Source organism: Ailuropoda melanoleuca, chromosome 4 (genome assembly GCF_002007445.2).
Source record: "Ailuropoda melanoleuca isolate Jingjing chromosome 4, ASM200744v2, whole genome shotgun sequence".
In the NCBI taxonomy this organism is placed as follows: Eukaryota; Metazoa; Chordata; class Mammalia; order Carnivora; family Ursidae; genus Ailuropoda; species Ailuropoda melanoleuca.
This window is the reverse complement of record NC_048221.1, coordinates 90,480,433-90,552,521: the sequence shown is the minus strand read 5'-3', so window position 1 is coordinate 90,552,521 and position 72,089 is coordinate 90,480,433. Positions and strand designations below refer to the sequence as shown.

General features: G+C 36.5%; 1 long non-coding RNA gene across 1 annotated transcript; it reads left to right on the top strand.

The window, feature by feature from the left end:
• The first annotated feature begins 22,521 nt into the window (after window positions 1-22,521).
• Window positions 22,522-51,686, top strand: LOC117801792. Its single transcript, XR_004624502.1, has 3 exons — window positions 22,522-22,655; window positions 24,196-24,364; window positions 51,608-51,686. It is a non-coding gene; the product is annotated as an uncharacterized LOC117801792 (long non-coding RNA).
• Window positions 51,687-72,089: the final 20,403 nt, after the last annotated feature.

Below are 72,089 nucleotides of genomic sequence, written 5' to 3'. Positions count from 1 at the left end.
GAAGAAATAGAAAATCAAAATAGACCAATGAATAAAGAAATTGAATTAGTAATTAATAATCCACAGGGGCACCTGGGTGACTCCATCCATTAAGCATCCCACTCTTGATTTTGGCTCAAGTCATGATCTCTGGGTAGTGAGATTGAGCCTTGCCTTGGGCTCTGGGCTCAGCGGGGAGTCTGTCTCTCTCCCTCCCTCTCTTCCCCTAACCTCACTCATGCTCTCTCTAAAAAAAAAAACAAATCTTCGAAAAAAAAAATCCACCAAGAAAAGCCCAGGTTCAAATATCTTCACTATTCTGCAAATGTTTAGGTAAGAAATAGGGGCACCTGGGTGGCTCAGCGGGTTAAGCATCTAACTCTTGATTTCGGCTCAGGTCATGCATGATCTAAGGGTTGTGAGATCGAGCCCTACGTTGGATTCTGAGCTCCGCAGAATGTCTGCTTGAGATTCTCTCCTCTCCCTCTGCCCCCCTCCCCGCTCTTTGCATGCTCATGCTTGATCTCTCACTCTCTCTCTAAAATTAACAAATCTTTAAGTGAGAAAAAAATACCAACCCTTCTCAAATTCTGTCAGAAAATAGAGGAAAAAGGGATACTTCCCAATGCTATGAGGCTAGTATTATCCTTATATTAAAGCCACTTAAAGGTACCTTTAATTTAATCTCAAGAAGAGAAAACAACATATTAGTATTTCTTTGACTATAGATGCAAAAACCTCAAAAAATTAGCAAATAAAATCTAGTAACATAAAAAAGACACACAATGGCCAAGTGGGATTTATCACAGAAATGGAAGACTGTTTTAACATCTGAAAACAAATCAATGTAATATGTCATATTAATAAAAGCAGATAAAACCACATGATTATCTCAAGAAACACAGAAAAAACATTTGAAAAAAATCTAGCAATCATGAATGATAAAAACCTTCAACAAATTGGGAATAGTAGGGAACTTTTTCAATGTGATAAAAAGCATCTGCAAAAATCTATAGCTAACATTATACTTAACTGTGAAAGATTTAGTGCTTTGTCCCTAAGATCAGGAATAAGGCAAAGATATTCATTTTCACCTGTGGTATTCAACATTGTACCAGAGACTCTAGCCAGTATAATAAGAAAAAACAAAGAAATTAAAAGCATATGGATTAAAAAAGAAGTAAACTGCCTTTTTTAAGACAACATGATCCTGAATGTAGAAACTCCCAATGAATATAAAAAACATACTGAAACTAATAAATGAGTTCAAGGTTGCAAAATACAAGAAAAGCATGCAAAAATAAATTATTTTTCTATAGTATAGTAATGATCAATTGGAAAATGAAGTTTTATTCCTAATAGCATCAAAAAGAATAAAATATTGACAATAAAGACAATAAACATGACCAAAGTAGTACAGTCTTGTTCACAGAAAACTATGAAACACTGCTGAAAGGAATTAAGGGTAAGGGGTGCCTGGCTGGTTCAGTTGGTAGAGCGTGCAACTCTTGATTGCAGGGTTGTGAGTTAAAAGCCCTGTGTTATATGTAAAGCTCACTTAAAAAAAATTAAGNAGCGTGCAACTCTTGATTGCAGGGTTGTGAGTTAAAAGCCCTGTGTTATATGTAAAGCTCACTTAAAAAAAAATTAAGATTGAAATAAATGGAGAGACATTTTATGTTCTAGACTGAAAGACTCAATATTGTTAAAATGGCAATTCTTTATAGATTTAATATAATCTCTATCAAAATGCCAGGAGACTTTTTTNTTCCTCTCCCACTCCCCCTGCTTGTGTTCCCTCTCTCGCTGGCTGTCTCTATCTCTGTCGAATAAATAAATAAAATCTTTAAAAAAAAAATTAAGATTGAAATAAATGGAGAGACATTTTATGTTCTAGACTGAAAGACTCAATATTGTTAAAATGGCAATTCTTTATAGATTTAATATAATCTCTATCAAAATGCCAGGAGACTTTTTTTGGTAGAAATTGACAAGCTACTCTTATAATTATATGGAAACACAAAGAACCTGGACTAGCCAATGAAACTTTGAAAAAGAACAAATTTGGAGGAAGTGGAATTCCCAATTATAAAATGTCCTATAGATCTGTAGTAATCAAGACAGTGGAGTATTTGAGTAAGTATAAACATGTGGATCAATGAATTTACTACCTGTCCTTTTACAAAAAATTCTTGCAACTGTCTGATAGACCTGCTGAAGAACTTGTATCTAGAATATATAAGGCATTTTTACAGCTCATTGATAAGGAGAAAAACAATCCACTTAAAAAGAAGAGAAGGAATTCAGGTAGCATTTAGATGCAAAGATTAGCCCCTGGATGACAGCACCAAACAGTGATTACAACCAAAAGGAACTGAGTTTGGCCAATAGCCTGAATGGGCTTGAAAGAGGATTCTTTTCCAGAGCATCCAGTAAAGAACATATCCTGCTGATATTGAATTTCAGTCCTGTGAGACCTTAAGAGGAAGACCCAGCTGAGCCCAACTGGGCTTCTCACCTACAAAAACAGATAATAAATGCATATTATTTTAAGCAGCCATATTTGTGGCAATTAGATGTAGCAGCAATAAAAATCTAATGCAGAGGACAACAGAGGTACATAGACATTTCATCAAAAAAGATTACAGGCTAATAAACCCATGAAAAGATGCTCAAAATAATTAGTCATCAGGGAAATGCAAATTAAAATGAGATACTGCTGTATACCTACTGAAATGGCTTTAAAGAAAAGACTGACAATTTCAAGTGTAAGTGTTGATATGGAGTAATGGGAGCTCTCAGACATTGTTTGTGCGAATGTAAAATGAGACAGCTACTTTGGAAAACAGCAGTTTCTTAAAAAGTTAAAAGTACACTTCCTATACATTTCAGCAATCTTATGCCTAGGTATTTATCAAAGGGAAATGAAAATATAAGTCTACACAAAGACTTGCATATGTATGTTCACAGCAGCATTATTTATAGTAGAAACAAAAAAAGTGGAAACAACCCAAATATCATCAAGTGATGAGTAGATTAACAGAGTATTCTATATCCATAAAATAGAATACTATTGATCGATAAAAAGAACAAACTACAAATACATGCTACAACATAACGAATCTCAAAAGTATTATGCTAAGTCAAAAGAAGCCAGGCAGAAAGCATTACATATTGCATGATTCCATTTAAATGAAGTTTCCAGAAAAGGCAAATTTGCAGAGACAGAAAACATGAGTGGTTGCCCTGGGCTGGGAGCAGAAGCAGGCGCTGACTGCAAACAGACGCAAGAGTTTTTGGGGTGATGGAAATGTTCCAAAGTGGTAGTTGCACAACTCTGTAACTTTACTAAAATTCATGGCATTGTACGTTGAATTGTAATGGTGGGTGTGTAAAATTTAAATTTAAAATTTATGGTATGTAAATTGTACCTCAGTTTTTAAAAATGGTAATAATTAACTTTGGCAAAAATGTAAGAAGAGAAATGTAATCATAGTACAGTGCTCTGCTGTGAGTAATATTTACATAGACATAACTGGATATTGATTTAATCTACAAAAATGAATACAGCTACATTGTAATCACAGAGCAGGGAAAGCAGAGGGTAAGGGAGTATAAGAGAGTAAAATATTCAACTACCATAACAGGAAGTAAGTAGATTATGTACAAAATTTATGTGTCTAAACATACCAAAATACGCATATTATTTAAACATACGAAGCTAGGCAACTGCCAACAAAAACAGCTAAACGGTCAGGTGATTGTCTCTGAAATCATCAAGAAAGGAGTAGGGAAAAGTGGGTAAAGGAACTGATCATTTTTTATTATAAGCCTTTCCGTTCAATTTTCTTTGTTTTTTATTAAAGATTTTATTTATTCATTTGAGAGAGAGAGAGAAAGACAGAGAGAGCACAAGCAGGGGGAGAGGCAGAGGGAGAGGGAGAAGCAGACTCCGCGACATGACATGAGCCCAAGGCAGATGCTTAACCATCTGAGCCACCCAGGCGCCCTGACAATTTTTAATAACATGTACATTTACTTATTAAATGAAAATCACAAAGAATTTAAATCAAATGCCATGCTCCCTTGTTTTTTTCTCTTCTATTTTCTATTTTTCATTTTCTCTCTTCTCTCTAAGAAATTTCCTAATTTTTCCTATATATTTTTTTCTAATAAGTCTATTGAGTTTTTTAAAAATATGCTCTCATATTTAAAATTTCATGATCTTTTTTGTTCTTTGAATCTTCTTCTTTATAGTGTTTCATTAACAACTGCTCTTCTCTATGATTATTGAGTTTCTCTCAAGCTTTCTTTACCCTGCTGAATTTTTGCTTCCTCCAAGTGTTGTCTTTTTTTTTTTTCCTGTTTGCTTGATCTCAGTTATTCCTATTATAAAGTCTCCTTGGCTGTCTGGGAATCTTGGTAGCCCACTTATGTCTAAGAGTGTCAGACAAAGCTGAATTGCCAGAGAACGAACTGCTGGTCTTCCGTCTGGTGATTTGGGAGAATTTGCTCAGCTTCACAGAGTAGAAGAGGGGCTGTAGTCTCTAGCTGCTTCTTAAACTGCTCTTCACCAACTTTCTTTATGTTAACAACCCCTTTCTGAAAGTACTTAGTACTTCCAATACCTGAGCCTTTGGAGGATTCTATGCATATATTTAGGCTTTCCTCATTTGCCAGATTAGGATTCATCTTTTTCCAGTCCTCTAAGTTACTTGTTGTTCTGCCTGCTTTCCCTTTTCCAAAACGTTGAGGTTGTATCCTCCACTTGGGGATCTATGTCTATAAAAGCAAAAATCCCTCTATTGCCCGATTAATGGAAAGAAGCAAAATGAGAGAAATGTACTGGATCTGCCTCTACATGAGATACATAGACATTTTGAGTGCAGGGTCATTTTTAATGTTGTGTAAACAAAGAAACCACTATATTTTCAGTTTTTAGGAAAAATTTCTAAGGATGTTTGGAATGGATATGCCTATGCTAGACCAGAGTTTCCCAACTCCAGGGAAGTCATGAGGTAGAGAGAGGTTAAGTCGGAGGGTGAGGGAGATTTGGAATGGGGTGGAGTTAGTGCAGATGGTGAAGATGAGATGGGTATTAGGTAACATCCGGAAGAAAGCTGCATAGAACCTAGAATTAGGTGTCTTCTCTACCACAGGCTTTTTTCAGAACCATTCTGAGTAAAATGTGTGCTCATTCTCTGAGAACTCACTTGTATCCTATATGGTATGCATATCAAATCCTCTCATTTCTCTCTTAAAATAACATAGTTGCACTCATTTAATTTTAGATAATACATGCATTTGTCAACTTAATGATGATACATATTTTACCATTGAAAAATGTAAACAAACCCTCTGCTTTTGATAGAATTCTTGATTATGATTCCCAACTCAGAGTTTGAGCAATTCAGGAATGCATTTTTTTTAATGTTTTTTTATTATATTATGTTAGTCACCATACAGTACATCCCTGGTTTCTGATGTAAAGTTCAATGATTCATTAGTTGTATATAACACCCAGTGCACCTTGCAATATNCCATACAGTACATCCCTGGTTTCTGATGTAAAGTTCAATGATTCATTAGTTGTATATAACACCCAGTGCACCTTGCAATATGTGCCCTCCTTACTACCCAACACCAGCCTATCCCATTCCCCCATCCCCCTCCCCTCTGAAGCCCTCAGTTTGTTAATTTATCCCTATTGATGATATAAATAAGGAAATGTCCCCCAAATGGAAGGTATCTTCTTTTTGCCTTCAGTCAGGAGTGTTATCAATTTGTTACATATAGTTTTAATTTTGGTTTGGTATTTATTATAAAATGGATATAAGAAAAGGGATATTTATGTTATATCAGGTGGTCTTATCCTCAGCTCCAGATTACATGGGATACTCTCAATATTTCTTTCCATCAGTTCTTTTAGTATTCAATATTATACATACATTTAATTGGATACTTTAGGCTATTGCATAACAGTGATTTAGGGGCTGTTGACATACCCTCAGAGGCTAACTCAGTTATAACACTTAAAAATTATTATTATTAGTTCTAAAATGAATATGTCCTTGGAAGAAATTCATGTCATATCAAAAATGAAAAAGTAGAAGGTGAAAGTCTCCCTTGATTGGAATGGCTGAGTTATGTCTACTAAGCATCTTACTTGCTAAAGTAATAATATGCTAGTTACAAAGCAATGATTTTACATTCTGGCAGACTAATTTAGATATTAAAACAACCAGGACAACAGTCACATTGGCCATTATAATGTGAACAACAAGTCTGCCTCAAATTACCCTGTCCTATTGATTCCTGTACTGTTGCATCTTGAGAGGAATGGTATCTGAATGCAAATGGAAAAAGAGAAGCTTTGGACATGGTGAAGGAGGAGAGAGATGCTGCTGGATTAGAAGATAATTCCTTTGGGGATGAGAGGTGGGTTTCTGGTAAATGCAACCAGGCATCTTTGAGTTGGGTGTGGTTAGTGAGGTGAGTCAACGCCTTTTCTACCTTCCAGGTACCCCTCCTTAATGTTCTGAACCACGATTAGAGTTTCAGCAATTCAGGAATGCATTCCTTAATATATCTTTATTGTTTATGGAGATAGTGGAAATTTCTCTGAACTCTAAGATTTGTTTTTGGCTTCAGTCTGCGTAGTTGCCAGTTTAGTCTTTCTATGGATTTTCATAAGTATCATAATTGGAAATCTGAAGAAGGTGAATTAGGTACTTTACTCTGGTTGCTATGATAACAAAGAAGGCCTTAAATATTTTATAAATCTTTGTCATGGAGACTAAGACCAGAATTTAAATGGAAACTTGTAGGATAGGTATACAGACAGGAGGTTGAAACACACCACGCTTGTTTTATTTCTACTCTCATTTATAGTCTACAGCTTCCATGTGCTAATTCATTATGACATAGAAAACATGGGGCTACAGTTTTCAAAGCAAGATTTTATGGGACTGTGCTCTGTTTCTATTTGGGAGGATGAGGTGGTTCAAAAAAAAAGCACTGTACTTGAATATAAAAGATATGAATTTGAGTCTTAGTCTCAGTTAGTCTTAGTTACTAGTTGTGTGCAACAAAGACAAATTAGTTAAATTCAGAGCTTCAGTTTCCTTACCTGCAAAATGAGATAAGTAGTATCTACATCCTGGGGTTGTTGTGAGACTTAAAGAGACACTATTTAGGATATTACAATATCAACTGATAATGGCAAACAAAGACAATGTGTTCCTTGCCCTGGTAGAACTGGCTGTCAAGAAGCACAGTCAGTAATCAGATAGTCAATATCACTAATGAATGTAAAATTGCACCTGGGACAGGTGCTATGAAGAAGAAACTCTTTTTCTGATACCCTGTATCCAATCTTCCAAAAAAATCTGTTGTCTCTGCCTTCAAAATGCGGGCCATCCCCACTCTGTGGTTCTGAAGGCATGAATTTCCATTCTGAAGATTTAGTTTAATACCAGTTCTCCAATAGCATGGTTCAAATTTCAGTTACTGCAGTATCAGAACTATGAGTAATTACATAAAGTACAAACTTTACTACTAGGTTTTCAGTCCACAAATCCCCACATAAATAACAGATGCACATCATAATCTATGACCAATCACGTTACCTCATTGAATGCCTGTGGACAATTGGTCACTGCATATCTGTTATTCAGTTCATGCACAGACAGCAAAGTGTGTAATTATGACACCTCTTTGTCTCTTAGTGATAAACCCATTTGACATTTTGCAAAAGTGGATAATTAAAAGAAAGAATTGAGCCACAAAGATGAACATGCTGTAAAGAAATGAGAAATGATAATGCTGGAAAATGAAATTCAAATCCAATATAAATGGAGTTACAGAAGAAATACCTGCCTGGGGGAACACTGGCATAGCCATATTTCAAGCGACTCTAGATTTTTAGACAGCAGGACTTAAGTTACACTTATCAACATAACTGTAGAAGTGGTTGTGACAATGGAGATGTTCCAGAGGACATGATGCTGACAAATAAGTGCTCATTAAAGGCACTCTCAGGAGTATTTTAAGACATTGAAAGTGCGAAGAATAAACCATTAGAAGTTGATCCAGACTTAGAAAGTAGTAGTTCAGCAAGGTGTAGAGAGATGTTTCCTCATTATTGTAAGTAAGACAAGAGGAAAAAGGCAAATTTTGTTCAAATTTCACTTGATAAATTTTTTATGAAGGAGAAAAACATGAAATCTCAATGTTTCTAATGTTTTAAATTACAGTGTTCTAAATGAATAATAGTTGTGCTATTTTTTCATTTACCGATATGTTTATAACTGACAGTAGAGAGTTTTTAAAGCTTTGGAAAATTTTTTAAAGGTTGGGGAACAAATGTAATTTTTCCCACTGATTACTAAGATTGATTATTAAGATGAATGCTTTCAGTTGGCATGGACATATATACAGTTCTGCAGTCCATTCAAAGCAAGGACTACCTGGATATAAAGAAATTCACCTACCACAACTGCTGCCACTTTGATCTGAACCACCACGGTCTTTTGCCTGGATTATTGCTATAATCCCTTACCTGTTCTTTTATTTTTGTTTTCTCTTCTCCTGGCCTTGGTCTTCTGCAACTTATTCTCAGTACAAAACCAGAGAGATCCTGAACAGCATATGACATATCATTTTATGCTTCTGCTAATGGCTTCCCGTATTATTCAGAGTGGAACCCACAGTCCTTACTTTTACAATGCCTCTTGTGATTTAAGTTCTTGGTACTTTTCTGGCCTCACTTTTTGTTTTCGTCTTAGTTTCTCACTGCTCTAGCCAAAGAGGGCTACTGCTGTTTCTCAACTCATCAGGCATGCTTCTGCCTCAGGTTCTTTGCACTCTCTGTTCCCTCTCTGGAATGCTCGTGTTCTGATAGGCTTTATTCAGAGGATCTTCTCTCCATGATTACTTCCCTGGGAACGTTCTCTAAAATTCAGCCCCTCACTGAACATTTCTCATCTCATCTTTCCTTCTTCATTATTTATTTATTTATTTATTTTTTAACCTTAGCAAGCATCAGTAACACTATATATTTTACTTTTTCATCTCATTTATTTTTTGTTATACTCACTACAGTGTAAGCACAGAGAAGACAGAAGTTTTATTCTCCACCTTATATCGCCAGTGCCCACAGTAGTGCCTGACATGTGGTGGGTGGCCTCAAAATATCTGGTAAATTAATACTGAGTACATGATTGAGAGCCTACAGTTTTTAACATTTTACAGAAATAAAATTATTTCTGGATCATAAAGGAATTACTTTATGTGATTTGACAAGTCTTTTTTCTGCCTCAATATTAAATTCTACCAGAAGATCAAAACAACTAAATATAGCTTTGCCTTCAATGATAGATATATTATCATTTAGTTTACTATTAATCTTCTGTTTGTGTATGTTGATGACAGTTCTACCTGAGTCCATTTACAAATCTGGCACCGTAATTTTAATTAATTCTATTATTCCTTTGCTGCCTTCAATGCCTCAGTTCACCAGATGCTGTAGGCTCTAGATCACAGCGTGTCATATTATGTACTGAGCGTGTCCTTAACAATATAAAATGGTGATTGGATTTCAGTGGACTGAAAAAATGGCTATATTTTGGTAGGGTGCAAAATATTCCATAACCACTTGGTGATAAACAAATAAATCTCCGTTATCTACTCTTGCCCCAACACTGCAATCTTCAATAATTACTTCTGTAGCTCTCATTTGCTTTTTGACTAAGAAGAGGTATTCAAACTCTAATCATTTATTCCTTGAGATTTCATACATTATACATTAAAGTTTTACTTTGAAATAATTTCAGATTACAGAAAAGTAAAAATACTAAAAAGAATTCTTATATATCTACCACCCATGTTTTCTAAATGTTAACATATTACCATGTCTGCCTTTTGTTCTTCCTATCTATATATGTATATATACATCAAGTATTGTTATTATTCCTAAACAATTTGAAAGGAAGTTGCAGACATATGCCCCCTTAGCCCTAAATATTTCAGTGCGTATTGCTAAAAACAAGGACATATTCTTAGATAATCTCAGTAAAATGATCAAAAACAGGGAATTCGTACAATTACTTTTAGACACAGCATTTCTAAAACTGTATGTATTGGTAACTGATACCATCCTGATTATTATTATGTCTATAATTTAATCTGCTTTCAAAGGAAGCACTATGTCACTGTTGCCTTTTGTTCTTATTTTATAAATTTTGCTTCAAATGATGTCAAAATGAAGCTTATTGCATCCTGACAATTGTTATATCACTCTGTTTCTTCCTTGTGAATTTAAAGCAGCAGATCAAAAGTTATTCTGAGAACTCCCAGAAATAACACATCTGTCTCAGTTTTTAGAGTTACTATTTTTGGTCTGGTAAAATTAGAGGAGACCCTTGGGATTCAAAGGTTTGCAATGAGTGATTTTGAATGTTCACAGAGCCGTTTCTCCCCACAAATTTTGATGCGCATTTTTTACTGTGAGGTCACAGTACTGCCCCTCCCTTCCTCCAAGCACTGTAACACATCAACTTTTGTAGTGTAATGAACACGTGATGGTTTCTTTTCCTCTTCTGTTCTTTTGGTTTGTTCTTCCCATCCCAATGGCTGCTGAAAAATTTCCTACGAGTTCTTTTTTTTTTTTAATGTTTTTCTATTATATTATGTTAGTCGCCATACAGTACATCCCTGGTTTTTTATGTAAAGTTCAATGATTCATTAGTTGCATATAACACCCAGTGCACCATGCAATATGTGCCCTCCTCAATACCCATCACCAGCCTATCCTATTCCCCCACCCCCCTCCCCTCTGAAGCCCTCAGTTTATTTCCCAGAGTCCATAGTCTCTCATGGTTCATTCCCTCTTCTCTTTACCCCCCCCTTTCTTCTTCCCTTTCTTCTCCTACTGATCTTCCTACTTCTTATGTTCCATAAATGAGTGAAACCATATNATGATAATTGTCTTTCTCTGCTTGACTTATTTCGCTTAGCATTATCTCCTCCAGTCCCATCCATGTTGCAGCAAATGTTGAGAAATCGTTCTTTTAGATAGCTGAGTAATATTCCGTTGTATATATGGACCACAGCTTCTTAATCCAGTTATCTGTTGAAGGGCATCTCGGCTCCTTCCACGATTTAGCTATTGTGGACAATGCAGCTATGAACATTGGGGTGCATATGGCCCTTCTCTTTACTACGTCTGTATCTTTGGGGTAAACACCCAGTAGTGCAATGGCTGGGTCATAGGGTAGTTCAATTTTTAACTTTTTAAGGGACCTCCACACTGTTTTCCAGAGTGGCTGTACCAACTTGCATTCCCACCAACAATGTAGGAGGGAACCCCTTTCTTCACATCCTCTCCAGCAATTGTTGTTTCTCGCCTTGTCAATTTTTGCCATTCTAACTGCCATAAGGTGGTATCTCAGTGTGGTTTTGATTTGAATTTCCCTGATGGCTAATGATTTTGAACATTTTTTCATGTGTCTGTTAGCCATTTGTATGTCTTCATTGGAAAAGTGTCTGTTCATATCTTCTGCCCATTTTATGATTTGTTTATTTGTTTCTCGTGTATTGAGTTTGAGAAGTTCTTTGTAGATCTTGGATACCAGTCCTTTATCTGTGGTGTCCTTTGCAAATATATTCTCCCATTCCGTGGGCTGTCTCTTAGTTTTTTTGACTGTTTCCTTGGCTGTGCAGAAGCTCTTTATCCTGATAAAGTCCCATAAGTTCATTTTATCTTTTATTTCTCTTGCCTTTGGAGATGTGTCGTGAAAAAGGTTGCTCTGGCCGATGTCATAGAAGTTGTTGCCTATGTTCTCCTCTAGAATTTTGATGGATTCCTGTCTCACATTGAGGTCTTTCATCCATTTGGAGTTTATTTTTGTGTATGGTGTGAGAGAGTGGTCAAGTTTCATTCTTTTGCATGTAGCTGTCCAATTTTCCCAGCACCATTTATTGAAGAGACTGTCTTTTTTCCACCGGATGTTTTTTCCTGCTTTATCAAAGATTAGTTGCCCAAAGAGCCGAGGGTCCATTTCTGGGTTCTCTATTCTGTTCCATTGGTCGATGTGTCTGTTTTTGTGCCAGTACCATGCTGTCTTTGTGATCACAGCTTTGTAGTACAGCTCGAAATCCGGCATTGTGATGCCCCCAGCTTTGTTTTTCCTTTTCAACAGTTCCTTGGAGATTCGGGGCCTTTTCTGGTTCCATACAAATTTAAGGACTATTTGTTCCAGTTCTTTGAAAAATGTCCTCGGTATTTTGATCGGGATAGCATTGAAAGTGTAGATTGCTCTGGGTAGTATGGACATTTTAACTATGTTAATTCTTCCAATCCATGAGCATGGAATATTTTTCCATCTTTTTATGTCTTCCTCAATATCTTTCAAAAGTGATCTATAGTTTCTAGGATATAGGTCCTTTACGTCTCTGGTTAAGTTAATTCCAAGGTAACGTATGGTTTTTGGTGTTATTGTAAATGGGATGGATTCCCTAATTTCTCTTTCTTCAGTCTCGTTATTCGTGTATAGAAATGCAACTGATTTCTGGGCATTGATTTTGTATCCTGCCACCTTACTGAATTGTTCTATAACTTCTAATAGTTTGGGAGTGGATTCCTTTGGGTTTTCCATATAGAGTATCATGTCATCTGCAAAGAGAGACAGTTTGACTTCTTCTTTGCCGATTTGGATACCTTTGATCCCTTTTTGTCTTCTGATTGCTGTTGCAAGGACTTCTAGTACTATGTTGAATAATAGTGGCGAGAGTGGGCATCCTTGTCGTGTTCCTGATCTTAAGGGAAAGGCTTCCAGCTTTTCCCCATTGAGAATAATGCTTGCAGTAGGCTTTTCATAGATGGCTTTTATGAGATTGAGAAATGTACCCTCTATTCCTACACTCTGAAGGGTTTTAATCAGGAAAGGATGCTGTATTTTGTCAAATGCTTTTTCTGCATCAATTGAGAGGATCATATGGTTCTTGAGTCTTTTCTTGTTGATATGATGTATCACATTGATTGATTTGCGAGTGTTGAACCATGCTTGCATCCCAGGTATGAATCCCACTTGGTCATGATGGATAATCCTTTTAATGTACTGTTGGATTCTATTAGCAAGGATCTTGTTGAGGATTTTGGCATCCATATTCATTAGAGAAATCGGTCTGTAATTCTCCTTTTTGAGGGGGTCTTTGCCTGGTTTGGGGATCAAGGTAATATTAGCCTCATAGAATGAGTTTGGTAGCTTTCCTTCTGTTTCTATTTTTTGAAATAGCTTTAGGAGAATAGGTATTATTTCTTCTTTGAATGTTTGGTAGAATTCCCCAGGAAAACCGTCTGGGCCTGGAGTTTTATTATTTGGAAGGTTGTTTATCACTGACTCAATTTCTTCATAGTTAATTGGCCTATTTAAGAAATCTATTTCTTCCTGTTTCAGTCTTGGTAGTTTATAGGTTTCCAGGAAGGCCTCCATCTCTTCCAGATTGTTTAGTTTTTTGGCATATAGCTGTTGATAAAAGTTTCTAATAATCCTTGCAATTTCAATGGTGCTGGTCGTGACCTCTCCCTTTTCAGTCATAATTTTAATAATCTCAGTCCTTTCTCTTTGTTTTTGGACAAGTTTTGCCAGTGGTCTATCAATTTTATGGATTCTCTCAAAGAACCAGCTTCTAGTCCTGTTGATCTGCTCTACTGTGGTTCTGGTCTCTAATTCATTGATTTCTGCTCTAATCTTGGTCAACTCCTTCCTTGTCAGTGGGTTAGGCCTGTCCCTCTGTTGCTGTTCCAGTTTCTTGAGGTGAGAATATAGAAACTGCATTTTAGATTTTTCTATTCTTTTGAGTGAGGCTTGGATGGCTATGTATTTCCCCCTTAGGACTGCCTTTGCAGTATCCCATAGGTTTTGGACCGTTGTGTATTCATTCTCGTTGGTCTCCATAAATTGTTTAATTTGTTTTTTGATTTCCTGGTTTATCGAGTCATTCTTGAGCAGGATGGTTCTTAGCCTCCAAGTGTTTGAGTTTCTTCCAGGTTTTTCCTTGTGGTTGAGTTCCAATTTCAGAGCGTTGTGGTCTGAGAATATGCAGGGGATAATTTCAATCTTTTGGTATTGGCTGAGACCTGTTTTGTGTCCCAGAGCATGATCTATTCTTGAGAATGTTCCATGGGCATTTGAATAGAATGAGTATTCTTTGGTTCTGGGGTGTAGTGTTCTATATATATCTATGAGGTCCAACTCGTCGAGTATGGCATTCAAAGCCTTTGATTCTTTGCTTAGTTTTTGCCAGGGTGTTCTGTCTATTTCTGATAGTGGGGTGTTGAGGTCCCCTACTATTACTGTGTTCTTATCTATATGTCTCTTTATTTTGGTTAAGAGTTGGCTTGTGTATCTTGCTGCTCCCCTGTTGGGGGCATATATATTAATAATTGTCATATCCACTTGTTGAATACTTCCTTTAAGAATAATATAGTGCCCTTCTGTATCTCTCTCTATGGCCTCTAGTTTAAAATCCAGTCTATCTGATATGAGAATTGCTACTCCAGCTTTCTTTTGAGGTCCATTTGCGTGGAAGATGGTACTCCATCCCCTTACTCTAAGTCTGAATGCATCTTTGGGTTCAAAATGAGTCTCTTGTAGACAGCAAATGGATGGGTCATGTCTTTTTATCCAATCTGCAACCCTGTGGCGTTTTATGGGAGAGTTTAAGCCATTTAGATTGATAGAGATTATTGACAGATATGATTTTAATGATGCCATTTCTCTTTAAAGTCTTTGTATCGGTTGTGACTTGCTGCTCTGTATCACTCTTGGGGCCTTTTTACCTTTATAGAGCCCCCCTTAATATCTCCTGTAGGGCTGGTTTCGTGGTTACGAAATTGGTTAATGATTGGCGATTTTGGAACGTCTTTATTTCTCCATCAATTCTGAATGACAGCTTTGCTGGATAAAGGATCCTTGGCTGCATGTTTTTCTCTGAAAGAGCTTTAAAAATGCCCCCCCAAGCCTTTCTCTCATTCCAGGTCTCTGTAGACAGGTCTGACGTAATCCTGATACCTTTGCCTTGGTACGTGAGAAATTTCTTTGACCTGGCCACTTTCAATACTGTATCCTTGGATCTAATATTTGCGAAATGCACTATAACGTGACGTGGTGTAGGTTTGTCGTGGTTGAGCTTGGGAGGGGTCCTCTCTGTCTCTTGGACACGAATGCTTGTTTCCCTTGCTAGATTAGGGAAGTTTTCAGCTACAATTTGTTCAAATATCTCTTCTAGACCTCTGTTTTTCTCCACCCCTTCAGGGATGCCGATGATTCTGACATTGGATCGTTTCATAGAGTCAGTAATCTCCCGTAATCTACATTCGTGGGCGTGGATTTTTTTAAGACCAGCTTCTATTTTCGTTTTTTCTTCTACTAACCCATCCTCCAATTCGCTAACGCGTTCCTCTGCCTCGGTGACCCTGGCCGTCAGAGCCTCTAGTTTTGACTGTATTTGGCNTCTAGTTTTGACTGCATTTGGCTCATAGAATTTTTAATTTCTGCCAGATTCGCTCTCATTTCTGCCCTTAGAGATTCTATATTCTCATTAACATTTTCGTTAATACTTTTTTCAAGTCTACACATCATCTTGACCATTGTTACTCTGAATTCCATTTCTGATAATTGGGATACATCCATATGTATTAATTCTGTGGCAGAGGCCACAGACTCATTGTCTTTTCTTTGCTGGGGGGGATTTCTCCTTTTGTCATTCTGATGAGGAGAGGATGCGGGGTTGTCCAGAGCCCAAATGATTGACTGGGACCCAGGCCGTGCACCCTTGTTTTATAGTGTTCTTAGGGATGTGGGCTTCTTGATTTTTCAGCCTGTCTTTTGGGGAGGGGCCTGGAGAGACAGTCAGCAAGAAAGGGAACCCAAGCAGAGGAGTGGGAGAGGAAGAAGCAGGCTCCCGGTGGAGAAGCCCGATGAGGGACTCCTTNNNNGGGACCCAGGCCGTGCACCCTTGTTTTATAGTGTTCTTAGGGATGTGGGCTTCTTGATTTTTCAGCCTGTCTTTTGGGGAGGGGCCTGCCACGCCAATACTCAGGCAACCCCGTTTGGGTAGAGTCTCCGTGTCCCCTGCGAGGGGGGATAGGGATGGGCACCCTGCAAGCCGGTATTTCCAGGCTTTTGTTCTCTGGCGGCTTTCCCTGGTGGTTTGCTGTGCCTCTTCTGAGAGTCAAAGCAGAAGTATCCAAATCTCAGCCTCTGTCTCAGAACAGAGGGATCACGGACCTTTCTCCACTGATGTTCTGGCCACTTTAACTCTGTTTCTGTTGGTGCTGCTCAACCCTGCAGCATCCCGGGCTGTGCGCCCCACACCCGGCGTCCCAGCCCTCACTTCCAGGGCCGGCACGTCTCTGNTCTCACTTCCAGGGCCGGCGCATCTCTGTCCTTTGTGTTTCTAACACCGCCAGAGCCAGCTGCCCCCGTGTGCTCCCGGAGCTCCCAGTCTCAGTCTGGTTCCAGTGAGCACACCAGAGCTCCGTTATAGTCTGGTCGCACGCGTTCTCCAGCTCACGGTCTCAGTCTGCTCTCTCGCGGGTGCCGGTCCGTGAGTCCGCCTGCTCCCCCGTGCAGGTGGCTATCGCTTCCTGGGGCTCAAATGCGGCGGCTCCATCCCCCTTCCGTTTATCTTCCGATATCTGTGCGTGGTTTCATGGCTCCCCACTTCGCACCTCAATACTCAGCACTGGAGATGTTCATTTGTAGAGATCCAGATGTGTCTTCCTGCATCTCATGCTGATTCCATGGATGTTCAGGATGGTCTGGTACCTATCCAACTCTACTCAGGGGACCGGCTGAAAAAGGGGTCCCCTACTCCTCCACCATCTTAACTCCTCCTCCCCTCCTACGAGTTCTTTATGGGCAGGCCTCAGTTGGTGCATTTGCTTACCAGAGCCCCCCAAATCACCTTTGCTGGGTAGTCATCTATTGTTTTTTCTTTCTCCTCCTTTCCTTCTTCTGTTAGGACCTATGGGTGGTAACAAATTTCTTGCCTCTAGTCCCATATTCCTTCATTATCCCCTGTGGTTCCTTCGTATCCCAATCATACCTATGTAATTAATCCCTTTCTAAATAATTGCTTATCAAATTAAAATTATTTCTATTTAAGTGTGCCATTTATTTCTTGATAGGATCTTGGTTTGCCCAATGCACTAACTCTTTAAAAGCAAGTTTTCATTGGGATTTCTAATCCTTTCAGCCAAAGTGATCCTAAGGGTATGGGGTGAGTGTGCGTGTATGTGTGTGTGTGTGTGTATGTATGTGTGCATAATCCACTTAGCCACAAACCAAATTTGTATTTATTCTGTATATTCAATTTTCATAACATTTTATGCATCACATAACCCTTTTATATATTAGTCTTTGGAGCTCTCCTTTTTAATAATTGCAATCTTTTGCATGGTGGTTGATTATAACGTAATTAAGTTACACATTTTCCTCTTTGGAAACATTTAAGTCTTCTTAAACCTTCAAATTTCCACTATTATAAATAACGTTTGTAAAATTATCTTATGTATAAGGCTTTGGTGATAAATTCCCTAAAGTATAATTATTGAGTTAAAGTATATATTTACATTTATCAATATTTATTTTTATTTTATAGCTTATACATATGTCATATTTATATTTGCTATGTTACAAAATTTCTTTCTAAAAGAATTAGAATAATCTAGCCATGTGTGAAAAATACCCATTTTGTTGCCTCTTAGCAAGCATTGTCTGTTTTTGTTTTTTTACTTTTTGCTACTTCATCAGAAGAAAAATATCTAAATTATTATGAATGGATTTTAATTTATTTTCACACAAACATTTTCATCTCTTCTCCATCAATTTTCTTCCTTGTATAGTTCAGGAATTCCTTTAATTCTTGATTTCATGCAATTAAGGAAAATTAAACCAGAGCTTTTAAAAACTCTAGATTTTGATTTTAATTTAGTTGAGATTTAATCAACTAGGAAGACATTGTTGACCCACAGATACTATTTATAAAGTATTATTATTATTTGGGAGGTACTTAATTTTGTACTACTATAATCAAATGTTAGAATTTCTATCAACTAATTTAGCAGTTAGACATCAAGCACCAGTACAGTTTCCTATAATACAAAAAGTTCCCTTCTTCTGGGAAGTGTGAGTGATTCTGGTGAGGAGTGGTATGACGGGGTATCTGTTTGAGTTGTTGGTTTATGGCGTTGAGAGTCATGAAGTTATTCAAGGGGTGTCATTCATCAAAGTGCTGAATGAAGTGTCTAGTTGTGTTTCACCAGCCAATGCAATTGGGAGGGAGATGATTATTTAAAAGAAATCATAGTTAAAAACTAGTTCTTAGGGGTGCCTGAATGGCTCAGTTGGTTGAGCCTTTGGGTCTTGGTTTTGGTTCCAGTTGTGATCTCAGTGTCATGGGATGGAGCCCTGTGTGGGGTTCTGTGCTGGGCACAGAGTCTGCTTGAGATTCTCTCCCTTTCCTTCTGCCCCTTCCCCCAATTTGTGTGCACTTTAACTCTCTCTAAAAAACAAAAACAAAAACTAGTTCCTAAAGAAAAAGAAGGAACAATCCACAGAACAATGTCCTTAATTCTCCATAGATTTTTATTTTTTTATTTTAATTTTTTAAAAAGATTTTATTTATTTATGACAGAGAGAGAGACAGCCAGCGAGAGAGGGAACACAGGCAGGGGGAGTGGGAGAGGAAGAAGCAGGTTCCCAGCGGAGAAGCCTGATGTGGGGCTCGATCCCAGGACTCTGGGATCACACCCTGAGCCGAAGGCAGACGCTTAACAACTGAGCCACCCAGACGCCCCTCTCCACAGATTTTTAAAATGGAGAAATAAAGTAGTTTTTGATATCAATTTTCAGTTTTATCTTCAATAGGAATCACAGTATTCCTTTTCTTTAAGTTCCTGCAACTGTTTTTAGTATATCACAATTTAAAGTTTCCACCTCTCTTATTTAATGCTTTGACCAAATTTATGAATCCATCATTTTTTATATTTTTGTTTCTCACTTTTATTCCTATCCTTTCTTCCACCTTGTTCCCTAAACCTGATATTCCTTTGGTTTTTTAAAGATTTTTCTTTTTTGTGCAATTCTCTCCTTACATTCTCTTTTTCTATGAAGCTTTTTGAAGCTTGTAGAAAACTCTTTTGCAGACATGAACTCTGTACACTCTTGAATTATAATGAAAGGGCAAAGAAAACTGAAGTACTGTGGGACAGTTTTCCTAGCTGAGGGGTTTTCTTTGCTCTGCCTGATTGTTTGAGCGAGTGCCAGGCTGAAACCTGCATAGAAGAATATCATGTGACCTATGCCAGTTTTCGAATCTAGGCCTGTGTTGGGGTTAGCAGCTTCTCATTCCCCGAGGCTTATGAGACCACCTGCAACCTCAGCCTGTGCAGGACTAGGAACCACTTTGTCCTGGGTTCACTTGGACCCTTCGGACCAGCTAATTGCCCCAAATCTCTCTTTTCAATTGATCTTAGCTGTGTTCTAAATGCCAGCTTCTCTGGTCATCTATTCTTTCCGGTCCTCTCTCCCTATGCTCTGCATTTTTTGCTGCCTGTCCTGTTACTGCCCTTCTTCCCTACACTGTGCTTTCTGCCTAGGGAAGCCCCGGCTGTGTAGTGAATAAGCTCTCCCCTTAGTCTGTACCTTTCCATGGATCTTGCCTATCTCCATGACTAAAGTAAAAGCAGGTCTCCCCCAAGTGTGCTGCTCCTTTCACGAGCACTCCTCACATGATCGGAGGAAAAATAGGGAGGAAAGTAGAAATAATCTCTAATTTCTTAGGCCTACTCACTTACACTTAATTGTAAAAAAAAGCGCTATACTTTGAGGCTTAGTCTCTTCAGATGCTAACCATCCGCCTTACCAGTCACTGTCATTAACTGGTCCATATATCCACCTTCATCAACAACATTGGCCCCTGGCTCAGTCATTTCCTTCCCCCTAAATCTCACGTCCACTCTTAGTCTTTCATATCTACTTTGGAGGCCCTTCCAACCATGAGGAGATATACTGATGTGAGGCTGAAATTCATCGACTGTTTTTTTTTTTAAAGCAGTGAGACAAAAATTTTGAAATACTAAAAATGGTAGTCTGTATAATTGTTTAGAAATATGCAGGCCTTGTTAGAGAATAAAACCCCCCACTTCTTTGAATAGAGGAGTAGCCAAGTAACTTTCTCTGGACAGTGAAACACAAATGGACCAATTGTGTTAATTTCATTCAAAAGCTTTAAGGGCCAATGAATGGCTCATTACATTTTTCCTGCCTCTGAGATTGCTGAGATACAGTGTAAATGTGCAATAGACTTGTTTTAAACTGCTGATATTTTCAACACAATTTAGCATGTACTGATGGGTATATTGCGAGACAGAGATTATCCTCTCCCCAACCAAAAAACATATTTCATCTATAAGGTCCTTTCTTTTCTATCCAAGATAATCTATGCTGGTGACTGTGTGTGTATATGTATGTCGTGTGTGTGTGTGTGTGTGTGTTTCCTAGTTTTCGAATATCAAAACACATTGAATTTCTCCAAGATAAAGGAACATATAAACAGAGAGTTTTCCTTTCGTGGGTAAGTTTTTTTATTACCTGCTTCAAATGGGAAACTTACTGGCATAGAGATAATTGATGATTGTGTTACCCAATTATATCTTTCTTTTGTTATTTCAGGGACTGAGAAGGAAGTTTCCTCTAAAAAAATATAAAAGACATTTCTTCTTTTTTCTTCCCTTGTTCCAACATGTGTATATCCCTTCTTGGGATGGAATGGTCAGAGCCATAGTAGAATACTTGATGTGGTAATTAAAGCACCAGCTCCAAGGTTCAGAAACAATCCTGATAATACTGATCAATTCCATCCTAAGAAAATGAAGAACGTTTGTGTGTCCAGTATCCAAAAAAAAGCTCCCTAGCTTATAAAGAAGATCATTTAAAGTCTTTCTGAATAAAGGCTAATATTTGGAATAACATTAATTCTGACCTTTTCTTTAGTCTCCATTTCTTGTTTTCCTCATTCCAGAACTAGAATGATATTCTTATCCTTTTTTCCCCCTCTTTGGTTGAAGCTCTTAAACATAATGTCCTCTTTTTTCTTGAGATATCATTCATTGTCTGCCTTGGTGGTGTGCTGGAGCCGGCTCCCACAGCCTCCAAGGAATAGATGGGGTATTTCTTCCCAACTTCAGGTTTGGTGGCTTCACACTGAGTGCCGTGACTTCAGCCATGGTGGTTGATTTAAATAAAACACACTGATTGGCTGTATTTAAAATTTTGTCCCCATACATATAACCATATGGATAATTTTCATCCAGGACTTGCACGTAAACCTCCTTCCCCTCTTCAGCTCCAGCCATCTCCCTGCATTCCATTTCCACTGCTCATTTCCAAGGCCATATCCTCCTTGACGTAATTTAGAACTGATTCATCCCTGAAATATTAGACCAAATACCCTACCCTGAGCTCATACTCCAAGATTCTCAGCTCATTGCTCTTTTACTCTCATTGCACCAATTTTTCAGAGCTCCAACACATTTATTCTTCCTCTTCCACAAATGTATCAGCCCTTGTCTCTCAATGCTTCTTTTTCTGACCAGCCTAGTCCCCACAATCCAACACATCAATTATTATTTTTTCTCCTTTAATCCCTTTAGTTCCCATGTGGATCAATCAATCCTTGTAACCTGTGCACTGCAGGCTGTTGAACATAGACGTTCACGTTCAAGAAGCCACGGAGAAGCAGCTCTGCATATTTGTGCTTTGTGACCCAGGGGTTGGCAAATGTTTTCTGTAAAGGGATATGTATGAAATATTTTAGGCCTTGTGGGCTGCATACCATCCCCTTTTATGTTGTTTTCCTTTTTGTGTGACACTTTACAAGTGTAAAACTCTTAGCTAGGGAATTTATAAAAACAGGCCAATGCCTGGAATTAAGAGCCAACGCCTGCTCTTACCTCAGACTGACCCACAGCAATGTGTGACAATTCTTGTTGAAAGCCTCCATCTGCTCTCATTCTCCACAGCAGCATCTCTTCATTTTGACCATCAGAAGGTTCCTACGCAACCCTCCCTCTGCTTCAACTTCATAGCAGACCATACCTCACTATTCATAAGTAGTCCTCTGCCTAGCTGTTTTTCTTATCACCTCACATACTTCTGTGTCTACTGCCGTTTCAAATGAGTTGAGGCCTCTTCATTTTGAAAGACCACCATGGACCCCAAAGTCTCAAGATACCACTATAGCACATAATGTTTCCCCATAAAAAGGGTGAAATATACCCAAAAATATAAATAGCTCAGCAAATCCCTAATGAGGAATACTACACGATAGACAATCATTGGCATTCTCACTGGCCAAAGAGATGTTCTCAAGTCCCCCAGGCATTCAGATATGGTCATACCTCAGCAACATGACAGACTATTACATGTCACCTTCGTGGTTGCTTGAAAGAGCCAAAATTGTGAAGACTAAACTCCTGAGTGCCAGAGAGTTTCTGTATTAACAATTCTGGAAAAGATCTTTAGATTTTCTGTCACTTCATACTTTTTCACACGAGATTCCGCCTGCCTAGAAGACTCTTCAACCACCCTCACCACCTCTTTATCTGGGTAAGCCCTACTGCTGGGATAACTGGATCAAAGTATAGAAACATTAAGACATCAAGTTGCATATCTTTGAATTATTTGTCAGAATTTTGTATCAATTTAAACTCCCACTCACAGTGTGTGAAAGTGTCCTTTACACCAAATTGGGGACATATTTTTAATATTTTGCTTCAAAATGTGTTAATTGAGTTGTTTCAGAAGAATGTTTAAACTATATAACTGCATACATGTCCGACCCCAATGCTTTATTCTGTGAATGTTTGGTATGCTATAATTATAGTACTGACAGCTCCCATAATTCTTTACCTTGGTTTATTCTATGGAATTATTTCAGCACTTGGGGAAAAGTCATTCTGGGCTTGTTGTAAAATTTACTTTGCTAGCCACGCATGGCACCTGAAACTGTAGGTATTTAAGTGATTATTTCTTGGGATGTGCTCATCCGAGTGCAAATGAGTTTGGCTCTGAACACATTTTAGCAGGCGTTTGACAGCTTGGATGACTGGCACATTGTCATCTTCATAACACACCTAAAATGTAGAGTGCCAAAAATCACAAACAGGTTGGGTGTAGTTAAAGATCTGAGACCTTGTCTGACTTAGTTAATCTTTTAAATCATAGCAGCAGAAATATGCCAACTGTAATTAAAATTGCAGGCTGTGATGTAAAATATTATTATCTTACCTGCAGATATATATTTTTATTTTAATATTCCATATTCATGTTAAAATGTGTCTTCATAAAACTGGTTTGTGGTATTGGATTGATGGTTGGTGGGACTGGAAACCTCTTCGGGCAAGAAGGGTAATTTTGGTATACTGATCAGCACTTTCTTACTCTGACCATTTGAGTTTTTGTTGTTGTTGTTCTAGGGCTATAAAACTTGGGGAATTTTTATTGATGAGGAACAAAATCCATTTTTATTATATCATATGTAGATAATAGACATTAGTAAAACACAGCAAAGGGACCCTGACAGAGTCAGTGATTCATAACACATCAGACACTCTTTTCTGGAGGTGTTAGGGTTTAATAAAGAGGACTTTGAATCATTGTGTGTGTGTGTGTGTGTGCGCGCGCGCACGTGTATGTGTTAGTTAATATCCACAAGTTGTTGAAATACAAAAAGAGAACAGGGGCTTAAAAAGGTATAAGGCTCAATCCTTTTTTTTTTTAAATTTAGTTTTCAGAAATTTCTATCATGTACAAAATATTCACTAGATGTTTTCATTCCGAGCACTGTAAGTCATCAATGTATATCAAGTACCTATTTTAAATTTCTTAATTTTTGTTTCCCCCAGGGAGGTAATGTAGGAATTCTGATCAGTTGAAAACTGATACCACGGATATGACATACACAAAGTAAAAAGAGAAATCAGTGGGGAAAGGAGAATCAGAAGAATCTGCTATCCTGAGAATCAAGGCTGGAAGTGTTAGCATGAGGGAAGAAGGGAGGCAGTTTAGAGGAATGGAGTGAAGAGGGCGCTAGATTTTGTTATAAGCAAACAGTAGTTCCCCTTTATCTGTGGTTTTGCTTTCACAGTTTCAGTTACTCCAGTAACTGAAGGGATGCAGTCGTGAGGCAAATGATCCTCCTTCTGACAAATCATCAGAACGCCAATAGTAGACTAACGCTACACTAGGCTACGTCACAATGCCTACGTCATTCACGTCCGCCCGGCGTTTGATCATTTTGCATCGTCATAAGAAGGGTGAGTACAGTATGATAAGATATTTTGAGAGAGAGAGACCACATTCACATAACTTTTATAACAGTATGTTGTTATAATTATGCTATTATTAGTTACTGTTGTTGATCTGTTACCCTGCCTAATTTATAAATTAAACTTTATTAGGTAAGTATGTAGAGTGGGTCTGTACCGTCTCTGGCTTCAGTCCCCTGCGGGACTTGGAATGCATTCCCTGGGAATAAGGGGGTACTGCTATAGTGATAGTTCTGGCATTAATACCTCCTTATCTTGTACCTACATTATCTTAAAGCCATGACTATAAGAGCTGGGGAGCACAGTGAGTTTTTAATTCCCTCATTTCCTTTTTTTAGACAAGGAAATTGAGACGCAGAGACTTGTCCATGATCTCACAATGAAATGGAGTTAAAGCAGATACCAGAAGGCAGATTAAAAAAAATCCAGTCTAATTGTTATATTAGTTTCAGCTGTATAATATAGTGATTCAGGAATACTATACATTACTCAGTGCTCATCACGATAAATATACTCTTAATCTGCTTCACCTGTTTCACCCATCCTCCCACCCACCTGCTCTCTGGTATCAGTGTGTTCGCTATAGTTAAGAGTCTGTTTTTTGGTTTGTCTTTTTTTTTCTTTGTTCGTTTGTTTCTTAAATTCCACATATGGAAATATGTTTTTCTATGGCTTTGTTTTTTTTTTTATCTGACTTACTTCACTTAGCATTAAACTCTCTAGATCCATCCATATTGTTGCAGACACCAAGATCTCATTATTTTTCATGGCTGAGTAATATTTCAGAAGGCAGATTTTCTTTGTCTTTTTCTTTTCTACTTCTTTCTTTCTTTCTTTCTTTCTTTCTTTCTTTCTTTCTTTCTTTCTTTTTCTTTCTTTCTTTCTTTCTTTCTTTCTTTCTTTCTTTCTTTCTTTCTTTCTTTCTTTCTTTCTTTCTTGTGTTTTCACTTCTGTGATCTCTCTTTGATGATATAGAAAACATGTCCATCTGGTAGTTTGAATTATTTGAAATCTGGAATGCCTGTGACTGATGTTTCTTAAACATGCTATAATTTATACATCCAATGAGTTTTATTCTTTCCTAGTATCATGTTAAGCAATTACACATTAATTCCAAAACTGATTTATGATCTGGGTAGCCTTGGGCCACTTTCTTAATTTTTCTAAACTTTCATTTTCTCATGTGTAAGAGGAAGATACTATCAACCTTGCATGTTTGCTTAAAGGTTTAGAGAGGATGCATATAACCACTATAGGTACTCAAGAAATAGTGGCTAGTGATCAAAACAAACAGAACACGGCTTATATTCATTGATATACATTACTGTTTAGTGCTTTACATGAAACATCTCTTTTGATCACTTAGACTATTTTTATGAAGACTGCCATTTAAAAATATATATTAGTATTGATCAAAAAATGTTCTAATTCATCTTCTGGAATGTTTGCATTTGAGTAATCAGAAGAGCCAGTTTTCTGAACATGAAGCTTCTGCTTGCCTGCTATATAGAGCCTTCCTTGTGTATGACCATTTTGTAGGCATCTCTGAACCACCATAGACCCTGCCCCTGATCATGACTCTGTATTGTTTTATGTGGAGGTGATTAGATTCCTATTAGTCTGGTAACAAATTACAAACTTAGAGGTTTAAATAACACAAATTTATTATCTTTCAGTTCTGCACGTTAGAAGGCCTATACATGTCTCACTGGGCTGGAATCAAAGGGTTGGCTGGGCTATATTCCCTCTGAAAGTCCTAGGGGAGAATATATTTCTGTGTCTTTTTCAGCTTCCAGAGGTTGCCCTGGCTTGTTGGCTTATGGCTCCATTCTTCTATCTTGAAAGCCTATAACATTAGGCCATACTTGCCTCATGCTGTTATTTTTCTGGTTCTCACTCTTCCATTTGTAAAGGACTCTGAGATTATATCAGTCCCATTTAGATAATATGAGAAAATCTCCTTGTTTTAAGAACAGCTGATTACTGACTTTCATTAGATGTGCAACCTTAATTTCCCCTTGCCATGCAACATAATGTAGTAACGGGTTCTGGGGATTAAGATGCAGACATCTTTGGGGGAGCATTATTCTGCTTACCACAGGAGAATGCATAAGAGGCAGTAGAAGCTGCTAGTTAGGAGCTTAATAATCTTACTTTATGTTCTCCATGAAAGAATCTGATAGCATTGACATAGCCTTCACCAGCCTTGTTTGTCATCAGTGCTGCTTTGCAAATGGGAGATTTCCTTTTGCTAGCAAAATTGTTTTATGTAGCATTTGTGTGCAGCAACATATTTAAGGTATGTTAGTATTATAATCCCTAGTATATCTCAACAGTTTACCCCCGAAGAGACAGTGTGGTGGGCAAAGGGCACTCTTGGGGAGAAATATGGGTACTGAATATCGACCATTTCTTTGCTATATGCATCCTGATCCCCACTGCTGTGGCTAGGAGAACAGGGTACAAGGCAGATGAATCTAGGTCTGAGTCTCAATGTCAGCTATGTGACCTTGAGCAAGTATTTAAATCTTGTAAACTGTAGTTTGCTTATATACAAAATAAAAATATTAGTGCTTATTTATATGGTTATTATTATGAAATGAAATAATGCATGCAAAGTAACATAGTATCTGACTCAGAGGACCCCATTAATGAGGGTGACTTGTTATTTTCATCTTTGTGAGGTTTAGTTCCCTTACCTGCAAGAAAGGGTTGGCCCAGATTCACCTAGTTCTAATAGTCCATAGTTCTAGATATGATTCTCTCTTTACAAAGGATTAAACAAGTTAACTTTGTTTTATTTTTGGAGAATGAGGTATGTAGATTTTAATTAGGTATTAAATGTCTCTTCTGTAAAGGTTATACAGCCATTTAGGTTTTTATTTTTATCTTTGTTTGAGAAGGATCAGACAAGGTATATGTTTTTAAGATATTATCCTTTTTGTTTTAGGTTGCATACTTAATGGCATATTTGGCTATGGTATTCTTTTTGATTAAAAAACATCTCTACTGGGGTGCCTGGGTGGCTCAGTCGATTAAATATCCAACTCTTGATCTCAGCTCAGGTCTTGATCTCAGGGTCATGAGTTCAAGCCCCACATTGGGCTCCATGCTGGGCATGGTGCCTACTTAAAAAACAAAAACAAAACCCAAATGAAAACAAAAACAAGAAAAACAATTCCATTTTTTCTGTAGCTATGTCCCTTTTCTTCACATTAAATATTATTTATTTGCCTTCCCTCTTTGTTTCCTTTATCATTTTGTCTAGTGGTTTGTCTAGTCAGCCTTTTTGTTTTTAACCAGCTTTTACTTTTATTGACTCTCTGTTTTTGTTGTTTTTGAACATATCACTGAATTCTGCTTTTATTTTTATTATTTTATTTCTTATACTTTGTACATTTTCTTATGGTTCTTCTAATCTTTCTTTCTTTCTTTCTTCTTTCTTTCTTTCTTTCTTTCTTTCTTTCTTTCTTTCTTTCATTATGTTCAATTAGCCAACATGTAGTACATCATTAATTTTTGATGTAGTGTTCTTCTAATTTCTTGAGATGGGGAGCTAGTTATTAATTTTCACTCTTTTTCTAAAAAATATGCAGTAAAGAATGTACATTTTCTTCTGACTATTGCTTTAGCTGCATCCCACAAGTTTTGATATGTAGAATTTTTATTATTGTTTAATTATAAATATTTTGAAACTACCATTGTAAGAATTACAATCCATGTATCATTTAGATGTGTTTTTAAACATTTCTAAGTATGTGGGGATATCTTTTCATCTTTGACTACTAATACTGTATTTGCTCAATGATTGTGATCTGAATGACAGATATTCCTTGATATTTGTTGAAATTTGTCTTATTTTCTAGCAGAGGGTCAAATTTTGTAAATCTTCCAAAGGGGCATGAGAAAAATGTGCATTCTTAATTGGTGTGTATGCAAAATTTGGTACACCGCATACTGATATTTTGTCCTGATTTATTAATCAGTAGGAAAAGTTTATTAAAATCTCTCTCTATGGTTATGACATTATCAATTTATTTTTGAATCTGAATTGCATTTTGCTTACTATATCTTGAAGCTATTTTGTTAGGTATATACAAATTAGTAAATTTTTTTGTCTTCTTGTAAAATTGTTAAATTATTAATGCTTTCAATATATAATGACCTTCTGTATTTCAAAATAACTTTTGGCCCTAAATTGCATTTTTGTCTCCTAGTAATACAGTGACTAAAGTTTTTGTTTATTTGTTTGTTTTGGGGCCAGGTATCTTGTTTCTCCCTTTAGTTTCAACCTTACTGTGTCTTAGTATTTTAGGTGCTCCTCTTTTAAATATGTGTAAGAGAATTTCTTTGTTTATTCAACCTTTGAATTTGTAACCAATCTGTTTTTATCTTCATTGAAAATCTTGTTTTGAAATTGAGATATAATTGACATATAACATTATATTAATTTCAGGTGTACAAGGTGATTTGATGTTCATATATATTGTAAATTTATCATCACGATAAGTCTGGTCAACATCCATCATCATACATAGTTATACATTTTTTTTCATATAATGAGAACTTTTAAGATCTGTTCTCTTAGTAACTTTCAAATATACAATACAGATTGTTAATATAGTCACCATGCTGTATATTACATCCCTAGGACTTATTTATTTGGTAATTGGAAGTTTATACCTTTGACCACCCTCACCCATTTTGCCCATCCACCCATCCCCACCTCTGGCAATCAGCAATCAGTTCTCTGATTCTGTGAGCTTTGTTTTATTTTGTTTTAGATTCCAGATATAAGTGAGATCACATTGTATCTGTCTTTCTCTGGCTGACTTATTTCACTTAGCATAATGCCCTCACAGTCCATCCATGTCATCACAAATGGGAAGATTTCTTTCTTTTTTATGGCTGAATAATATACCGAGCATATGAAAATCCTTAACTGGAGAATTTCGGTTTTTTATATGCTTTTATTAATGGTGTTTGGGGATTTATTTCTTCCTTATTTTTTTATACTTCTGCTTTCCTCTTTAACAGTTAGATAAGTCCTTAAATGTAGAAATTATGTACATAGAAAGGACTGTAGAAGCCAGTGGAGTGGATTGACAAGAATGAGGGTACAAGAGTTGAGAAGCAAGGGCAGAGCTTAGAGGAAGGCTGAATAAGCCAGAGAAAGAGATCCAGAAAGAGATTAAATTCTGACCAGAAAGACAGGAAGAGGATTGGGAAAGGCAGTGTCCAGTACCTGAAAAAGTCCAGGTGGGAGTGCATTGTCAGTGATACCAGATGGTACAGATTCTATGCAAGGTGATTAAATTTGGTGGTTAGAAGATTGTTGAATTGTTTCCATGGAGTAGTAGAAACAAAAGTTTTGTGAGCTCAGAAAAGGCCTGATATAGAACAAAATCTCAGAGTGGAAGATTTATAAGGATAGGGACAACTTCAAGATTGGAGAAGATACCTATCAAGATGTGCGAGCATTGATGCAACAGAATAGAGGTCACTGATGAATCAAAGTCTTCAAGATAATATAAGTCTCTGCACTTTCTTCTGATGCAGATTTCTTTTCAAGAGTCCACATAGAGACTGCACAGATTACATGCCTAATTATGAGTTGGAAGAAATGCAATATAAATGACGAGGGTGTCTCAATAGGCAGTGCTGATGAATCCATTAATTTGGGTATCATTGATCATGCACTGTGAAGTTAATCCTGCGATGTGGGTTAGATCAGAGCATACATTAATAAACGCACTTGCGCTTGACCTATAAAATGAATTATCAACATGTCCCATAGGGCCGTGAAACCGGTGAGCTCTCTGAAGAATCATCACTATCACTAAGCCATTTTAAAGGCCTGGGTTTAGATTTTCATTAGGAGAAATATCTCTGAATGTCTTTCCTAATGAAAACCAAGTGCCTAATTTTTGCTAAAACAGACTTAGGGCAATTATTAAAGTTTTTGCTCTTAGAGTGAAAATAAAGTAATTTTATGTTACCGGTACCTTTTGTCACCTTTCCTTTGGGAAGTGACTGCAATTATCAATTTATTTAGCAAATATTTATTGAACAGTGCTAACAGCGTGACACTCATCCTACATGACACTAGCTTATCACACAGATTAGGAGGAGCTATTTACATTTTATTAGGAAAAGAATACTTAACTAAGATTACTTTTATCTAGGCATCTTAAATAAAGCACTGTTTCAGGATAAAGGGTAGTTATCCATATTGCTGAGAGTTTTGACTGCTTAGGAAAAGCTCTGTTCATTTCCTCCTAGAACTCTGACAATAGGATTGAAAAAAACTATGTTAAAAGGTGGCTGGATGCCTTTTGAGATGGCTACCTTCAAAAATGAGGATTTTGCTTTCTGTAAGGAAAGTCCTTTTCTAGGATCTTTGCTTATAAAAAGTGAATGAGTCCCCCTAATCCACCTAGATATTGGGGAAAGTGCCTTATTAACTTAACATATTAAAATAACAAGAATTTGACAATTGACTCCTGGCAACTCAAGAAGGAGCTGTATTAGAGCTTGAGCGCTATACAGAGAAGAGGAAAAAATAGCATTAAAGAGTCTTATAGAAAGAGAACATGGCTGAGGGTCAGGGCTGAAGGGAGAAAGAGAGCTGGTAAGAGGTTACCTATGGCAGAATGGTTGAATGTATATATGATATAAAGCATTCTACTTGAAGTTGATTTTTGATCTGTAGTGTAATCTAATTTTTTCCCATTATCCTTAATAAAAGTCAGGGTTACACAGCAGCCCTTACTTAATGGTGTTTTTGGTAATGAAGGACTAGGAGCTCTCCCATGCTTGTGACAAAGTGGGAATGAAGAAGATTTCACCTGGAGGTCAGAGGGCAAGAAGGGCAATTTCAATTTCAGGAGGAATAGGAATTGCATAGAGGAAGCCCTTTGGGAACACATGGAAGTATTGTGGAGGGGCTAGTCTCACAGAAAATGGAATTGTAGCAGAGTGATCTTATTTACAAAAACATGATTCCTGGTTCCTGAATGCCAGAGAACTTGGGGAAAGCTGGCTTACTATAGAAACACTGATAGCAGTGTCAGCTGGTCATGAGAGTTTATTCACTCCAAGCAGCCCAGGAAAAAAAACAGACCTTGAAACTTCTAGGATTTGAACTGGAAATAACAGGATTTTTTCAAAAAGGTAAATGAATGCATTATATTTCAATATAAATGCCATTCTAATAATAACATTTTCCTGTCTAGTTAGCACTTCTTTTTCAAGCCAAAATCAGTTGTAGGAAAACTTAATAGGCCAAATGATGTTCTATACAGTAAGAATGGTTTCATTCTTTTGAGAACCTTAGTGTCTTGTGGTCCAAATGAGGTCATACTATATCTTAGCACTGCTTTGCATTCATAATAGCTTTTAGCAAAATATCTCATGCAGAATGTACACTCAGTTATTGGGGTTAACATTTGCTGAACATATTAATAATGCCTTCCAATGCGAATTATTATCATTTTGGTACTTTTCTTGGGCTAATGTTTCTCATGATATAATAAGCCATGCAATCATTTAAGAGAAAGTTAGGAAATCATGATGTGTCAGATAAAACTTGGGAGGAGAATAGCAGAATAGTGAAGAGGGAACAGGCTTAGAAGTCAAACTGGGTGGGTTGAAATACTGGCTCTATCTCTCACCTGCTGTGACTCTGGATAACTTGCTCATTCTCCTTGCTCCTGAGTTTTGTTTTGCTTTGTTTTATCTATAGAGAGGATTAAATATATTAACTGGCACATGGTAAGTGCTTAAATAAATGCTAGCTTCCATGGAAGGTAATTCTTGACTGTATCCAAACAAGTCATCCATCCATTTGACACCTATTATATACTTAGCATGTGCCAGGATCTCTTAGACTATGAAGATATGTAGAGAAAACACTAACCCCATTCTTTTTAAGGCTTCATAGGCTTTAGATTTTTGGGAGAGCCTAAAGCTAAGACTTATTCTCTCTTCTGTGGCTTTATAACCAATAAGAAATAGGAAAGAATGAATTGGGATTCAAACTTTATCCTTGGAAGCTCAACATTTCCATAACATGGGGCCCCTGGTAGAGAGAAATGGGAAAATGGGGCATCCCAAATACACTTATCTTTCTTTTGTAGACTGAGAAGCAGAGGGAACCCTTCCTTCCCTGCTGGGAGGAAAACCCTGCCATGATGGGCTAGCTTCATGCAGGCAGGCAGTAGGTGAGGAAAACATCTGTCCTGGTGAACAAGCAAGACTGAGACAGCATAAAAGGGGCAGATTCAAAAGAATCTCACCCAAATGTGGGTGGGTCTTGGCCTAATCCCACCATTATAATAAATTTCTTTTGTAGCCTCATAAATGTACGTACATATGCAGTTTTAAATTTGAGAGAATGGGTTTTGTATTAAAGGAATCTCCATTCATGTTTATGAATGGAGAGGTTGTAGGGCAGGACTGGTGTTTGTTTCGTTTATTTAGCACTTGTGACAAGATGACTCTGGGCCTGGCTGGTGCAAGGGCATTGCTTTATTGATTAAATAATGTGATGAAAGGGAATGGTGCTTATGTGTTGAGAGATTATTGCCAGAGACACTCGGGCAACAAAGTGCTGAAAGGAGAGCAGTGTGACACTTTCACTGTAAGTAATTAGCAGCCAGTTGGAACAGGAACACAGTATCTTGGGGAAAGTTCCAGTTAATGTTGCAGGTTTGCATTTTTGAAGGCATGCAGAATCATACATTTTCTTTCCCAATTGAGCTCTTTTTTTGACTCTCAATAATAAAAAATAAACATCTGAAACTACAGTGATATAAAACAATATATTTGAAATTGCACAAAAGAAAACAGTCCACTTTTATAGAGAAGGGACACAGTTCTGTTCTCAGGAATCATATATAAAACAGTAAAAAATTTCAAACAATACATTTATTACATTATTGTAGTTCTAAAAAAAGTCTACAGTTCTCAGAAATGTTATAGGGTCTATGTGAAGTGGGTGTATTTGTTTATGCATGTGTGGGAGAAAACAGGACTGGACTATTGAAGAGTATAATCTGACATTTGTCCATTGGCCTATGGAATGATTTAAAGGATAGATATTTTGCCAAGAAAGATGGTGATCTCTGAGAACCCAAGGCATTAATGGATTTGCTTCAAGTGATGGCATTGGGATTTACTCTCTGCCATATGTACATAGTCTAGCCCTACTGGAAAGGAATGCATGGAGCATTTGTGGCTCCTTTTGAAAAATTGACCTCTATCTCACCATTTCTATCCCACCAGCACTTCAGAGTATTGCTTCTAACTTTCTGTTCTTCATCCTTTATCTTTTTTTTTTAACTTCTCTGCTTGAATTCTTTATTTCCCTTCTCTCTCCCTCTATCTCTTCCTTAGTAAACAGTTAAAACAAGGACTCTGGAGGCTGTCTTCCTGGTTGCAAATCCTGGTCCTTTGACATATTAGCTATGTGACCCTGGGAAAACCACTTGATCTTTCTGTGTCTCAGTTTCCTCAGTTGCAAAATGGTGATAGTAATAGTATCCTGCACATAGGATTATTTTAAGGATAAATGTTTAAAATGTTTAAAGTGCTTAAGTCATTCTTGACACATAATAGTGCTGTTATACTTTATATGTTCTTATACACTGATAAATACACTGGTTTGATTTCCACTGACTCAAAAAAATATGTACTGGCTCCCTGAGACCTGCAAAATGATACAAGGGGTTCAAGGGGTTCTATTATTTGTCTCCAAACTGGAGACATATGTGCCATATAATCCATATTCTGGTCATTTACCACAGCCTGAATTTGCTGTATATTTTCCTACTTCTCCAAACTACTCACACAGCCACAAATGGCTCCATTTCTTCTTGTTTTCTGCCACTCAGAAGCTGAATGCCTATGTTTTTATTACTTATCTAATGAGATTGAATGCTACAAGTACATTAAAATTTTCCCGTGTTTATTGTTCTCATTTAATATGATTGTGGGAAGCCAAATAATAGTTCCCCTCTCCCAAATATCCACATCCTAATCCCTGGAGCTAGTGAATGTTACCTTACATTGCAAAGACTTTGCAGATGAGATTAGGGTCTTCAGATGGGAAGATTATTTGGGTTATTCACATGGCCCCGAGTATAGTCACAAGTGTCATTATAAAGCGAGAGAAAGGGAGATTTCACACAGAAGAGGAGAAGGCACTGTGACTATGGAGGCAGAGATCGGAATGATGTAGTCACAGATCAAGGACCACCAGCATCCACCAGAAATTGGAACAGACAAGGCACAGATTCTTCCTTAGAGTCTTCAAAGGGAACATGGCCCTGTCTATACCTTGATTTTAGCTCCTTAAGACTTATTTTGGATTCTGGCCTCCAGAAGTATAAAAGCATGAATTTATATTGTTATTAGCCACTAATTTGTGGTAATTTGTTACAGCAGCTGTAGGAAACTAAGGCAGTGGTATTGTGGTCTACTATTTTATTTCCAACATTTTTCTTCATTTATTTTTAAAGTCATATAGATTAAAAGTCACTGTTTTTGGTGTACTGGTCTTTGAGTTTTGACAAATTAATAGATTAATGTAATCACTACCACAATCAATATATATAATAGTTGAGGAAGAAAAACAAAGCTGGAGGTATCATACTTTCGGATTTCAAAGTATATTGCAAAGCTATAGTATGATGCTATCATGAACACAGACATGTAGAATAGAGAGCCCAGAAAGAGACCCATGCATCTATGGTCAATTAATTTATGCTAAGGAAGCCAAGAATATATAATAGAATGTAAAATAATGAAACTAGAGCCTTATCTTACACCATATAGAAAAATTAACTCAGATGGATTAAGGATTTGAATGTAAAACCTGATATAAAACTCCTAGAAGAAAATGTAGGTAGTAGGCTTTTTGACATCAGTCTTGGCCATGATTTTTTTTTTTTGATCTGACACCAAAAACAAAGGCAACAAAAGCAAAAATAAACAAGTTGGGACTACATCAAACTAAAAAGTTTGTGCACAACAAAGGAAAGCATCAACAAAATGAAAAGGCAACCTACAGCATGGGAGAAAATATTTGCAAATCATATATCTGATAAGGGGTTCATATAAAAATACATAAAGAGGGGTGCCTGGGTGCCTCAGTCGTTAAGTGTCTGTCTTCGGCTCAGGTCATGATCCCAGGGTCCTGGGATCGAGCCCCATGTCGGGCTCCCTGCTCTGTGGGAAGCCTGCTTCTCCCTCTTCCACTCCCCTTGCTTATGTTCCCTCTCTCGCTGTGTCTCTCTCTGTCAAATAAATAAAGTCTTTAAAAAAATTATATATATTAATATAATATATATAAAGAACTCACACAACTTCAAAAAAACAAATAAACAAAAAGCCCCCAAACAAAATCTGATTAAATAATGTGCAGGGGAACTGAATAGACATTTTTTCAAAGGAGACACAAATGGCCAAGAGGTCCATGAAAAGATGCTCAACATGACTAATCACCAGGGAAATGAACATCAAAACCACCATAAGATATTACCTTGCATCTGTTAGAATGGCAATCATCAAAAACACAAGAGGTAGGTGTTGCTGAGGATGTGGAGAAGAGGGAAACCTTGCGTATTTTGGTGGGAATAGAAATTGGTGCAGCTGTTACAGAAAATAGTATGGCAGTTCCTCAAAAAATTAAAAATAGAGCTATCATATGATCTGTAATCCCTCTTCCAAGTATATATTCAAAGGAAATGAAAACAGGATCTCAAAGAGAAATCTGCACTCCTGTATTCATTGCAACATTATTCAGAATTACCAAAATCTGGAAACAACGTAAGTATCAGTGGATGAATGGATAAAGAAGATGTGCTTCATATATACAATGGAATATTATTCAGCCATGAGAAAGAAGGAAATCCTGTCATTTGCAATAACGTGGATGGAGCTTGAGGTTATTATGCTAAGTGAAATAAGGCAGATAGAGAAAGGTAAATACTACATGGCATCACTTATATGTGAAATCTAAATAAAAAGCAAATTCATAGAAACAGAGTAGAAAGTGGTTGCCAGGAGCTGGGAGATTGGGAAAACAGGGTATAGTTACTAAAAGAGTATAAACTTTCATCTATAAGATGAATAAGTTCTGAAGATCTAATGTAAAACATGGTGGGGGAAATTTTTTCGCAAAATATATGTGCATGAAAAGACTATGATGTAGACTTGAATTATCTAATAATCTTTTTGTCAATTATGTCTCAATAAAGCAGAAATTTAAAAAAAAAGTAGAGAACAGTTCTATCACCCACTGCCACGTGCCACCAATTATCCTTGAATGATGTAGACTTGAATTATCTAATAATCTTTTTGTCAATTATGTCTCAATAAAGCAGAAATTAAAAAAAAAGTAGAGAACAATTCTATCACCCACTGCCACGTGCCACCAATTATCCTTGTGCTACTCCTATGTAGTCAAAGTCTCCCCACAAACTTAAACCCTGGCAACCATGGAACAGTTTATAATTTTGCATTTTCCAGAATGTCATATAAATGGAGTCATTCAATATGTAGTTTTTTGAGTCTAATTCTTTCACTTCATATAAGCATTTGAAATATATCTCATGTTGTTACATGTACCAATAGTTCATTCCTTTTTATCACTGAATAGTATTCTATTTTATGGATATATCACAGTTTATCCATTCCTTGATTGAGGAACATTTGAGTTGTTTCCAGTTGTTAGTAATTATGGGCAAAGTTGCTAGAAAGATTCATAAACAGGTTTTTGTCAGAACACAGTCTTTTTTTTTTTTACTTGGGTAAATATCTATGAGTGGAATCAATGGGTGGTATGGTAAACATATGTTTAACTTTTATAAGAAACTGCCAAACTGATTTCCAAGTGGCTGTACTATTTTGTATTCACACCAGCAATGTGTTAGAGTTCTCCTTGCTTTACGTCCTTTCTAGTACTTGGCATTGTCATTTAAAAATCTTTTTAGGGGCACCTGGGTCGCTCATTCGGTTAAGCATCTAACTCTCGATTTCAGTTGAGGTCATGATCTCATGGTTGTGAGATCGAGCCCTGCATCAGGCTCAGCACTAGGTGTGGGGCCTGCTTCTGATTCTCTCTCTCCCTCTTCCCCTCCTCCCTGCTCATGTGTTTTCATTCTCTTTCTCTCTCAAAAAATAAATAAAATAAAAATAAAAATCTTTTAATATTTTATTTTAGCCATTCTAATACTTCTATAGTGGTATCTCATTGTGGTTTGTGTTTGCATTTCCCTAATGATTACGTATGCTAAGCATATTTTTCATGTGCTTGTTTTCCATCCATATGTTTTATTTCATGAGGTGTCTTATTTTATACAGTTTTAATTGGGTTATTTTGTAATTTTGAGTTTTGAAAGTCCTTTATATATTCTTACACAAGACCTTTGTCAAATATGTGATTTGTAAATATTTTCTCCTAGTTGGTTGTTTTCCCATTCACCTAATGGTGGCTTTTGTAAGAATAAGTTGTAATTTGGATGAAGTCCAATTTATAATTTCTTTTTCTTTTCGGATTATGGTTTTGGTGTCAAGAATTCATTGCCTCATTCAAAGTCACAAAGATTTTTTTCTCACATTATTCTTCTAAAATTTTTGTAGTTAATATTTCACATTTAAATTTATTATCCATTTGAGTTGTTTTTTGTATGAAGTGTGAGGTACATAATGAGGCTCTTTTTTTCATGTTGACATCCATTCATTCTAATTGTTGAAAAGATTATCTTTTCTCCATTGAATAGTCTTTATCAAAACTAATTTGTGTGTGTCTATACCTGGATTCTCTGTTCCGTTCTGTGAATCCATGTGTCTGTCCTTTTGCCAGTAGTATGCTGTCTTGATTTCTGTAGGTTTATCCATTAGTAAGTAATAGTAAGTAATGAAATCAATTTTTATTTGATTATTCTTCCACCTTTGTTCTTCTTTTTCCAAAGCATTTTGATATCCTAGCTCCTGTGCCTTTCCATATTTTAGTATTAGATTGTTGTACAAAAAAGCCTGGTAGTTTTGACTGGATTTCATTGAATGTATAGGTCAATTTGGGAAGAGTTGACATTTTAACAGTATTGTCTTCCCCAACTTGTTTTTTTAACCTCCACAGATAAGTCAGCATATAAACTGATTTTTGTAGTCATTGGTTATTTAGATATTTCCCTGTTTTTCTAATTTCTTTGTTTGTCATTCCCTCCTACAAACTGTGCTGTGCTTCTCCATTCAGTTTCCTTGTGACTGTTTGCAGGTAAAATGGGTAATTCTGGGAGTGGCAAATTCTTTTAGTATTTGTGTGAGATATCTTTATTCTCATTCTTACATAATAAATTAGCTAGGTATAGAATTGTAGACTAATTTTTTCCCCCTATGCATTGAAATATCACTTCAAAGTCATCCATTCTTTAATACTATTTGTAAAAAATGTTATTAGTCTGACAGTTTTTTCTTTATTTTTTCCCTTTATTTTGATGTTCTGCATTGTCATCATGATGTGTTTAAGCCTAATTAAAAAATTTTTTTCCTGCTTAAGATTCATGATTCAGGAATTTGCAGATTCATGTCTTTAATCAGTTCTGGGAAACTTCTGGTCATTATCTCTTCAGGAATGCCTCATTTTCTTTCTCCAAATTACTCAAGAAGAGCATGTGTGTGTGTATATACACACATGCACTTGTAGTCTTCTCATATTTTCCATCTCTATACAGGATTTTCTGGGCAATTTCTTTAGACCTGATCTTCAGTTTACTAATTCTTTTGTTATTTTGTCAGTTTTTATCATATCTATTGCTTTTAATTTTATTATAGGTTTTATTTCTAGAAGTGTTATTTGGTTATTTAAAAAAATCTGAGTTGTTCATTTTTCTTAGTGTTTTGTTCTGATGGATTTTTGTTCCTTCATTTTGTCTTTATCGTTTTGCATTAATTTTTAGAGATATTTTTAGGTAGCCGTATTGTATATATTTTCTCTAGGTTCTTTTCCATTTGCATATTCTGTCTGCCCTCAGACATGTGGCTTTTTTGCAGGTGAATTCTGCAATTGTTCTTTCAGAGGTAATAACTGGGAGAGCTTTACAGTTGTTGGGGTATCATCTCCATGGGATCAATTTTTGTATAATTTTCTGGTCTTTGGACACAAAATCTGTACAATGTAAAGGCCTGTGGTTTTGGTTTCTCAAGGGAGTTCCCCCGTCTTCCCTGTATATATCCTATGATAGAGGATATATTTTCCTTTTTTTCTTTTCCATTATCTCTTACCTCCTTCCACCTATCATTCCTCCATGTAGCCCCACAAGCCCTGAGTCAGCTCCCCATGGTGAATGCCCTTTGTTTATGGAACTAGGTATTTTCCTTTATTTTCTTATAAGCTCAAGTATTTATTTCAAACATTCTGTTGTTGTTAAATGCTTATATCTTGTTAATTCTTGAGCAAGGTAATCAGCACTGTTAGCCACCTTGCTGTAAGGAATCCTGTAGATTACCCATTACTTGTCTACCCTACTCCACCACTTCTTCAACCTAAGTACCATTTCTTATGGATTTTCTTTCTTCCATAATACCTAGTATAGTATTTATGTGTAGTAGATGCCAAAAATTGCTTGTGGAAGGAATATATAAAAGTGAAGTGTGTATTTCAGGTTTCTCTAGTAGAATGGAGAGTGAGTCATTTCTAGAAATGTGGTAAAAATAGAAGAATAATTATATCACTTTGGCCAGATCAAATTCTGTTGGTCTCCCCAGATTCATTCTCTCTGTACTTTTCTGCCCTATTCTGTGTCCTAGGGAGACTAACTACTATGAATGAATCGTTTAAGCTCCCTGGTTCTCTGACTTCCAATGGCGTTGGGTTAATGAGAAACACCAGTAGGACAAGGAAAAACAAGAAAAGAATAGGTTAAAGTAGGGCTTCTCAAACTTTAATATGCCTACAAGTTACTTGGGAATCTTTCTGAAATGAAAATTCTGAATCACTGGGTCTGAGGTGTAGTCCATGGTTCTGCATTTCTGCCAAACTCCTGGGTGATTGCTGTTGATGTTCTGAGGACCACTCTGTAAGTGTCAGGGGTTAGAGTATTTTTCCCTTCTTTGGGTGTCTGCATTCCAACACTGGCTGTGTCCATCCCTCTTTGACAATGTTTCTCTACTTTAGCTATATACTTTAGAATTATCTATGAGGTTTTTATATATATATATATATATATATATATATATATATATATATATATTTTTAAGATTTTGTTTATTTGACAGAGAGAGAGAATGAGCAGGGGGAGCAGTGGAGGGAGAGGGAGAAGCAGGCTCCCTGCTGAGCAGAGAGTCTGATGCAGGGCTCAATCCAAGGACCCTGAGATCATGACTGGAGCTTAAGGCAGACGCTTAACTGACTGAGCCACCCAAGTGCCCCTCAATGAGGTTTTTGAAAACCTGATGCCCTGGCTACATCCCAGTTATATTACCTCAGAATCTTTGGGGGTGGGACTGAGGTGTCAATAATTCTTAAAGCTCCAATATACAGCCAAGGTTGAGAACAATGGATAGATCTTTGACTATAGTTCTGTTGGTTGGCCCCCTTTCCATGGCTACAACTCTTCAAAGGCAGTGATAACCCTGTTTTCCCCACTCCTTGCCCCTTCAGATCTATGAGTAGTTGTGATTTCTGGTTATTGCTAGTTACAGAGTTTCTCAACCTCCTCTTTAGGTTCCCTTAACCCTGCCCACATCTCTTTAAATAATCTCTTTAATGAATTACAGTAGTCACCCTTTATCTGTGGTTTTGCTTTCTGCAGTTCAGTTACCCATGGTAAACCACAGAAACAAATGATGATCCTTCTGACATGTTGTCAGAAGGTCAGTAATAGCCTAATACTAATACTAATACTAATACTAGGTCATATTGCCTATGTGATTCACCTCACTTCATCCCATCAGGTAGGCATTTTATTGTCTCATATCATCACAAGAAGGAAAAGGGCAAATATAGTAAAGTAAGATTTTGAGAGAGAAAGACAATATTCACATACTTTTATTATAGTATATTGTTTTAAATTGTTCTTTTTTTAACTGGTTATTGTTATTAAACTTTTTTTTTAAGATTTTACTTATATTTTATATTTGTCAGAGAGAGAGAGAAGACAGAGAGAGCACAAGTAGGGATAGTAGCAGGCAGAGGGAGAAGCAGGCTTCTGGCTGAACAAGGAGCCCAATGCAGGACTCAATCCCAGCACCCTGGGATCATAACCTGAGCCGAAGGCAGACAACCAACTGAGCCACTCAGGCATCCCTGTTGTTAAACTCTTATTGTACCTAATATATAAATTAAATTTTATCGTAGGTATGTATAGGGGAAAACATAGTATATAATAGGTTTGGTACTACCCTTGGTTTCAGGCATCCACTGGAGGTCTTGGAATATATCCCTTAAGCATAAGGGGGCAGAGGACTATTCTATTATTAAACTCCCAGCTCTTTCCTGCCAAGACTCTTATTGACATTGTAAGATAAGAAATTTGATTTTTATTTTGTAGGTAATTGGGAAACCAATGTAGTCTTAGGAATAGTGTCATGTTCAGAATTGTGCATTAGTTATTGTTTTCAAATGAAACTTTTCATTTCACATACTTTAAATTTAGGAATATTGAATTTTACTGTAAGGTGCCAAGCTCAAAAATTTTTTTATATGTAACAGTTCTGCTAAACGTATGATTTAGCCAACACTGACTTTTTGAAATTAGAGAAAAGGAGTAATATAACATTAATTCAGTTTCCTTTTTAAAAAAGATTTTATTTATTTGAGAGAAAGAGAGAGAGAGTGGGGGGCAGAGGGAGAGAGAGAGAGAGAAGCAAACTCCCCATTGAGCATGGAGCCCTGACATGGGACTCAGTCTCACAACTCTGAGATCATGACCCGAGCTGAAATTAAGAATTGTATGCATAACTGACTGAGCCACCCAGATGCCCTACAATAATTCAGTTTCTAATTATTATTGTTCTTTAGCTGTGATGTAGCCATAACTTAATCTGTAGGTCAGATTGATTGATTTCTTCCTCATTAGGATTTTCTCGAACTTGCACCCTTACTGAAAAGCTGAGTCAAGTCACAATGCTATTGGTCTCTTGGTTTTCCTCGGAAGGTACTGGCAATTCCATTGCTTTGTGACTCATGAAGTCATCACTTGAAATAGTGAGTTTGAATTTGCTTTTTTTCTTCTTGAGTACTACCCATTTCCTTAGAGTTCACACTTCAAGAACTCCCTGGATATTCTAAGTTACCACTTTAAGAGGCTCTCCATTTCAGTTTCTCAATTCCCTACAAATAATCCTGCCTTTAATCCTAGCAAAGGACTTTCCCTACAAAGACCCCTAAGCCATCACCATTCCCCAGGAGAAATTTATTCTCTAATCTTCCATTCAGTTTCATCTTGTAAACATTGAGCCTCTGGCACTCTACCCAGAGCGTTGTTAGCCTTTTGTCTGTTCTTCCATATAAATAGGGTTTTGCAATCAGACTTGAGTATAATCTTGAACTGAACTCAAGTGAACAAATGATTTCCTCCCTGATTTTGTATTACAACTCTGTAGTGGGGGAAAAAAAGGTTTATAATTTGTTTTCACTACTGAGAACAGGGTAAGGGTTTACTGCTACTAATCCTACTTCAGGGCCATGGCCCTATTTTTAAGATAGGTGTAAAAAAAACATCAACTTGAGAAAGTGGTTTTTGAATGAAGCAGTGTTTCATAGCTCTAGCTACAGATTTAGATGCTCTAGCTCAGCCCATCTGGGGATATTCTCTTCCTCACTGCAATTTCTTTCTTCTCTTTCTTAAGACTGGAGAGAAGAGGGAGGGTCAGAAGTTTGGCTAAAACATGATAATAAATAATCATGTCGCCAGGTGACTTCTCTTTCATGTGATAAAATATATTGGTTTGAAAAAAATTTAGGAAATGTTTGATTGGGGCCTTCAGAAAGAGAGTTGTGTGTAAGGCACACTTGCCAAGGCCTTTTGGAACCATTTATTCCTAAAGGATCTGCTTGCTGCTATGTAGATACAGTCTGAAAGATTGAAAAATTAAAACCATCAGTGTGCACTGTGAAAGAAAATGAGCTTCTTAGGCTTTAGTGGACCTTTAAATATGTGAATTTTTTTGTAAGCTAATTCAAATGTTAATAAAAAAGATAAGAGAATTGATCTGAATGTCTTTATTCTTATACTCATAAACCAAATTCTGTACATTAGTTCGGAAATATTGAACCTTTAACCAATTATAAACACCTCTATTCTAATTATTTAGATTGAAGTACTTCTAAGGATTGCATCTAGGCATGTAGTTACTGCAATGAATGTTTTCGTAAGGTTTTTTTTTTTCTATAATGTCTTCATTTTTTTTCTTTTATAAAATTTAGAAATGTTTCAGGTGTTTTGGGATGTTCTTGTAGCTATTTATGGGCAATAGATGAATTGATTAGTAATAAGCTAATGGATCACCTAGTTCCCTAGTATGTCCTTCATATTCTATGGTTCAGGTACAGATTTCTAAGAGAACAGTGGACATATACTTCTATGAACCATCTTTGCTAAAGGAAAGCCTCAAATGCACCACAAATCCCAAACAACCATTCATACAAATCCGCTGGTTTTGGAATGATGTTTGCTTTCTTAATTACTTTTTCTATTTTTTTTAATTACTTTTTCTAAAGACCAGTATTAAAAGCAGTTTGCCAAGAGAAAGACTAAGGAACTATTTTAGAATAAAAGAGACTAAGAGAATTGACAATTGAATGCAATTCATGATGCATGATATTTTGGGCCATGAAAACATTGTTGTGGTAATAAACTCTGAATGAAATCTGTAAATTAGATAATAATATTGTATTCATGTTAATTTTCTGATTCTGATAATTATATATATTTTATAAGAGGATGTCCTTCTTTATTAGGAATACATATAGTATTTAGGCTAAAGGAGGATCACATCTCTAACTTATTCTCAAATTGATTGAGAAAACATGTTTGTATGCATACACACATCAGATACATGTATATGTAAGGTATACACATATGAGTGTACGCCTGCACTTTTGTTTACGTGCACACAAAAAAGAGTTAGATAAAGCACATGTGGTAAAATACTAACATTTGGGGAATGTGGATGAAGTCTATATAGGAATTATTTTTTAAATTAATTAATTTTTTATACAGGAATTATTTGAGCTGTTCTTGCAACTCTTTTCTGTCAGTCTGAAATTATGTCAAAATTAAAAATTAAAAGAAAAGACTAAAAACCACTTTGCATGTTTTTGACAAGGGAACAGGTTGCTGCTCAGGAGCAATAAGATAGGAAAACCCAATCATTTATAGGAGATTGTAGGTCCTATTAAAACTTAGTCAACACTATTAGTCCATGTGTTTTCATATGGATGTTCTTTAAAACCACAACTAAATCTTCATTAAGGAAATTATGTTCAATGAATTAGAACAAATTCAACCAGAGAGTAGGAAGTAGTCATTTTGTAACATTTCACCTTGTAGTTGTTGTCAAATGCCAAAATGCCTTCCGTGTATTAAATATGATGGTATATGCTTATTTTCATGAGCACCGATACTTTTCAGATGTTTGTTTTATTAGCCTACCTACCTTTCTTCTTTCTGGTAATGAAAACACTGAGTCTTGTTAATTTCAGGGTAAACAGGAAATGCGTAGTGGATTCTTTATAGATACATGTCCTTGTTGTTAGATTTGCAAATTCTTATGAAACGTTAAATGTATTAAATGATGGGGAATAGTTTACTTTCTGTTCTATTTCACCAAATCTTTTCTTCAGAACATTTTTCCCCTTTGCCTCAGACACTTTTTTTTTTTTTTAAAGATTTTATTCATTTATTCGACAGAGATAGAGACAACCAGCGAGAGAGCGAACACAAGCAGGGGGAGTGGGAGAGGAAGAAGCAGGCTCATAGCGGAAGAGCCTGACGTGGGGCTCGATCCCATAACGCCGGGATCACGCCCTGAGCCGAAGGCAGACGCTTAACCACTGTGCCACCCAGGCACCCCAGCCTCAGACACTTCTTACTCAGTATATATATTCTCACAAGACTCCACCTTCCTTATCCACAGACCCATGTGCTCCAGGGCAGGCAACCTCATCCCTATTTATAGGGGAGTAGCTTTCCTAATCCAATCACGGTGATCCCATTTCCCTTGCCAGTGACTGGGTTTAGGAATCAACATCCAGCTCATTTTTAGCCAAAGAAAAATGCTGATTAGGATTTAAGGAGCATTTAATTTACCCCTGAGAAAGAGACGTTTTGCTTCCTTACTTTGGAGTCTAGGTATGAAACCTCTAAGTGTGCAGCTATCTGAGGGCAAAGCTGGTGAAGGATAGGACTGTGGAAAGACTGAAAGACTCTAGGTACTTGATGACACCTATGAGCTGCTGAATTAGTTAGCCCTGGAATTAAAATTGCCTGATGACTGTGAATCTGTGTTACTTGAAGGCAAGTGTGTGCTAACCTATTATTATATATCCTGGAAGTTTTTTAATAATTTTTTTTAATTCCATGATTTATTATTAAAAAGCCAGTTCATTCATCAAACCAACCAGATGATATATAGGCTTTTGTTATTTCACTTAAACAATCCATAGAAATGCAGTTTCCTTGATTCATAGTCACCATCTCATTCACCTTCTGAGATATATAATAACATTTTAGAAAGGGAGATTTGTGATAAAGAAGATGAAGGAATTCTGGCTCAAAGTGGTGGTAATGATGTTTGCCTTCTTCATAAATGATAGTGAGAATTAAATGTGTTACCATATTTAAAGCTCATAGAATAGTGGCTGGCAGGTAGTGAGTTCACAGTGATTGCTAACAATAGCAATGATAATAATAATTATCCTTTTTTATGGCTTTTATTGCTAATAAACTTACCATCTCAATTTTAAATAGTTTTTATTCTAAGTAACAGATTCTTTGAGAAGCAAATGAACACTACCAATGAATTCAATTTCATAAGATTTTTAGGGAGTAAGTAACTCTCAGTTCTTAGATGAAAAACTTGAAAACTTGAATCCTATATACAGAACTTTCCACCTACAAGTACACTTTTGGTCACTGTACTGATACCAAGTCCAACATAATAAAATTTAAAATTTTGAACGGCAGCATGATGCAGTGTGGCATTTATCAAATTCTGTTTAGGCTACAATACAAGGTTGTGAGATAGATTTAGTAGAATCGCAACCAGAATTTTAAAGAATTGAACTATAATCAAATAGGATGACTAAAATCAGAATAAACTGCATGTATAAAGGTAAGTATTATTTCATGAAACTTTCAATAGCATATGCGTGAATTGGGTTATATTATAGACTGTATTTCTCACTGTGAGTTTTGGTCATTGGTATGGCAGAAAAACATGGGCTCTGTAGCAAGACAGACTTGGCTTCAAGTGTCTAACTTACTGGCCTCTTATATGGAAAAAAAGCACGGAACTGTGCCTACAACATAATAGGCACTCAAAGCAACGTCCCTTCTTTCTTGCCTCTGTCCACAGCCTTCCTCCTCCTCTTCCCCAGGTGGACTTGAGCTTATGAAAGCATAGAGTGAAGCGGCACTGACATTAGCAAAGTGTCTTCAAACAACAGATATCACTGTTTTACGTATTATATATTCATCCAAGCTCGAAACCCCAGGAGCACATTGAGTGATGTGAGTCCTGAAGCAGGGAAGATCAATTATATTTAAACTACAACAAATAGTTTCTCATGTGTTCCTCACAGCTAAGAAATCGCTCTGGTCTATTCTTAAAATATCAGTATTGAACAAAACAAGGAACTGATTCTCCTCTTGCCCTTCCTCCCCGCTTCCTTCCTTCCTTTTCCTCTTCTTCCTCCTCCCTTTCCTCTTTCCTTTTCTTCTTCTTTAGTAAAACATCTGTCTTGGGGCCTGAACTTAGTGAAACTGCTGAGTTAGTCAAGGCAGTAAATCGAACGGGTCCCTTTTACCTCTAGAAAATAGGAAAGCATCCTTCTGCCATTGAGCTGGCACCCTTGGCGGGATCAAGTGCTACTGTTAACAGGAAGGCAGGAAAGTACATTATCACTTCAGGGCTGTCATTACCAGAGGGTTTCACTATGAACTATAGCATTCAGAGAAAGCAGGCAGGAGGGAAAAGGGGAGGCCCAAAGAGCAGAAAGGGAAGGAAATAAAAAGCAAGATTTTGTCTATTTGTTTATGAGGCTGACTGGAATGGTGATGATACTGATAGTAGAAGAATTCAACTCGAATGCAAAACAACATACTACTTTCATTTAAAAGGTGATTAAGACAGCCACCTTCTTCTTTTATCCCGTAGATACATGTATGGAAAAATGCAGGCTCAGCCACACCCATGGCTTCATCTGATCAATTCATGTGCATCTTAAGCCTGTTAAGACAAGAACTTCTATTTAGTTATAAACCTCAAAATGTATATTTTAGTACCAGAGAAATCCCAAAGAGATCAGTTCATTTTATTTTTTCTTGCTACTTGTAGAAAAAAACACAGTTTAAGATATTTTTTCTCTTTGGTATAAATTTTAAAATTTATTTAAATAAATCATTTATGTAAGATCTCAAATTATAGCAATAAAATGGCTAAAGATATGAGAGTGCTTTAGATTTTTTAACTTAGTTCATAATAACAGTTGCTAAGTGCTATATCTAAGTAATGTTATCACCATCTTATAACAGGGAATTTTGCTGAAGGCAAGGGAGAAAAGTTCAGCATCTTTGGTTTTGCTTTCTTCATTCCTTTATACCCAGATTGCTTAGCACAGACACTGAGCTCTTACCCGAGAGCAATTATAATCATTTTTGTCTGTTTCTTCGAAGTCTGTTTTCTGTCTGGATTCTGTTGTGCAGCATATCGGATAAGCAGATCCCTAATGAGTTCAAAGTCAGCTAGTTAGTTCCTGGATGTGTAGCAGGCCCTGTTAATCCAGTTATGTGCAGCAGGTTACTCATTTTTCCTGTATCTACCCTCCACCCTGCCTGCACTAAGGTTTCTAATTTTGTTGCAGAACAATTCACCTTTAGCAACAGAGAATTATCTTTTTTTTTTTTTAAAGCAACAGTGGTAAGCAAGGTGTTGTAGAAAAAGCAAACAGTATGGAGTAGCTATTATTATATAGAAGAGCTACTATTCCCTACAGGACCATCTGTTTTTCCCAACAAAAAAATACAGTACTTCCCTGAGTTATTTTTTAAAGGGCTTAAGCAGTCATTCAGATAATCAGACTTCATTGCTGTGAAATTTCATCAAAGTGTACTCAATCCTTGAACTCATATCTGGGTCCATTTTGCCAATCAGATAAAACTTCCTAGGCTTTTTCCTAGAGGCATGAGGGTTAACTTGATCTTATTGCATTGTAAAAGATTTTGTGCTACAAACCATTTTTCATAAAAGCTATTTGTTGTGTTAGGAGAACTCCAGACAGGCCCCTTGTTAGAATAGATTGGGGGGGGCAGATGGCTTGCCCTGCTTTGTCACTTAGGGTGAAATGAAAATTCTTAGAAATTCTTACAAGTTACCAGCAGAAGAAATGAAGAGACAAAAGTGATATGGAGGAAATTAGCATCTTATTAAGTAAAAATGTTATTTCTCTTGAACACACCAACAATTATCTAAAAAAAAAAAAAAAAAAAAAAAAAAAAAAAAAAANAAGTAAACAGCCCTAAGGAAATCCCTGATTTGGAAGCACTGAATTCACTTGTCTTAAGATTGTCACTTTTTTCCTTTCTTTTTTCTTTTCTGTTCTTTTGTTTTCTTTCCTTTCCTTTCCTGGACGTAGATGTTGAAGCCACCTGACTCCTTTCTTTTTTCCTTTGAAAGGTCAGCCACCCAAAGACAGCCCACTCACATCCACTCCAGCACAAACAGCCTTTGCATCAAAAAAGCACTAGGTGGTGCCCATTTTCTTTGCCGGTGAAAGAGCTGGATTTCCCCAAGGGAGTCGCTCCTGGGAAGTTGATCAGCCCCCAGCCCCACACAGTGCCCTCCCCTCCTCTGACAGATGACCAGGAGCATGGTGTCACGTTCAGTCATTTCCCTAAGTATCCTGGGGCTTGCTAGCTTTAGGACAGAGTTTTGGTTTTGGAAGTCAGTGGTTTTAAATGTGAAGTTAAGAGTGGAGGGTTGGTAGTGGCAAAAAGCTTTGAATATTCCCTTTGAAAAGAAAAGATAAGAGGAATAAAGGCTGTAACCCTGCCATCTGCGTCTCTAAAAAGTCATGGTTTACTATCTTTGCCAAGGCTTTCCTGCTGCCGTATCATCCAGACAATGCAGTTCACGTTCTAGTTTAATTTTTCCCACTTTTACCCATAATCAAGCTATAAAAATAATAAAAGAAAATAAAGGTTAATCTTAAATTTCAATTTGCCATCTCATGAAAATAATTCTTTGTCAAATGAAGTATGGTGAAACTGACGATTTTGCATGCCTATGTTCACCCTCATATTTACTCTTTGAAGAGGGGGCTTTATACCACTGGGTTTATTCCTTAAAAAAAAGAAAAATCTTATTAGGCACGCTTAACAGATTGTTGCTTTGTGAGCAAGGAGAGCAAATAACTGGCTAAGACGATGTTTTCTTCAGGATAATTTTATCCAGGCGATATGCCCATCAGATTTGTTTCAGAATTTAGGAGCATTTAGAAAGTTTTTGTTCTTGTAAAGATCTGGTATCAGCAGTTGGGTATGATCATACTGTTGCCACAAAATGAAAAGAGGAAAGGAATATATGGACTTTTTTTTCTTTTAGTTGAAATAGGCAAAATGATTGTCAATCTATTCTCTTGAAATTTGGCTGAAAAGGGTTAATTTGTTCGAATGTACTTATTGTGCTCTAAAGAGGGCAAGAAAATAGTTTTTTGAATGTTTTTTAGTAGACTCTTGGAGTAAAACCTGAACCCTGTTTCCTAGTTGGTGAACCATATCCCAAAATAAAGGGAAGATAAAGATTATCAGTAGTTTTAAAAAGTCGAACTAAGAAAAAAGCCTTATTATGAAACTATAAGAATTATTTCTGTGCTCTAGCTGCCCTGTCATATGTCATGACATGTGGCAGGTTGACTGCTCATTAATTCTATTTATATCAGTATGATAATCCACCCCACTGAGTACACATGTGTTAAAATATTCATAAATTATGTTTATTGTGAACAAATATACATTAAATGCCAAAAGAAGACCATTATTTAAAGACAAAACTAGTCAACAATCAAATAAGCATAGCCTTTTTACTGTCAGTCCACTACATTATGTTTTATCAAATTCACATTAATTGCCTCTCCTTCCAGTGCCTCATAGGGAATGTTTATCTTTTGTTTTTAAACTGTACAAAAGAAATAGATTTCATTGAAAGGAATAAACTTGGAAAACAAAAAATGTTATATTATCTGACCAACAATAATATCAACTGCAACAAACCATCTAAAGAGAAATTCACTTCTGGCCTCCAAATTAAAAAAATATGTCATTTGAACCATAATACAGACTTGAATTGAATTTGAGGGTGTTTCATGAAATCGTAGACCAAATTAAATAAATTGGATAACTTTTTGATAAAAGGCTGTAAATAAAAATTTGGGGTTTATATGTATTTTGGAAACAAACACATAAAGCCGTCGATGGTTAAGAAAATCTAGAGCATTGGGAATTGAAACCAATAATTAAAATAAACTGCAGCACACTGTGTTTTGAAACTTATTACTTCCAAATGAAACAATCTTGAACTACTCTATTTTGAGTGATTTCAGGAAGTTGAAAAAGTTGAGGTGATTATTCTTTTACAAGCTGCCTGTGCAGTTACAGACCACAGTTGAAAAGTTTGAATTCCTTGTCAAAATCCAAAGTGGTTTTGGTTAAAATATATTGCCTAACTTACCCAATTCATCATATTCTGAGTTAATGCCATGAAAACATCTAGGATTATTAATTATTAGGACCACACTTCAGGTATAACTAAAATAACGGTCATTTGAAAAAATGAACTGTGTCCTGGTCTAATAGTCTATTTGCAATACTCCCTAGGAAACTTATAAATTTTCAAAAGTTTAATTATACTTAAAGGGACACTTTTATTTCTAGAGACACATGACAAATGATGAGTAAATAGGAAATCCTGATTTTGTTTCATTGTTATTGTACCCTTCTTTTACAGAGCAGGGAAGGACAAAACATGGATATGAAATACGTTTTGGATGTTGCCAATACTTTGCTACAGGAGCGAAGCCATCACCCTCGGATTGCCGCTAACTTTGGGTAAGATTTTCATGTTTTTGTCATCGTCGTCGTCTTCTTCTTTTAAATTTTAGCTTTATTGAAGTATAATTGACAAATACAATTGTAAGATACTTCAAGTGTATATCATGAGGGTTTTATATACATATGTGTTGTAAAGGACTTTCCTCATCTACTTAATTAATACATCCATCCCTTCATTTATTCCTTCCTTCATTTGTTTGTTCATTTATTTAGTTTGTGAGAACATTTAAGTTCTACTTTCTTTGCAAATTTTAATTATACAATACAGTGTCAACAACTATAGTCCTGTTGTTTTATATTAGATTGTCAGACCTTATTCATCTTGTAGCTGAAAGTTTGTACCTTTTTACTGACATCTCCCTATTCTCCCCTTCCCGCAGCCTGTGGCAAACACTTTTCATTCTCCGTTTCTGTGAGTTTGAATTTATTTTTTTGTAGATTCCACATAGAGGGAAGATATTCTAAATAGGGATACTTCACAGAATGTTTTACTTTCCACTTTCTCTTGGAAGAAAGATTTCTTATGCATTGTTTAAAGAAGTGTATAGGTAGGGAATCTACCTATAGATAGATAGGGGAACTATCCAAAGGAAATAATTCAAAAAATGTAAAAAAAGAGCCGTATGTATAAAATTGTCTTTCTAATGTTATTTATAAAAACAAACATCAGAAGATGCTTTAACATCTAACAATAGAAGCATGCTTAGAAAAACAATAACATTAATTTTGTAAAATATTATGCGGCCAATAAAAATTATGGGTGCATAGCAGTAGGGGAAATGTATAGTAAAATATTAAGTGAAAAACATGTGGTATATAAGATTAAGGTATAAAATGATTAAAGTAATTTTAAGACGTGCAAATGATGAAACACTAAAAAAGGATGGACAAAAATGTGAATCATCATGTTAAGGAGTAAAACTGATTTTTGGCCTCTTTTCAAACTTTTATTATGCTGTTTTACTAAGATAATTTAAAATGCATTTTAAAATTTCAAAGAAATCATTTGGAGGAAATCAGTAGTTAATTTATATTTTCTTCTTTAAATGTCATAAATAATCACCACAGATTTTTGAGGAGAAAAATTAGACAACTTCCACTTCCAAAAATGCTAACTTTGAAACTAGTATCCCAATGTGTGGTTTTCAGCAGTCAAACCTAATTTGCTTTTTACTGAATCATAGTGCACATATATTTTATTAGATAAAAATTCCCTTTTTTATTTTATTTTTTTTATTTCCCTGCTTATTGTATTTGACTCCAAACCACAGCATTTTCATCTATCAGTTCTCAAAAACCCTGGGCAGCCATTTCAGAAAAAAATAAAACAAAACACACAAATCAAAACAACACAAAACCCTCTCATTAAGCTCTCTGCAAAGTTTGGGATATGCACTTTTATGTGAATCTTGGCCTCTGTACAGCACTGCTGCACAATCATTTTCATCTGAGATTTGAACATATTGGAAGAACTATAGCCTTCCTTTCTTTTATCCTGTCATTTCCCCCCCCTGGAAGTGACGGGCATATGGCAGGCACCCTCCCTGGATTCTCAAACAACAGGAGGGACCTGATTTCAATTCCTACATCCTGTCATCAGCGACTCTCGGGATATTTTGTTCTTGCAAGGCTAAGGATGTGATTCGAATTTGCCATACGGACAGAGCTTAATGCGATGCCATTTTTACCACTGGAGCCCTCAATCAGTTAATTAAACATGATATAAATCACCGCATGTATTTGTAAAGTAAGATTAATATGGGAAAGTCAAAGTAAATGAGGAATCCTCCCCATCCTAGGAGTGTGAATCACAGATAGGAAGATTACACTTTTGGAAACTCAATACTTTTGAGCAGGCTTTGTTCGTTTAATCCCTCAGACTGCTTTGTGCAACTTGAAACCTGGAGCTGTCATCTTTAGCCAAAATTTCAGCCATAACTTCCTCAGCTTTCGCCCCATTATTGAAGTCAGCATTCACAATACTTAACAAAGATCAAACCTTTCAGCGGACCACGGGGCAGCCTCTTACCACCTGGGACACCAGAAACATGTTTAATAAATATTTCATTTTGTTTTAACATAAAGACTTCCCCAGTTTCCCATTTTTTGTCTTTCCTGGGGAGCTAAGGGCTACCCCCAAGCTGCACATTCCATCACTGTGGTCAGTTAGGTTTATAGCCTTAATAAAAGGATTTTCCCCTTTCACGTGCTAAGGAGCCTTGTTAAACCAGAGCAATTACAGAAACACAAGATAGGTGCTCTGCAAAGATCAAAGCTCACCTAAAGACAGCTCTGTAGGAATTTGGAGCTTTCTTTGAAAAGCACTCAGTTTACATAGTATAGAGGTATTAACCCCAGGAATTTAAAAAAAACAAAACCTAGTTTCAAATAATGTTAAAAGTCTGACAGTAGTTAATATGGGACCTCCTTCAGCCACTCTGTGTATTATTCCTAATATCTATTCACAGCATATCTATAATAGCTCCAAAGGAACCATTATGCTCAGAAGACATACGCGAATGATGGATCCTTAATACCAAATACATTACCTACTCAGTAGGTACATTTTAACCTCAATATCCTAGCTCAGGGGGAAGGGTGAGAAAATGGCCTGTAAATTTCTTTAGGAGGAGTAAAAATGCAGCGTGCCTGGGTCTTAAGCCTTGTGGCTCACTCAGTGGGATCACTAGAGGCTGTACCAGGTGACAACAGCACCTGCCTTTGGGACCCCACACAACTTACCCAACTGCAGTGGGATGTCAGTGCACCCAGTCTTAGGCATTATGTTTACCTCTCTAGATTGTTGTCATTCTTCCTGAAAACACACACATACACACACCCACACACACACATCATGCTTGAAGATTCCATTTCAGAATAACATTGATAAATCATGAGTGGTTTAAACTCAGCCATGTGGCTGTGGGAGCTTTCAGGTGACAAAGGGTTTGAGGATTCCTTTCTGGATTCAGCTATCTGCAAGCCAAATGATTTCTTTTGTGTGCAGCATCTTAATACAACAGAGCAATATAAATGGGCTCAGCCTGGGATTTTGAATTCTGTGATTCATTAGGAAAATAAGTTATTTAAGAAGCAATATTGCCAGGAACACTTTAATATCAATTTAGAGAACACTGTTTGCGTTTTTGATGTCCAGTAGTCTTGGCTTTGAAATATGCAGAGATAAATGCAAAACCCTCGTTTTACATCAGTATATACATTTTTAAGAAAACATTTTAATGGCGATAAAAATAGGAACAGATATTTATTGACTGCTTGTTATATGCCAAGCAGGTTACATGAAATATCTTATTTAATCTTTATGACAATCCTGTGAGGTAGGTTCTATTACTATATTTACTTTATAGGCAAGGAAACTGTGGCACAGAAGGGCTGAGTAATTTGCCAAAGATCACACAGTTGGTAAGAAGTGAGGTCATGAATCTAATACCGGGTATACGTATCTGGAAGTTAAGCTTTCACAGCCTGTGATTATCTGATTTGAATTTTATTTTGTGATGTGACCTAAAATTTGTATTTTATAGTTTCTTTTTATTTAATAGTAAGTTTTAGGAATTGAAATGAAAATTAACGGCATTTTTTTTCCCAGAGCTTGACTTTCCTGCTTTTAATTTTGGTGCTAAACAGTAATGAAACTTTAAGTTTTGTGTTTCTCATAATTTATTTTGGGAAACGTCATATACCAAAAATAAACTGAGAGTTTCACGATAGTAAGCAACTTTTTTTTTTTTGCCTTGGAATCACCATTTCCTAATTCATCTGAGAAAATATCATTATTAAAAGGAGAAATATTCAGTTATTTTGTTTGTCTTTCCTTTTTATTTATTTATTTAGCCTTTTCTTTGACTGGCTCAAGATTCTGATATTTTATCAAATGGTAAAGAAGATTGTTCCACATTTTTGGAAGTATTACATTTCAATGTTAGACAGATAGGCCTGACTTAGAATCTTAGAATCACCAATATTTGGGCCTATAATCTTGGGTACCTAGTTAAATTCTATTAGGGTCAGCAGATTATCATTGGTAAATGAGAAAAATAAGGCTAGTCATACACTGTTATTATGAGAACTGTGAAAATAAAATAACATATATTAGAACACCTAGCACAGGTCTGACCTATGATGGTTTAAGAAATGTTACTTTCCTCTCTCCCCTTGATTGTATTATAGATATGGCTGCAAATGTTCCCTATTCTCCCTTAGATAAGCTTTGGAAGTCCAGCTTTCACAGTCTGGCACTTTATTGGAAAAGAATTCTGAGGCCCTGATCAAGCTTGAGTGTTTGTATCATAAGGGAGCCCTTTTACCACCCCTGCCAGGCCTGAAACTGAATACAGGGGAACTTATTCTTCTTGTCAGGGCTTAGCTTGATGGTTGGATATCAAAAGGATCCTTGAAATAGAAGGAAGAGGCATGATTTCAGTTCTTAGATTATTAGCATTGTGGATTTTAAGAATTTTCTAGCTATCTTTTATGGATTGTCAGATCTCATTTGAACAAATATCTCAACCCACTGCTCGGCAACAACATATGTCATCTTGCCCTTTAAGACCTTGTCACCCACTGCTCCAAGACAGGCCACTTCCTCCTGAGGCTATGGAGACCTGGCCTGTGTGTTTGAATAGCCTCTAGCTTCTTGCTGGTATGTAATAAATATTAATAATTATTCAATCAATCAATCTGCCACCTTTCATAAGCACTAGATTTCTTTCATGGTATAAAAACACAGTTGACATTTTATCAAAATTAGAGCATTTTTGAAGGAGTCATTTTTATCTTTGATCTGAGTGTATGTCTAAAAAAACATGCGTGTATACCAATATCCTCTTAAAAGGGACCGTTAATGTCAAAAATGTTTATTCTGCCTCTTGACATCTCCCTGGTCTTTCCTTTCTTCACTTTCTATAATCTTTCTTTGTCTACATGTAATACTCTCATTGTCTTTGTATGCATTCAACATGCAGCATGACTGTAAGATCAAGCCTGTTTAAAAATACCATTTTAGGGAACTATGAAAAGTTGGCCATTAGTGAGTAATGCATTGAGATAATTCTGCTATTGTTTCCCACCCAAAGGTTCACTTACTCTTCTAGAGTCTGCATACATGGAAACACTTGGTATTTAGTCAGAACATTTGCTTTCCTTCTGGGGTTGCCAGGTTTAGCAAATAAAAATACACAGCACCCAGTGAAACTAGAGTTTCAGATAAACCATGAATAAAAGTATGTCACATACAATATTTGGGGCATACTTATACTAAAATATTACTCATGGTTTATCAAAATCCAATTTAATGGGCTTCCTGTAATTTATCTGGCAACTCGATTTCTTCCACCTCTTTAGTGAATAAAATAACAAACTCAGTGCTGCTCTGTCAACTCTTATGGGATTCAATAGCATGCCATTTGGTGGTGGTGGAAGGGGACTCTGCCTTTGTATAAGGAGGACTCTGAACCAAAGGTTGAGGACTAAGTCAGAAGAGATGGTTTTGTTATTCTAGAATGGCTAAAAATGTCAAACAGCCTTCAAACCACAGTTTGTAACTCAATTTTCTGACTTGTTTTACTCATTTTTCTTAAAGGCAAAAAAGAAAATGACTTAATCAAAATAGTACAGAAAGGCAGATTGCCTCTGGATATATTATTTACTCATTCATTTTTTCATCCATTCAACAAGTATTTGTTGAAGTTCCTCCTATATGTCAGGAACATTGTGGCAGTTATAACAATATTTGTATATTTATGTTATACTTTTGTTCTGGTTCAAGGGTATTGTGTGTACCAGATTTTAACGGTGGTAATTTTGAATAGCAATGGCTGTAGATGCCTAAGCCATGCTTCTTGCTGTCTAATCAAACATCGGTGATAAGACATTAAGAGTACTCATGATAAAGTCTTTTGGTTTTGCCTTTAAAAAACAACTGAATACTTAGAAGATTATATTATATAAGTACCTATATTTTTATATCTATAGCTGTATCTTTGAAAAGAACCTGTATTCCCATAGCACTAAGTTAAATTATAATTCATTCTGTATTTTTAGAAACCAGAGGTCAAAATATTGTTCAGGCACAATTGCTTCATCTGTCAGACATGAAAATGACTCCTATCAATTGTCCTTCTTAATTTTTAAGTAATTTTTACCCATTTTGAGGTTATGGGGAATCTTACATGCGTTTGATTGGATTCAGTCAAATAGGCTGTGCAGCTTTTACTATGCCTTGTAATTTTTTTCATTACAATAAAAAGCCTTTTAAATCACTGCTACTTAGACTTACATTGAAAATACTTGCGATACTTTTATATACAGTGAGTTTAATGCCAGGATGTGAAAGCAAATTGATTGTAGGCAATTCTGTGCTTGAGCACCCCAGAGTAAAAAGAATTACACTCGTAACCCTGGGGACCTCCTGCTCTCAGAAAGGCTGTCTGTGCACTCAGACATCCCCTGGCAGGTGAAAAAAAGAAGGGATTGCTTAATTCTGATCTGAAATTGTATAAACACATTTTAATTCAGAGAAATAATTTTTGAAGGGGAAAAAAAGCACCTCAAGAGACACTTATGTTTAATGTTTTTAATTTAGTAAAATGAGCTGCAAGGAAAGTATGTCATCTTTGCAATAAGCATTTGAACATCTTCTAACAGTGACTTAAAATGCAGACAACTTGCCATCTGGAGGGTGTGTCGGGTGTGGAGAGGCTTGGCTGGATCAGCTATAAAACCCTCATGGACTTTTTACCTCTGACACCCTGGTCAGAGTGAGAAGTACTTGGGCCTTTTAACTGAGTCTCTAATGACACATTCCTCAGTCAGCTTGAGGAACAGCTGACATGTCTCAGGAATGAACTTCGAGTGTCGTGCAAGCATTAGAGAGAATGAATTAATATTTTTGGGAGGAGTCCTTGGTTGAGATTATGGTCCATGACCAGTCCCTCTTGATTCTTCTTTCCTGGATCTTCAAGGTGACATGTGCTGGAAACCAGAGAGTTCTTGGCTTTTCAATGAAAGCAAACACAGATGTGTTAGGTTTGATTTTAGCAGGCAGACTAGCTGCATATACTTGGTCATTTCCCTTCCCAAGCTTTGCTGGGGCAGATATCAAGAGAGGGGATGAAAGTGGGAAATGAAGAGAGAGAGTGTGTTTGCTGACATTGGCCATTAATAGTTGGAAGGGCCAAAGGGGAAAATCTGGAGGGCCTGGAATCAATATGGTTCTAAATGAAAGTCAGGCCCCTCCTATACAAGCACATTTCTATCAAGTTATGGCCTTGAACAACTTCTAGAGAGAACCTCATAACAATGGCTACAGCTACTCATTGGGACCAAGGCCTCTTACCATCAGTTTCCTTGAATAGAGAGCTTCATCCAAGACCTTATCTCTGGGTTGTTATACTTGCCTGAGCACAGCTCCACCATGTATATCGTTCATATCAGGTTACGATGACCCACTTCTGTTTAGAGAGGTAGTAACTGCAGAGGCGCATGAGAGTGCAGAACATGCTGCCCACCTTCTAAACCCAACTCTGTCATTAATTAGCTGTGCAATTTTAGGCACATTATATAACCTTTCTGTGCCTCAGCTTCTTCATCTGTAGGATGAATACTTATAAAGTCCTTGGTTACTACCACCATATGCAACTTCCCAAGCAGTCTGTGAAACTTGCATGCTGAGGCTGTGTGTTATTTTGCAGTTATATGTACTTAGAATATAAAAGTATATAAATGTGTATAGGCAATGAGAGCATTTTTCATGTGTGTTTTTTAGACTGGTTGCCTCTGACCGACAACAAAGACATAGGATCACTTAATAAAATCCTTGATATAAAGTATCATATGTAAATGTTGTTCAAAGGTGAGTTCACAGGGATCATCTGGCCCAATGTTCTCCTTCTACAGATACCTACTGCCCAGACAAGTGGGTTGTACAGCCAGGTATTGGCAGCACCAGGACTAACTTCCAAGGTTCTTGTCATCAAGTATGTGCCCATTCCCTGATACCATGCTAACTTTCAGTCTTTGTTACAAAGCAGATTCGATCCAGTCATTTTTAGGAGGCCTTTCTATTTTCCATCTGAAAAATTTCCTCTCTTGTAAGTTTCCTGAATCACTCTCCAGATTATCCATCTGTGTATCCTGAAAACTATCTGCCAAAATGGTGGGGCTCAATGCCAACACTCAGTCCCTTCCAAAAGATAATGCCAACCATCACACCACTGATTAGTTAAAACAGGCTTTGCCATCCTTACTAAAAGAGGATTGTCAAAATGTTTTACTTATGGGCTAAACTTTACATTTTTATTATTGACCATTCATAACATCTAGTCTTTGCACTGATCACTTTACCTCAAAAACACCTTGTGAATTCCTATCACTATAGCTTTGTCCATGTTGTATCTTTTACCTAGAATGGTCTTTCTGCTCCTAACCCATCTTACAAAGTCCTGCTCAGTTTTACTTCTCCCATGGAGCCATTATTAAATATCCCAGCTTATAGCTATTTACCCGATGCCACTTTATTTTGATAAACTGGAGCCAGTAAATATCCATGATATTTCAGTTCGTTTTATGAATATTGCTCAATTTAGACCTCTCCTCTTTTAGGCCAGAACTGCATTTACTTCTACATGCAGTCTGGCCATCTGCACTATGGACTAATGCAACTTCTTGTTGTCTGGTCTTCCTGAGAGTGCATTATATAGATTACAGTTCATTTAGAATGCAGCTGCTGGGGTCGTGACTCACACAGAGATTAATCATTACGCCTGGGTTAGCTTCATTACTTTGACTACCCATTACATCTTGCCGAGATTATAAAATGTTGCTTTTAACTTATAAGGCCTACACTAGCATCCACGTACCTCCAAGACATGCATTTATGCTGGTTGGGTGGTTTTTTTTTTGTTTGGTTGGTTGGTTTTTTGTTTTTTTTTTTTTTTTTTTTTTGTATTATCAGGTCACTGGAAATTGCTAGCATTTCCCATAAGCTTTGACTTCAGGAATTAAGTCCTGCTGAAGCTCTCTGACATCAGATTGAGTAGCATGTCTAGAAAAGAAAATATATCATGTATTTATTATAAATAATATAAAAATTTACAGGGTACATATAAAGGACTGGGATGAAAATTTTAATAAAATCACCAACCTTTTCTTTGACTTCCTTTTAAAATAATAATATGATCTCAAAAAAGATTTAAAGATTGTCCTGCAATTAGAGTTGCTAATGAAAATACTACCATATTGGTGTAAGCCATCTGTATTTTCTCTGGCACTATTGCCTTCCCTTCAACATGTGATTCAGCACAAGCCTGAGAAAAGAAAAGGATCCTAAAGAGAAATAGTGCTTCTGCTCCCAGTACACAGTGAACATAGGTGAAAAAATTAAGGAAAGTGATAGTTACTAATAAAAAATGCTGCATAAACTCAGCTAACAGAAATGGAGAATGACAGAGTTGGACTCAGTTTTCCAAAATATATATCCATGTGGGGTCTTCCCGGAAATAAAAAGGAAAAAAATGTTAATGTGATAAAATACTTGAAGGAAAATGTGATCAACAGTCTTCTTCAGTTGTATCCTGATAATTATACTTTAAGGAAGTTAAAATTAAATCTTAAAATATATGTGACATCTATGTGGACCTGAAGGGGAAATAGAAAATGGAAGGGTTGTGAATGGTTATATTTAAGAACAGAAGTCATATATTACAGTTTCAAATCTTGTATGAAAACTTGAAAGCCCTTTTTTCTTAGTGGGAATTTAAATTTGCCTGCCATTCTTGATGTAGGTAATGAGATTAACTTGTTTCTGATTGATCTCAAAAATTTGACAAAGTCTTCATAAGACATGTCTGGCAAGCAAATATAAAATTTCAAATAATAGCAAATATATAGAAAGGATTTATTCTATGCCAGGTACTATTTTAAGCACTGTATATATAGTAACTTATTTAATCCTCACCTACCCTTGTGAGGTTGGTATTATTATTTTCATTTTGCAGATGAGGAATCTGAGGCTCAGAGAGGTCAAGAAACTTCGCCTGTTAGATAGTAAGTGCTGGCACCAGAATTCCAACTCAGCTGATCTGGCTCCTGAATTCATGTTTAAAACAACTATGATATACTACTCCTTGGAGTCAGTGTAGGGGAACATCGTTCAAATTATCCAAAACCTGTATTATAAAAAAAGCAATTTGAAGGCAAGGAGAACCAGAGACAATGAATTTGATGATTTATTGCTTAGGCTCTAGGGTTCAAATTTATTCTGTGGAGAAACAAAGTCCATCTCATAGTCTAGAATGAATTTGTGATAGTAGGTGCATGCCAGGTGACTTAATTTGATGGAGAATGGAGGGCTTTTAGAGCAAGGAGCCAGGTACATCATTTAGGAGATAGTCTGAAAACATAACCTCCCATTCCTGGATCTAAACATTTGTGTCAAGGAATAGAATAATTATTTGAACTAGGACACATAAAAGTAGAGAGCATTTGTTTAGGGGGGTAAAGTAAGTCTTGACTATTTATTTATTTATTTAAAATATTTTATTTCTTTATTTGACAGAGAGAGAGACAGCCAGCAAGAGAGGGAACATAAGCAGAGGGACTGGGAGAGGAACAAGCAGGATCCCTGCGGAGCAGGGAGCCTGATGCGGGGCTCAGTCCCAGGACGCTGTGATCATGCCCTGAGCCAAAGGCAGACACTTAACGACTGAGCCACCCAGGCGCCCCAAGTCTTGACTATTTAAACTACCAGAACTTGCAATAGTCAAACAAAGGCCAGCCACAAAAAACAAACAAACAAACAAACAAAAAAGCAGAGACATAGAAAGAAAAAAACATGCAAATTCTTATCCCAGCTCTGAAATTAATGTGTCCCATGGATTCAATAATATCAGACCTTTTTCATAGTTTCTTGGGAACATAAAGAACTGTATGCATCAGTGCCTTAAAATCTACAAAAGAATCATTCAGAATTTTTAATTATCGTTAAGAAAGCCAATACATTTATTTAGTAGTACAAAGTGTTTTCCTGTGTTGTTCTCTTCTACCCTTTGATTGTAATTTCCTTTGGCTAAAGACATTTCCCTTTATTCTTTCACCAGGCCTTAAAGACAGCTTTTCACTTAGGGGTACTTCAATGTGTATTGACACACTAAATGTAAAAACTGGGGTTTGGTCTAGCTTACCAAACATGCATAGGGTGCTTACTGTGCTATGCTAGGTATAGGGACATGGAATGACATAGATGGGGGCCCTGCCCCTGAGGGCCTAATTATTGTTGAGTTCCCTATAAAGCTTTTATTTGTCAGGATCATTGGTTTAGGGCCTGCCAGTCATCCCATAGATTTCCTCTCCAGTGTCATATTTCTGCTGGAATCAGTTGGGTGTCTCACCCTTAGCCACTAAATCCTGTGAACTGGTGAGAACTTATCTGCCATCCATTGCTTGAGGACATGGAAAGTGCCATTTTGAAAAAGCAAATTGATGAACAAAAAAAACAGCCTTTTAAAAAACACGTAACAAAATAATATATCTCAGAATAATTTTTATGTCAATTTATAAAAATTGATATTAAAATGAGTTCTTGGTATTAATCTTTCTTTCCAAAGAAGGGTAATGACCTTAGTAAAGCATGCTACAACATTGCTGACATACTGATTGAGTCATTTGTATTGTTCTGCCAAATGGAAAACAGAGCTAAGAGCTCTCATTCTTAACTTTTTGTGTTCCTGGTTTATATCCCAAATGGAACACATTTGGACTAATAAGCAACTTAAGCATTTTTGTTTTCTGTTGTGTTCTATAATGTTCCTGTCCCATTTCTAAAAAAAAAAATCTACTAGAAATTTCACTTGAACATATTTTCCATGACAGGGTTTATAACTCTACTCTCATTACTCTATAGGGGGAAATAATACATCTATAACACGGTTATATACAAGTCCAAATACAAGTCAGTAATGTGCTGGGGCAGAGTTCTTCAAGGTTTAAGCCAGAAGTTGACACAGTACAGTCCCAGAGTGAAATCTGGCCTGTCATATTTTGTAAATAAAGTTTGTTTGGGCCATAGCTACAGACATTCAATTACATATTGTCTCCTTGACAGATTAGAGTACAGCTGCAATGACAGAGTTGAGTGGATACAAAAGAGATCATATAGTCCACAAAGGCTAAAATATTTCCTACCTGGTCCTTTATAGAAAAAAAAAAATCTGCCAACCCTTGCTCTAAACTATTTCCCAAATATATATAATAGACATGTTCTTGTGGGGGAGGGAAAGCAACTTTAAAATTAGAGTTAGCAGTCTTTCACCTATTATTGAATTACATGCATAAAGTAAAATAAAAATTAAGACTTTAAAAAAGAACCGATTTACTGATCTATGATCCAGACATTAGAATCTCATTCAAATTTATGTAATAGACACAAGTTGAACAATTTTACTTTGGATGTAATTGGTTAAGATACGGAGCTAGAAAGATGGTTAGACAAGATGAAGAGGCAAGTCATTTTAAATAGGAAGAAGAGTAAGCAAAGATATGGAAATAGGAAAGCATATGAAGTTCAGGGTATAGAATGCCATCTTTTAGAAAGAAGCTGTTAATTTTGATGGAATGTATTTATTCTGAATTTTAAAAAATCAGTATAAGAACTAATGATTGTGCAATGGGTTTAGAAGGAATAGAGAATCATGGTTCTTGCCATGGAAAAGCTTAAACTTGAATTATAGATTCAAAAGTAAATTCCATGATAATTTTTTAAAAAGAAATGCAAGAATTGTATATTAAAAACTATAAAGCATTGCTGAAAGAAATTAAAAAGGACCTAAATGAATGGGAATACATCCATGTTTCATGGATTATAAGACTTAATAAAATAGAATAATCTTCAAATTGATCTACAGATTCAATCCCTATCGAAATCCCAAGTGGCATTTTTGAAGAAACTGATGAACTGAGCCTAAAATTTATATGGAAATATAAGAGATCCAGAATAGCCAAAAAAATTTTGTTGTAAGACTTATACTCTCAGTTTAGAACAAATAGCTAAAGATGGCGTTAAAAGAGCCAAAGTTGAAGGACTAATATTCACAATTTAAAAGCTTACTATGAACAATGAGAGACTACGGACTCTGGGAAACAAACTGAGGGTTTTAGAGGGGAGAGGATGGGGGGCTAAGTTAACCTGGTCGTGGGTATTAAGGAGGGCATGTATTGCATGGAGCACTGGATGTTATATGCAAACAATGAATCATGGAACACTACATCAAAAACTAATGATGTACTGTATGGTGACTAACATAACATAATAAAAAAAAATAAAAAGGATTTTTTCAAAAAAGATTTTATTTATTTATTTGACAGAGAGAGACAGCCAGCAAGAGAGGGAACACAAGCAGGGGGAGTGGGAGAGAAAGAAGCAGGCTCCTAGTGGAGGAGCCCAATGTGGGGCTCGATCCCAGAATGCTGGGATCATGCCCTGAGCCGAAGGCAGATGCTTAACGACTGCACTACCCAGGTACCCTAATAAAAAGGATTTTTAAAGTAAAAAAAAATCTTATAATAATCAAGACTGTGTGATATTGACATAAGAATAAACAAATAGATCAGTGAAACAGAATTATGGGTGCAGAAATAAACATTTATGGTCAATTGCTTTTCTACAAGAATGACAAGACAGTTCAATGAGGGAAAAAATAGTTTTTTCAACAAATGGTACTAGGACAACTGGGTCCACATACAAAGGAATGAAGTTGGACCCCAGCCTCACACCATATATAAAAATAGGTTCAAAATAAATCAAAGCCCTAAATTTAACAGCTAAAACTATAGAATTCTTAGAAAAATATAGGTATGAATGTTTGTTACCCTGGATTAGGCCACTGTTTCTTAGGTAAAATACCAAAACCATAAGCAACCAAAGAAAAAAATATATAAATTGCACTTCATCAAATTAAAAACTTTTCAAAAGACATTATCAAGAAAGTGAGAAACAACCCATAGAATGGGAGAAAATATTTGTAGAACATACATCTGATAAGAGTTTAGAATACAGTAAACATAAGAACTCTTATAGCTGAACAATAAGAATAAAGATAACCCAATTTAAAAATGGGCAAAAATATTGAATAGACATTTTTCCAAAGATGTTATGTAAATGTTTAAATAAGCATATCAAAAGATACTCAACGTGATTATCATTAGGGAAATGAAAATCAAAATCACAATGAAATACTACTTCATACCCCCTAGGATATCTATAAGCAGAAAGATAAACATTAATGTGTGTTGGCAAGTATGTAGAGAAATTAAAGTCTTCATGCGTTGCTGGTAGGAATATAAAATAGTTCAGCCTCTTTGGAAAACAATTTGGTAGTTCCTTAGAACGTAGTTATGTTAAAGTTACCATGTAATCCATCAATTCCACTCCTATGTGTATGCCAAAAAGAATTGAAACATACGTCCATACAATATCATCTTTGTGAATGTTGATAGCATTATTCATAGTAGTCAAAAAATGGGAACAACCCAAATGTCCGTCACCTGATGAATGGATAAACACGTGGTACTTCTATACAGTGGAATATTATTCAGCCATAAAAAGGACTGAAGTACTGATTTATGCCATAAGATGGATGAACCTCGAAAACATGCTAAATAAAAGAAGCCAGACACAAAAAGTGGCATTTTATATGATTGCATCCATATTAAGTCTCCCAAGTAGGCAAATCCCTAGAGGCAGAAAGCAGAGTAATATTGCAGTGGCTAGGAGAAGGCCAGACTGAGGAGTGACTGCTCATAAGTGTGGAGATTCTTTATGGAATGATAAAAGTGTCCCAGAATTAATAATGATGATGGTTGTACAACTTTTGTGAATATATTAAAAACCACCAAATTGTATGTATGTGAATTATATCTCAAAAAAAGCAAAATGAGAAAATGAAAGCCTATAAAGCAATTAACTGGGTAGGGATGTGTCAATGGGAAGTGGGAGTTTTGACAAGAGAAGCTCCTATATCCTAAAGAGGCCAGAAAGGTGAAAGGTAAGAGAGGCTTGACTGCAGCAGGTTGCAATTTGGAAAAAATGGAAAATCAGCTTGGAAATAGAGTTGTAGTTAGGTTATGGGGGGGTTGGAGGGGGGCTTAAGAATCATTCAGAAAAATGTTATAAAGGGTTGCACATGGAGAAATAGGGAATCACTGTAGGTTCAATAAGTTGAAAGTAGAAGAAAGAGAAGCTACAAAATGTCAGAAATGAAAATAGAATTAAAATGCAAAAGCCACAAAACCTTTTTAGATGGAATAAGGCCAATCTAAATAAGTTAAATATAATCTACAATTTTATGCATACGTGTGTGTATGTATATACATATAAGATATGTATATATATATATATATGTAACTTGTGATATATATATGTCATCCCATATAATAATGTGGTAATGCACTAAATTTAGTCATGTCACCTCTGCTGTTTGAATTAGAAAAATAAACTGTGTTCTTCTGCCTATTCAAGAGCTATTTAAAAAATTTAAATTACAGATGTTGAAGCTCACTGCAAAAAATGATTAAATAAAGTCCTTCAGTTTATTAATTTTATCATATTTAATGTTTGCTATGACAATCTGGTGTATCTGTATAATGAATGAAATGACTCTCTTTTATTAATATGCAACACCATGTTTCAACTGTATTACCCACTGAATATTACAAAAGGAAGATTTTATCTTGTTTATTAGCTGCCCTCTTGAGAGTCATCACAAAATTATTGCAGGTGTAGGTAGGCCTGTTGATTGAAATCTCTGACAGGGCAAAGTGCTTCCAAATCCATTCCAGTTTTATGGGGTGACTGAAACCTCTGGGCAGAACCAAACTTGTAACCTTAAATTTGTGACCAGGAATGCAGGACCTAATCCTCTAGTGTTTTTGACCTGAATGAAACAGGCAAATCCTTGGGTTTGAGTTTGGTGCCATGGGTCTATAGCTATAAATGATCTTCCTTGTTTTGGCTGACTTGTCTAGTTGAGTGATTTTTAATAGCCATCAACAGTCAAATTCAACAGAGCATGTAGAACTATCCACAGAGAGGGTGGTTTGTCAACACTCAGGTATCCATCCTGTAAGTCACTTAGATGCTGGCTTGATTAGCTGGCATAAGTAAAGTATGAATAAAAAGGTGTGGGTATCTTCACTCACCTGCTTTTATGTATTTATTTGCCAAAGTTTTGGCATAATTTAGACATTAGGGAAGAAATGATAAAGTGTTTGCAATAGGTACAGATTTTTCAGAGTGATTAATCATAGAGTAGAATTGCCCTACTTTTAAATAAGTTGTGGCATATAAAATTCCCACTAACTTTCCACCTATTCTTTGTTCATTAAAGGAACACTTAATAAATTTGTGTCAGTTGTAAAGTACCATTTGGGGCATGTTGTAAAAGACACCTTCCTGGTCCCAGCATTTTGGGGAAAAATGCGTTAGAAATGCAAGAAGAATTTTGTAAATCATGAAGAGATCAGACCAAAGATGTAATTGGTGTTTGTGGTGGGAATATGTATATTTTCTGTATTTTTAACATTTTCGGTACTTTAAAAATTTTCTATACTGAGTACTTATTATTTTGATAATAAGAACAACAGAACAACAGCAAGAATAACAAAACATCAAAAAGATCTATCCCTGAGAGCAGAGATAAAAGAATAGATAAAGGCCTCTGGGGAGATTTAAAGGACAGTTGCAGGCAGGGTGGGTAGGAAGGGTTTTATATCTGACAGGAGGAATGAGGAAAGACTATATGGGAAGAAATTTGGGGGTGATCCTTATGACAAGCAAACACCGGTTGCCAGCCCCTGGCTCTACTGTTGCCTGACCCTCCTTCTCTAACGTGTCCTTTAGTTGTCTGAAGTCTGTCTCTTCTTTCTCTTGCTTGTTGATTCCAGAAGCTTCTACAATGACTACCGTCAAATCTTCATGCTTTCCTTTGGTCTGATGAATGAACTTTAATCTCTTTACTCTGTGGTCAAAGACCTCTGGTCATCTGACTCCAATTGTACCACCCAATTTTAATGCTCATTAGATGTCTCCGTTAACCTTCCTGCCACAAAGGCCCACTCTGCATCCTCTGATGACCCTTTATTATTTCCCATTCCAGCTTTAGTTTTTGAAACAGAAAAAACAATCCTAAAATTTGTTCCTCACTTTCTGACTAAAACTCCTATATTCGCTCAAAGCTCAGTTTCACTAGTTCACTAGTTCAATTCACAATGCTTCCACACAGGGATTCAGTTTATTATCTCTTACTTCAGTACTATTTTGGCACACATTGCTCAGGTATTTGACTTGAAAAATCGCTTAACATTGTGTTACTGTCTCTCTCCTCACCCCTTGCCCCCACATGCACGTACGAATGTGTTGTCTCTTCAGTGAGATTTTAAATTTCTTGAGAGTGAGAGCCACATATCTGTTTTTCTCCCAATCATGTTAATATGGCACTTTACACATAATTGGTATTCACTAATAGTAACTGCAAATACTTATGTGGCACTTGCTCTATGCTAGGTGCTGCCCTAAGTACTTTATATATTTAATTTATTTATTCCTCACAATATGCCTACATGTTGGAAACTATTATTATCCCTATTTTGGAGACAAGAAAACAAAGGCACTAGAGTTGTACTGTCTAATAGTTTTATTCCTTAATAATGGTAGTCACATTTAAAGTGATCAGTAGTCACATACTGCTAGGGACTAATGTATTGGACAGCACAAGTTATAGAACATTTCAGTCATTACAATAAGTTCTATTGGCTAGTGGTGGCCTATATGGTTAAATGACTTCTCCGAGGTCACATAGCTAGTTAGTGTCAGAATTAGAAGTTTGAAACTACTCAGCCTGTTTCCATGTTAACTGCAGCAAAGAATCAACATGAGCAGAGGTACGTGAGCAAATTACGCACATATGTGCACAGATACAAAACACGTGCTCGCTGAAGGCTGAAGAACAAGACCACTTGAATAAGATGAACATGAAAGTAGATTTTTCACTATCAGATGGAGGTACAGTAAAGGGACAACTATGCCACCAGTCTCATGCCACCTATTTTAGGTAGGAAATCAAGAGGATCTAAAGAAAGTTCCTCAGCAAGGTATACATAGAATCCAAGGCTGGGTGGGTACCAGTGCTCACTCATCACTCCCACAAATGCATAACTTTTGATTTATCCAAATAGAGGTTCTTAATCTTGGGTTGAACTTCTGGAGACTGTGTCTGCACACTCTTTTCTTTGGAGCAAATCCATAACTTTTATCAGATCCTCAAAGAGATGTGTGACTCCAAAAAATTTAAGAGTCCTTGACCTAGAATAAAAAATCAATTATGCCATTAGTCTGGAATTTGATTATTATATATATTATATATAAACTTGATTATTACTCTTAAAACTTAAGTTATTAAAGAACTCTCACTCAATTTTGATAGTTATGTAAATTGGTACCAACTTTTCAGAGACCAATATGATAAAATCTCTCAAAATTTAAGAATATGTTCGTTGAATCAGCAGTTTTCCTTATGTGTAACTGTCCTACAGAAATATTTAAGCATGTATGTGCACAATAATATATGTAGATAGCCCAATGTAATCTTGTTTATAAACGTACAAAACAGGAAGTAACCTGAATGTTCATGAGCGGAATGATTAATGAAGTAAGGGAAGAAACAGTAATATTTGGAACACTATGCAGCAGTTGAAAGGGATAAGGTAGATTTATTATACTACATGTAAAGATCTTTAAACATAGTGTTTAATTAAAAGAATGTTGAAAATGTACAGTTTAAAAAAGTTTAAAGGTTATGTATACTCATAAATGTATAGAAACAAGCGTGGAATCCCAGTCTAAATCCTTAAAGTCAGAAGTCACTCCCAGGGGTGATCCTGGCAGCTGTGAGATTGGGGATTAGAAAGAACTTCCCCTGTTTATTTACTCCTATAGTGGTTGTATTTTTATAACCAAAATAAATTTATCTACTGCTTACATAATTAAAAAAACAAATAGCATGAACAAAATTTGTATTGGACTGTAACATAGCTCTTCAATTTACCAGGAAAATTGATCTTTCTTTTCTGCAACCCAGATTTTCCATATTTCTAGTGATAATAGAGAGTCATATGCAATTTTTACATCAGATCACTAAGTGTATGCAGTCTACCAGTGTCATTTTCATAAAGTAGTGCTTTGACCAGGATGCATCTTTAGATGATTATCTGTAGATCTTCAGTCTCCAATATGGTATCTAAATATTCCCCTTGCTAATGATGATGATGATGGTGCTGGTGGTGATAATGACAGTGACGATGATCTAACAATGACTGAACTCTATTTCAGATACTGGGCTAGATGCTTTATAGGTAGTAACTCATGTAATTGTCACAAGCACCCTATGAGGTAGACACTATTATTACTCACATGTTATGAATGAGGAAGCTGAAGCACAGAGAGGTTAAGCAGTCTGCCAAGCCCATATGACTCTGAGGGGGCAGAAATGGGATGCATAATGGTCTGTCATTCCAAAGTCCACATGTCTCACCATGATGCTCTTTGGGCTCAAACCCACTTTGCTTTTCTTTTTTTTTATGATTATTTATTTATTTATTTGACAGAGACAGAGACAGCCAGTGAGAGAAGGAACACAAGCAGGGGGAGTGGGAGAGGAAGAAGCAGGCTCATAGCGGAGGAGCCTGATGTGGGGCTTGATCCCATAACGCTGGGATCACGCCATGAGCTGAAGGCAGACGCTTAACGACTGCACCACCCAGGCACCCATCAAACCCACTTTTCCAGCCTCACTTTTACTCACCTTCAATCTTTCTATCTCCCCCACACACTGTGACTCAGTCCTTGCGCTCTTCAGCATTTGCCAATATCCTCTGTGTTTCTGAGGAACATAGGCTTTTACATAATCTGGGAAACACAGCTTAGAGATGCCTGGAACACAGCAGACCTGCAGCTTGATTCTTTGACCACATCATTTCCTCTAATTTCCACATCCTTTCAAGGCTTGGACCAAATGCTGTCCTTCTGTGAAGACTTTCTTGCTTGCTTTCTCGACCTGAATTCCTTGCTCCTGTTCTGTTCCCAAAGCCCTTGTTTATCACTTCTTTTATACCATATACATCACATTAGGTCTTTTATAAGCCTTGCTACTCTTTATGTCTTTTCCCCCCACTGGACTCTTAGGTTTCTGGAGGCTAGGGTCAGCTCTTGTTCATCTTCTACAGTGTACTGCTTTAGTAACATCTTTTTGAATTTATTGGAATTTGTGAGATTGTCAAGAGGCACGTTTAATGTTTGGATCATTAGAGTC